At 45.4% G+C, this 70,168-nt stretch overlaps 2 protein-coding genes and 2 long non-coding RNA genes across 11 annotated transcripts; 2 read left to right on the top strand and 2 right to left on the bottom strand.

Annotated features, from left to right (window-relative positions):
- Positions 1-14,635: 14,635 nt before the first annotated feature.
- On the bottom strand, positions 14,636-20,803 carry LOC138109550 (sel1-repeat-containing protein YbeT-like). 5 transcript variants are annotated; one of them, XM_069013163.1, is made up of 6 exons: positions 20,232-20,794; positions 19,687-19,759; positions 18,558-18,699; positions 18,356-18,401; positions 16,712-16,798; positions 14,636-15,631 (listed from the first exon to the last, which is right to left on the bottom strand). In XM_069013163.1, the coding sequence occupies exons 1-6, from the start codon at positions 20,234-20,236 to the stop codon at positions 15,535-15,537; spliced, it is 450 nt and encodes a 149-aa protein (XP_068869264.1). In that variant the 5' UTR covers positions 20,237-20,794; the 3' UTR covers positions 14,636-15,534. The 5 variants fall into 5 exon arrangements, 2 of the variants coding, with proteins under 2 accessions (XP_068869264.1, XP_068869265.1); XM_069013164.1 differs by lacking the exons at positions 19,687-19,759; positions 20,232-20,794 and adding an exon at positions 19,080-19,680; XR_011150558.1 differs by lacking the exon at positions 19,687-19,759 and having other exon boundaries at positions 14,636-16,798; positions 20,232-20,791.
- Positions 20,804-20,954: 151 nt separating this feature from the next.
- On the top strand, positions 20,955-24,017 carry LOC138108984 (uncharacterized). The gene is made up of 3 exons (XR_011150179.1): positions 20,955-21,255; positions 22,135-22,349; positions 23,410-24,017. It is a non-coding gene; the product is annotated as an uncharacterized lncRNA (long non-coding RNA).
- A 2,078-nt stretch (positions 24,018-26,095) lies between these two features.
- On the bottom strand, positions 26,096-31,733 carry LOC138109549 (uncharacterized). The gene is made up of 4 exons (XR_011150557.1): positions 31,151-31,733; positions 30,413-31,059; positions 28,284-28,404; positions 26,096-27,310 (listed from the first exon to the last, which is right to left on the bottom strand). It is a non-coding gene; the product is annotated as an uncharacterized lncRNA (long non-coding RNA).
- A 465-nt stretch (positions 31,734-32,198) lies between these two features.
- Positions 32,199-58,842, top strand: LOC138109548 (endomucin-like). Of its 4 annotated transcripts, XM_069013159.1 has the most exons (9): positions 32,199-32,700; positions 38,998-39,030; positions 41,747-41,812; positions 43,351-43,446; positions 45,137-45,161; positions 46,157-46,218; positions 50,585-50,682; positions 50,821-50,926; positions 51,071-51,261. In XM_069013159.1, the coding sequence occupies exons 1-7, from the start codon at positions 32,307-32,309 to the stop codon at positions 50,656-50,658; spliced, it is 750 nt and encodes a 249-aa protein (XP_068869260.1). In that variant the 5' UTR covers positions 32,199-32,306; the 3' UTR covers positions 50,659-50,682; positions 50,821-50,926; positions 51,071-51,261. The 4 variants fall into 4 exon arrangements, 3 of the variants coding, with proteins under 3 accessions (XP_068869260.1, XP_068869261.1, XP_068869262.1); XM_069013160.1 differs by lacking the exons at positions 50,585-50,682; positions 50,821-50,926; positions 51,071-51,261 and adding exons at positions 56,772-56,834; positions 58,065-58,842; XM_069013161.1 differs by lacking the exon at positions 50,585-50,682.
- Positions 58,843-70,168: the final 11,326 nt, after the last annotated feature.

Raw genomic sequence — 70,168 nt, 5'->3', positions numbered from 1 at the left:
AGTTGTGCAGCAAGATTGATTTATTTAATTATTTTACAAACTCTTTTATAGACTTTTTTCTTCATAGCCTAATTGGACAAAGGGCCAGCCACCCCTTGGGGGTGATTGGCTAAAATCCTAAAACATCCATTGTCAAAATATTTTTCTACTATACCATAAACAAGACTTTTCAAGGTTGCAGGTGTCTGGGTTGTTTACATTCCCTGCTACCTCTTCTGTGAGAGAGAAAAGTCTCTCACGGACTTAGAAAATAACAAGAAAATCCTCGCTAGCAGCATTTTTGTATCTACAGTTCCCCCTTTTTGTTTTATAAGATAACAACTCTACTATTAATGCCAAATAGAAATCTACATCAGTTATTAATTCTAAATATGTCCTTAAGGCTTTAACTATCTGACTCCATAACAAGAAATTTAAAGTTCAGTCTCTGCTTGTGGAAGGACCATCTGCCTGATGGTTGACATCCTGGTCATCATCAGAAGAGTCATTAGGCTGATGCTCTACATTCTGGTCGCCATTTGGATGATTGGCGTTCTGGTCATCATTCAGAGGTTGCCTGTTCTGCCTCTGGTGCCGTAGGTCAGGGCGAACGCATTTTGCAGGTAGCCACCGTATCCCAGTATCTGTGGAAACGCAAGCATACCCACGACCCCAGACGATAAGCTCATGTGGGCCTTCCCACTGGTTAGTGAGTAAATTCCGCACCCAGACTTTTGCCCGGGGCAGTTGTCTGTCACCTGCAGACTGCAATGAGAAAAAATGATTCAGAATAACAGGATTATTTGAATTTTGTGGTACTGTAAGGTGATTAATTGTATACAAAGCTTTTGCTAGTCGGCTCTGTGGGGTTTCTCCATGCATTCCCCTTTTCTGTTTGTCCAAAACATGCTTCAAGGTACCATGAGCACATTCAACAATGGCTTGGCCAGTAGGAGAATGTGGGATACCAAAGGTATGGTCTACACCCCATAGGTGTAAAAACTGCCGTGTCTTCTCGGAGGCGTAGGCAGGACCATTATCGGTTTTCACAGAAGCTGGCACGCCCAGGACTGAGAAAGCCAATTTCCAATGGGCAATGACATCACGGCTCTTCTCTCCAGTGTGAGCAGTAGCCCACATAGCTGAGGAGAAAGTGTCAATAGACACGTGCACATATTTCAGCCGACCAAATTCTGGGACGTGAGTTACATCCGTTTGCCAAATCTGCAAGGCTTTTAGCCCTCTGGGGTTTACCCCCGCTGGCAAAGGCGCAGCGAGTCCGTGACAGTCAGCACAAGCGCTGACAATGTCGCGCGCCTCGGTTGGCGTTAAATGAAACTGCTTCTGCAGGGTATGTGCACTTTGATGGAAGAAACCGTGCGATGCCTTGGCTTGTGCAATTTTGTCAGGCTGAGGCCCTACCCATGCAGGGTTTGCCAGCATGTCAGCCCTGGCATTGCCTTCCGTTAGAAAACCTGGTAAATTGGTGTGGCTTCGAATGTGCAGAATGTAATACGGATGCACTCGAGCCTGAATTGCAGACCACAAGGTTTGCAACAGCGAAAACAGAGCCGCATTGTTCACCTCCTTCAGAAGGGAACAATCTAAGTGTTGGGTGATATCTGCTACATAAGCAGAGTCAGTAACCAAATTCAAAGGTTCCTGTGAGAATCGCTGAAAAGCCATGGTAACAGCCCTTAGTTCAACTAACTGAGCAGAGTCTGACTCGGATTGGTGTGTTAATGAACCACCTCAAAGGCAGTGTAGGATACTGTGCGCTCTTACACACAGTGACCCCTGCTAAAATTTGTCCCAATCCGTACGCCCCAAGCTGCCAACACATCCCGTCCCCAAAGGTTACAGGAAGTGGTAGCAACATAAGGCCTAATTGTAGCTGTGTGTCCCTCTGAATCCTTCACCACCACAGGCCGTTCACTTAAATAGCTCTGTGTGGTTCCTCCTAATCCTGCGATGGCCGATCCCACCGGGGCTAAAGGCCATGAGGGAGGCCACGCAGAGAAGGAGATGATAGTTACATCAGCACCCATATCAATCAAACCTCGAAGCTGAATCCGGGGTGGTTGGGCGCTTGGCAGGACCAGGGTACGTGTCATCTGTGGCCTTTGGTCAGAGATGTCTGCAGTCCAGAGGGCCTGTGGAAGTCCCGTAGATCCACTGCCGTTATCTTCCTGAATTTGTTCTACCCTGGGGACACAAGACTTAAAAGGCACTAATTTAGCAAGGCAGGTCTTTTCAGGAATAGTTACAGGGGGGTTTTGCATGGAGACCATAGCGCAAATCTGACCTTTAAAGTCAGAATCAATAACTCCTGAGTGCACTAAGATTCCTTGATGGGCAACATCAGATTTTCCCACCAGCATCGCACTGGATCCCTGGGCTAAGGGTCCATATGCATCCAAGGGAACCTTATAAATACCGCTAGAGTCTAAGACGACTGTGGCTGCGGTGTGGACATCAAACCCGTCTGATCCGTGGGTGCCGTCTGATCCCTGGGTGCTGTCTCTAGGGTGGCTGGGTAGGCCTGTGCCTGTACCTGTGCCACTCTCTGGGGGAGCGACTGCATCGGAGAGCAATTCCCCCTCCTTGCACCCCGGTGGAAGTTTCCCGACAAAGGCCGACCATCGGCATGAGTCCGGGATCTACAGTAGCCCGTACAATGGCCTGGCCTGCCACACCTCTTGCACTGGGGGATCGGTGTGTTCTCTTTTTGGCTCGGCTTAGGCCACTTCCGTCTCTTCACCTGTTTTGGTGGCTTTGGTTCACGACCAGAAGATGCGTGAACAGGCTGCAGGAAAGCAGCCAAAGCAGACCTTTTCTGGTTCCCAGATCCCACCTTAGCACAGGCTTCGACCATGTCTGTTACCTCAGGGTCCCCTGGTAAGGCATCTATGATTTTTCTGCACTCCTCGTTTGCGTTATCCCTCACTAACTGCCTTAACAACATCTGTCTTAACCCGTCATCCTCAACCTGCTTCTCAAGAGAAGCAGCAACTTTCTCTACAAAAGAGAGGAATGACTCTGATTTGCCTTGAACTATTTCAGTATATCGCTTTCTGGGCGCAGACAACTCTATGGTTTTCAACAGGGCAGCCATGCCGACCTGTTGAGCTTGCTGCAGGATGCTAGAGGGCAAATTACCCTGTAGACTGGGATCAGAGAAGGGACCAGTCCCCATCAAAGCATCCACTCCTGCTGTCTGTCTAGGATCAGCAGCAGGGAGCTGCATATTTGCTAATGCAGTCTTGCCGGCCAGCTTTCTCCAGGTTTTCTCAAAAACTGTCAATTGTACAGGTTGAAATAGAATTTGACCTAAGTGTCTGATATCAAATGGAGAAAGCAAATCCGTATTTATCACCCTTATTATCTGCATAACCTCAGCAGAACCTAGTCCATATTGTGCCACCTTGGATTGGAGGTCCTGGGCAACTTTCCAGGCAATTACCTCATGCTTGTCATGCTCCCCTGAATCTGGGAGAGCCTTATACACTGGGAAAGCTTGGATCTCCCCTTTAGGGGAAGCACTACCATCCTGAACTTCTGGCACCGCCTGTGGATGGAGTGTAACAGCTCCCCGGTTACCCCCAGAATCCGCAGATCTATATGGCATTCCAAGGATTTTTAATGACCTCCAGTCACCCTCCTCCAATGCTCGCATCTTAAGGGACTCTAAGAAGCGATTATAATGCGTCGGACGCACTGTTACCGTGCAGTCCTGAAAGGTCCAGGGGCGAGACCGGCGCAGCCTTTTTCTTCGCCGCGCGGCTACAGCCGCCTGACGACCTGGGGCCAGCACCTCATCTGCCTCACTGCCTGACGAGGAATCATCAGGCAAAGGCAACTTTGGGGTGCTGGGAGTGAACAGAAATTTACGTGGAGGGGCACTTTGGCTAAGTTCGCTAGAGGCAGAACAGACAGGACAGACTGCAGCTGGCTGCGCGGCAGTTTTTGCACCAGTTTCTATACGGGAGGCCGTCTCGGCCGGCCCCGACCGAACTGGTACTGGAACTGCTGCCGCCGTCTCTGAGGCTACAGCCGCTCTCGGCGCCGCCGCCTCTGGCACAGCAGCTGCGTTCGGCGCGGTCGCCGCTGCCGCTGCTGTTTCGCGCTCCCCAGCCGCGCCCGGCGCTGCTGCCGCTGGCCCGCTCTCGGGGGTCGCTCTGGGTGCCGCTGCCCCTGCCCGCTGCTCCGCAGCCGCCGTCTCTGGCCGCGTCTCTGTAAGAAGCCAGAGGTCGGAAGCCGCGGCGGTACGGGGAGCTCGGATCCCCGGCGGGGGGAGAAGAACAGACAGCAGCCAATATGGTTGAAAACTAAACTCCGATTTATTAGCAGTCTCGAGGCACTTAAATAGTATACCAGCTTGTTAGCTTCTAAGGGGCTTACTTATCAGGATATTTTTCTATTTCTACACAATCAGGCTACATTGGCAGTCTTCCACAATCTTGTTATGTTCAAAGGAATCTTGCCCTTGCCTCCCTTATACTCCTAGATATCACACCTGCAAGTACGTTACTCCCTGAAATTTCTCAGGCTGGAACTGTTTTGCTTTTCACAGAGACTTTCCCACAGAAAGTGTCTCATACACACAGGCCCAAAAACCCTCCAGCTCAATAGCTTGCACAGCTCCTTTATTGATCCCAATAAATCCATTCTCCAACAAATTCCCCGTTTTTTCTTTTGTGCAAGCAAAGCTGGAGTGATCACAGATGTAGACTTTATATATTGTCTATTGCAAGCATCGGGAGGCAAGGTGAATACACTGCCAGTTCTACAGTAATCAAATATTATACAAATAAAACTAGTTATAATTTCAAACTTAACAACTTTAACTATCCCTTTAAGTTGAGACCGTCTTTTTCTATAATCATATAGTTAATTGATGTAACTTACTTATCTATTAGTGGAATGGGAAAAAATGATTTAAAAGACCTAAACAGCATAAACCTCTAAACCTTTCACAGCCGTGGCTGCGGCTAATAGCAGAAGATCAATAGCTACTTAACTTTATATTATTACATGTCTAACATTAATAACACACACTTAACTTATTAAGCACTTGCAAGGCTATATTAAACTTAATGGCTACGTAGCTTTGACATCACTTAAACTCTACACAACTTAACTTAGCAGAACTTAAAATTAACTTTACTTAAACTTAACTTTGCTTAGACTTAACACGAATTAACCTTAACACTACCTAAACGTTATGCAACTTAACCTTATCACTTAAATTCTACAGAACTTTAAACTTAACAGAACTTAAAATTAAAGAACTTAACTTTAACAGAAATTAACTTTAACATCACGTAAACTTAACAGAACTTAAATGTACTCTTATTTCAAGACATTACTTTTGAGTTTGGTGTTATACTCAAAAACTTTTTGCAATATACCCAAAAATTTATGCAATTATTTCTCTTAGTTTTGTTTTTGGAAAGAGTTCCCCGACACCCACCACCAGTCACTAGCAACCACCTAGGGCAGCTGTTATTATCGCCCCAGAGTCTCATTATTTCTCCTGCTATGGAGAGTGGTGGATCTGGCAAGTCCTCAGCTCCTTCACTCAGCCACGTCTCAGCCTCTCTCAAGGGTCCTCAGGACAGGTCTCACAGTCCCAGCTGTTATGGTAGTGGCATCACGTCCCTCAGGAGCTGATGCTGACTGTGCTTTCTTGTTTCGGGGTCCTGTAGCATGGCACCACTTTGCTGGGCACCTCTCTGGTCAGTGATGTAGCGATGACTTGTCCCTGTTGTTGCAGGACATTCTGCAGTGTTGCAGTCTACGTTCGTTCCCAGAGCAGGAACTGTGAAGGGGTTAACAACTGTAAGATACTGATGTAATGCTTTTGAACACAGGACATCTGCTGTAAAGACAAACTGAAAAATGCTTAGTATAGATAAGTTAGCAAGCTTTTTGATGAGTTTTTGCATTACTTGTTGGTACTTCTCTTTCATTTGGGGCTGTTTTCGGGTCGCCCCGGCCGGCTTTGGCATTGCAGGCGACGAAACTGTAAAAGCCGCGCTGTTGCCGGCTGTCCCGCAGTCCGGCGCGGGGGGGTCACCCTCTGCCGCTTTTGGCCGGGCTGCTGCTTTCGGCCGGGCACCGGGGCTGCCGGTGTCTCTTTGGCCCGCCCGCGCCCCGCCCCCTGGGTCTGGTGTCTGTGCTTCCGCTCTCGCGGCCATTGCTCTTCTGGCCGTCGGAGAGTTAACATCCGGCTCTGTCGGGTTTAGTAATTCTCGCAATGAGCTGACGCGCGCTGCCGTGGTTTTAATGATTTTTCTCGCGGCCAGCCCGAAGGACCGCGCTACCCCGAACTCCGCCGCGGTCTCTGGCCGCTGCTCTGTAAGTCCCGCGTCTGTTACTTTCCCGGAGCTACTAAAGCTCGTGCTGCCGCTCTCTACAGTCTCTATGGCAACCGCGGCAACTGTCTTTCCTGTTTTTACTTCTGAGAAAGTACTAATTACTGCTCTCCAGGTGGATTTGGGAGCTCTTGTTTCTGTAGCTTTCATTTTAAACGATCTTGGATTAACTAGTTCCTTATAAAGGTTTATCTCCTTAATTCCCTGCTTTTCTAAAAAGCGTAAAAACACATTAAAGGCTGCCTGAGTTTCCATGACCGCGTCCACAAACCCGCGACTCAGCGCGACAACACAAAGCGCATAAACTATACCCGCGGATAAAACCGCGAACCCGCGTCCAGCGCGAGCCGTACCCGCGATCAGCGCGAACCCGCGCCTCAGCGCGGAAAACAAAACCGCGGACAAACCGCGAACTGCAAACCGCGAACTAAAAACCGAGAAACCCGCGGACTACTCTGATACCACCCGCGTCTCCGCGCGCCCCAAGTATCAGGGTACTGCAGCGTCCAGGCAAGCCTTTAGCAGCCAAGCGGCGAACCACCGATGTTAAGGTGGCCCAGGCTAGAGGTTGGCCACCCCTCCACGCCCGCCGGCGCTGCCCCGGCACCGCATTAGGCTCCCGCCAGGGCAACGGGAATAAAATACCAGTCCCAGTCCAAAGTCCCGTACTCCGCGAAGTTCGGTGTTCCGAGTTCGGTGTGCCGTGTTCGGTGTCCGTGTTCGGGCGCCAGATGTAAGAAGCCAGAGGTCGGAAGCCGCGGCGGTACGGGGAGCTCGGATCCCCGGCGGGGGGAGAAGAACAGACAGCAGCCAATATGGTTGAAAACTAAACTCCGATTTATTAGCAGTCTCGAGGCACTTAAATAGTATACCAGCTTGTTAGCTTCTAAGGGGCTTACTTATCAGGATATTTTTCTATTTCTACACAATCAGGCTACATTGGCAGTCTTCCACAATCTTGTTATGTTCAAAGGAATCTTGCCCTTGCCTCCCTTATACTCCTAGATATCACACCTGCAAGTACGTTACTCCCTGAAATTTCTCAGGCTGGAACTGTTTTGCTTTTCACAGAGACTTTCCCACAGAAAGTGTCTCATACACACAGGCCCAAAAACCCTCCAGCTCAATAGCTTGCACAGCTCCTTTATTGATCCCAATAAATCCATTCTCCAACACGTCTCCGCAGCCGCTGCCGCTGCCGGGTTTTGCCGCGGCTGCGCCGCTGCCGGGTTCGCCGCCGGCCGCGCCGTTTCTCGGCTCGGAGCCGCGTCTCCCGCGGATGGCGGGGGGGGCGCGGGCGGCGCTGGTTCGGGCATTCGCCGCTCTAACAGGGTGAGGAGTTCCTCCATCCTTCGGGATAAGTTTGGCAGCTCCATCAGCAAAGGCAAATGCTGCACTAAGAGGTCGATGGCTCGGTTCTGCGACTGCGCAGAACACTCCAGCGCCAGGGAGGGCAGCGGACCACACCCAGGGAGTCCCGGGGCAGGCACGCCCGGCGCTACGCCGGCTAAGAAGTTAGATCCAGGTCCATACGGAACCGAGCTAGGAGCCTCTCTGGGCATCCAAGTGGCTAAGCCGCTGATCTGAGGCCCTGGATAAGCCGTGGCCGCTGCCCAGCCGACCGGAAAGGCAGGCTGTGCGCCCTCCCGCTGCTCTGACCCCCCCGCCTCTGGCGGCGCGGGGTTCCTGGGGGCTGCGGAGTCCTGCGATTGTGCAGGGTGAGCCGTCGCAGGCTCTGCCTGTGGAGCCGGGGGGGTTTTCCTGAATCCATTATCATTTTCCCCGGAAACCCAGTCAACGGGGCCCCCTTCGGACGTTCCTCCGTCACTCATCACCGAGATAGACGAGCCAGCCCTGCTATCACAGTCAAGGTCTATCAGCAGGATAAATAATGAACGCCAGGTTTTGTATCATTCTAACGCTGCTGAGTCCCCAGTCGGGAGCTCCTGTCGGACAGCGCATCCGAGTTCCTGCCATAAGGCAAAGTCCAGGGCACTATCTCTGTCCATGGAAATCCCTTTTAAAGTAGCCCAGTCTAATAATTCCCGAACTGAGTTTTCAGGAATGGAGGTGCGCAATATGCTAAACACACCTTTCCAGACCAGCATCGCAGCTTCGGTTTGTGAGCCGCTGTTTGCCATTTCTCAGTTCTGTCGGACCTCCCGGTCCCGGGGGGCAAAGGGGAGCAGCGTACCTCTAGAGGAATTCGGCTTGGCTCGCAGCAGCAGGACACGTCAGAGAGTGCAGATCACGTCGGGCAGCACCAAATATTACCGCAGGCCTGGTTCCTACGGTATAGCACCGTGTCCCGCAGCCATAGGGAGGAGGAGGAGGAGAAGATCCAGCAGGCAGGAGTTGTGCAGCAAGATTGATTTATTTAATTATTTTACAAACTCTTTTATAGACTTTTTTCTTCATAGCCTAATTGGACAAAGGGCCAGCCACCCCTTGGGGGTGATTGGCTAAAATCCTAAAACATCCATTGTCAAAATATTTTTCTACTATACCATAAACAAGACTTTTCAAGGTTGCAGGTGTCTGGGTTGTTTACATTCCCTGCTGCCTCTTCTGTGAGAGAGAAAAGTCTCTCACGGACTTAGAAAATAACAAGAAAATCCTCGCTAGCAGCATTTTTGTACCTACACCGTAGCTGTTCTGCATGGCCACTCCTTGGTTCCGCCTTTTTAGAGCATGCGTAGTCTTCTGCCTTGTGGTTTTATTTCTCTTGATTCTTGGGGTTGGGCCTGCTAGGCAAGAGTCGATGGTAGGGTGGATCTCTTAATTCTCCAGACAGTCAGGGCTGATTGCAGCTTTGGGCCTCTTCGTCTCTCCAGGCAGAGCGGGGATAGCGGCTCTCGGACTCTCCTGGCCACCCGTTCTCCGGGCAGAGCAGCCTTTGGGCCCTTTTGCTCCCTGGACAAGGTGTTGATTAGCAGCTCCTTGGGCCTCATCCTCTGTTCGCTTGGAGGTTATCTTACTTGTTCACACTTGCTAACATTCTTGCTAAAAAGAGAGAAAACTACATCCACACAGCAAAAAGCATTTCTAACATTATATAATATCGACCTTTATACTTTGCGAGAAGCCAATATAATATATGTTTAGAACACTCCCTTCCTCCATGTGGAAGTTGAGCCGTGGTCTTCATCTCAGTGCCAGTGAAGGGCCCGCTGTGTTTTGTATGGGGGGGCAGCTGGGGTGTCCCATGCCCTTTCAACATCTGATGGATGCAAAAAGTGCAAATGATCTGCCTAATCCCACTGCTGGCTCCTCTCCCACGGGAAGAGCCCGGCTCCTTGCCAGCTGGAGGAGGTTTGGTGCAGTGTGGCAGTGCCACAGCAGAGCTTCCCCTAAAGCTGCCCACGCCCATTAAGTCTCCATTACAGGACCCTGAATTCACTCTGCAAATGAAAGATAATGTCTCCTGAGGAAAATAAACTAAAAGCAGGGAAGGGGATTGACAAAACAAAAACAACTCTTCCTACTGCAGTAGCACTTGCAATTAAGAACAAAACGGAGCAGGAGGCTTTGAAGCTTGACTTTGGGCAGAAAGAAAAGGCCCTCTCCGAGAGCCCTGGGTTTCTGTAGGCACAGCACAGCGGCTGCTGTCTTCATTTTACGTCAGAGCGTTAATGCTGTTGTTTTGCCCCTGGTATCAACAGAGCTTGCCTGGTAGGTGGGTGGGGTATTGGGATTTATATTGTAGACAAATTCAGGAAAGCTTCAGCCCTTTTTTTCTTTTTTTTCCTTTTTTTTTTTTTTTTTTCCCCTAACAAAGCTTTTGAAAGTCCACTGGGGACCCCTAATGTTCAGCTACTGCTGAAGCAAGCGCTTCAAAGCCAGAGCTGCACAGCTTTTTTAGCCATGTATGGGTTTGATCATTCTAGTGGGCTTTTATTAGAGGCAATAACACTCCCTTCCCTCTGCTAAAAGTCATTTTTCTGGGAAGCTCTGAGAGCTCCTCAAAATGTTTGGTAAAACAGTATTTCTATGGTCAGCAAACATGCCAGCCAAATCAAGCCAGGACAGCCCTGGAGATGCTTTGGGAGGCAGAAACCTCTTAGCCACCTGCATAGCAGGTAGGATCCCTCCCTGCCCTGAGCTGTGGCAGCAGACACACCTTACATGCCCAACAGAAAAGTCCACAGAAGAAAAGTGGATTGAAGAAATGGTTATTGTAAAAGGGGTTGGGAGGAGTAACCCTGTGGAGATTTTTAAGGATGTCGGTGACAGACTGTGTTAGCCCTCCATAAACTCCCATTGCCTAGTCCCTATTCCCACACATCTCCCCATGGCTGCCTCCTTTGCCCCCCAAAAAAATCTCCACTGACCACTTTCTAATGCCCGTAATGAGTTAGGCAGCCTCCACTGATGCCTTTAGTTTTAACTTTTATATTTTTCAAGTTCTGTGCTGCTTGGTGTGTGACTCTGAAGTTTCTTGTAGCCTGTTAATTTCTGCTCTCTCGTGCTAGGTAGACATAACAAAGCCTCTCCGGCCCTTCTTTCCAAGGACACCAAGCCTGTCCTAGGCCCAAAAGTATAAACCAAAGAGCCGCTAAGGGGGGGGCAAGCTGAGGGGAAAACTGAAGCTTTAATTGGAGAATTAACCCTGATATGCAAATGAACCAAACCTATAAAAGAGTGAAGAACTTGTGACCTGTTGTCCATCTTGCAGTCCATCTTGAGAATAGCTTCAGGCTCCCCAGGGGGTATCTTCGAAGGCCTTTCAAATAAATACCTACTTTTATTCCCTTACTCCTGTCTAGTCTCTGTTTCTGGGAGGCCTCTTAAGGCATCACCATGACCAAAACCTACAGTCCTCCCATTGCCTTCAGCCAGGGCAGACGGGAATTGCTGTTACCACAGGGGTTTTTCTTGGTTTCCTAGTGCCTCCGCTGGTGGGACTAAACAGGACACACGGATACCTCCACAACAGCCTGGTTTAGAATTTTTTCTGCCAGATTCCTGGAGTCAGCTTTTGTCTCTCTTATGACAGGAATGTGTTGTCTTTCCTAGACCAGCATTAATGTAATTCTAATTTTGCCTCTCAGCCAAAGGCAACAGCATGGTCATTTACTGGGAGAGCCACACCAAATGCACTTGGAAGTCTGGGCAGAAAAGTGTTAGAAATGCAGCTGGAGTAAGTTACCTTCCTCTCTTTCATGTCTCCATCCCTGATTCCAAGTAAATCAGAAAAAATCGTGCCTTCTAAGTGGTTTCCAACATAATGAAAGTCAATTAGAGTGATGCAAAAGGAGCTGATAACTGCAGGTTTTCATCACTGACTCCGTGCTAAATATCTGCACTGTGGGGTTTGCAAGGAAGTAAGGGTGCATGGAGAGGAAAGGATGGGGTTTTTAAAAGCACTTAAATTACCTCTAATTAGCAACACAACTGTAGTCAAAACATAATGTGAGGATAATAAATTGATATTTGCATAATGGAAATACTACCAAACTGTACTTCAAATAAGATGAATTAGATTGTAATTAGAGCTGTGTTTTGGGAAAGAAAATCCTTCTAATTGCCTGAGTACAGGCAGTGCCAAGGAGGGGAGGGCTGGCAGCTGCCAGGGAGGTTCAGCCAGTGCTGTCTGGGACAAGTGCCCCACAACTGGGGGCCATTCCCTGAAGAGGGGACAGGGTGCCCACACCTACCAGGAGCCAGCACAGCCATGGCAAAGCAGGTCTGGGGAGAAAAAGGGAAAATGCAGGAGGAATGTGTATGTGTGCACTCTCAGTCATCAACTGCAAAACCATGAACTGAAAGAAAATCCAGGGTGAAATTGTATGGACAGCAATTAGGGTGGGAGGCACCTGTGTCTCAAGGGCAGGTGGTGCAAGGGTAAAAATGCAAGCCCTGATCCTGCAAATTGCAGGAAAACAGTGAACATCTTTTTCTGGTAAAATCTTATCTCCACATTGAGTTGCAATGGCTTCTTCCTGCTGCTGTTTTATAACTGACTTTATTAAAGTAAAAGTTGTTTTCTTTATGTTGAATCATATGCAAGGTTGCTTGTGATTTATTGTCCAGCTCTTACTGATCTTTATTACAAAAGAGGCCACCTGGAGAGCACTGGTCACTCTCCCATTGTACAAGACCATGTACACCAATAAGGAAATTACAGCTGATACCTTATATTCCAAAACAGCTTTTTTTTTTTTTTTTTTTTTTTTTTTTGAGAAAGCAAACAAAAGAATTATACCTTGTCACTGAAGCGAAGGCACCTTGAGGCTGGATTGTTGCCTGCTAGCTGCAGAATCTTATGGTTGGTGCTAATGGCCATTTTGATGCTGGGCAATGACATTGTTCAGGTGGAAAAACTGATGAGCATACAAAAGCCTGCTGTCTCATTTCGGCTGGGGGACAGAAAAAGATGATTTCTTAAGTCCTGTGTGTACTGGGTTTGTGTGGCCATATTTTGATAGTGAGGGGGCTATGGGATGGCTTCTGTGAGAAGCTTCCAGAAGCTTCCCCCGTGTCTGACAGAGCCAATGCCATCTGGTTCCAAGACAAATGTGCCACTGCCTAAGGCTGGCCCACTCAGGAATGATAGTAATGCCTTTGTGATAACATATTTAAGAAGGGAAAAAAAAGTTATTGGACAGATGTAATTGTAGCCAGAGAAGGGAACTTTTCATGCACCCCATGAAAAGGGACCACACTGGAGCAGTTCATGGAGAACTGTCTCCTCTGAGAGGGATCCCACACTGGACCAGAAGGACTCCCCTCCCTGAGGTGGAAGCAGTGACAGAAACAGTTGGGCTGAACTGACCATAACCCCCATTCCCCATCGCTCTGCACCACTGGGAGAAGAGGAAGTAGAGCCACGGAAGGAGGGAGGGATGAGGAGGAAGCTGGTTTTAAATTTTACTTTTCATTATTCTGCTCTGATTTTTTTAGTAATAAATTTAATTAATATCCCCAAGTTCAGTCTGTTTTGGTGAGTGATGGCTCCCAGTCCTTATCTCAACTCATGACCCTTTTGTTATATTTTCTCTCCCCAGTCCAGTTGCAGAGGAGAGTGACAGAGTGGCTCTGATGGTGTCTAGCATCCAGCCAGGGGCAATCCAGCACACTGTGAAATGCAATGACCCTGCTCACCAGGCTCTCAGCATATTTGCTCCTCACATACTTAGGTTAGTACACCTTAGCTCACTGAGGTAGTGCCTTATGTCACATCTGGGCCACTAACAGCATCATCCTGGAGCCGGTGGCAACAGGAAAGGTGTGTGGATTTGGCCATTGCTGGTTGACAAAGTGTGCAACAGGATATGACTCTCTGCAACCACGCTTGGATGTCCCCCTGACATTGGCTGCTGTGGTTAGGGAGGATGGAGAAAACAAGGAGGATTATTTTGGGGGTAGAGGAGTGGCAGCACACACTGACTCTGGGTTTCAGTGGGGTTTTTGAGACAGCTCCTCATGTTACTCGCCGGGTGGGTGCTGTTTTGTGGAGACAAAGACAAGGTTTTCCTGCTCCCAGGCATGGAAAAGGATGCTTGATGCACTTAATTGGTGCATCTCTCTGCATATGAGACATAAAGCATAGGTCTAGTTTCCAAATCAGGAGCTACAGCTCATGCATGTTTACTATATGAGAAACAAAAGAGCAGGGTATGAGGCGTGATGCAGCACGAGCCTCACATCAAGGGAAATATTCCCCTGTCTTCAAAGGGTCCTGGCTCAGGGCACCAGTCCACAGCCACTGCAGAGGCCATGGAAATAAGCTCCTTTTTGAGCTGGCAAATGTTGTCTTGTTTTTCTACTTGAGGAGTAGAAAACAGAAACTCACCTAGAGCTCTGCTCTGCTGTGCAATTTGTGGTACCAGATTTAATAAAGGGCTGTGTGGGAAGGAGTGCAGAAGGGAAAGAGAAAGGAGATGAGTGGGGGGAGCAGGCAGCTGCACTGCACCAGAGAGCATTGGTCTGCAGCATGCTGCCAGGGACAAGTGAGAGAGGCAGGACAGCCAGGCCACAGGTCTCCTCTTTGGCTTCTACTGTTGGGAGCAAGATGCGGAGCTGGCCCTGAGGAGCCCAGCCTGGGGACAGCCAGGCAGAGAAGAGGCAAAGCCCGGCCATCCCTTAATGTGTGGCCACCACACAGCCTCCACCAGGCTCCACTGTGCAGGGTGCTGGCATGCTGTGCCTGTGGGATGCCCCTCAGTTGTTGCCAGGATCACCCTAGAAAGATACTGGGCCTGGCACCCAAGAGGGGACAGGAAAATGGGAGCATGGATAAAATCCTTCATCCCTTTGCCTACAAGACATGGCACAGTAGCAATTCTCAGAAACTGAAGTCTGGACCCCACCCTGGGCTTGCTCAGTGGCAGCCCCTTGCTTTTGGGCTCACCAGTGTGGCCTCAGGCATCCAGGGGGAGTGCAGGATATTGTATCATGCAACAAGTGAGCTGAATAATCATGGTAGGAAGAAGGGAAACATTGAACACCAACAAAAGCCCTGGGAAACTATTTTATTGCTAGCAAAACTCTGCCGGTCTTTGTTTTGTGAGTGCACTTCCCATGAAATGCAATTGCTCACTGTGGTTTTAAACTGAGACCACCCTGAAAAAGAAGGCAGCTTCCATTAAATTGAATCACTTTTCCCCAGAACTGGAATGACAGTGGTAATGTTGATAAGGAACAATAGCTGTTAAGTGAGAGCATCCTTTATATTTCCTATTAAATCACTGTCATTTCCAGCACAAATGGATCACGCATGCATGTCATGCTGATTTACAGTGATAAAGCCTTAGTCGTGATCAGTTATTGTAGTGCCTAAGCAGAGCATGAAAGGTGGCACAAACATGCAACTACACTGCACCAGGCCCAGACCAATATTTGGATCTAACTTAGCATTAGCAGATGAGCTGGTGCAACAGTGATGGGAATTTTTTCAAAAATGTTCATATGCCCATCATCAGTGTAACCTTGAAGGCTATTGATCTTCTCCATCTCCCCTTTCCAGCGGTCTTCAGAAGTGGAAAGGCAGGAAGCAAACGGAGAAGGAGCAGCAGCACATGACTGCCATAGATCTGACCATGGAGAGGCAGCACAAAGCAAATGTAATGTCCAATGAATGATTCAACCTAAAGACTAGACATCAGCAAGGAGAAAGTGGGGTTGCTGAGTGCAGAAGAAGGCAAGGTTGGACGAGCATCGGTGTTGCAGCAGTCATTCAGGGAAGGTTTCTTCTCTTGAGGATGTTTTCCAAAAGTTGCTGAGCTTCTTGGAGCCCATGGGCTGCTGCCACACTGAGCAGTTTCTCCACTTTCCTGAAGGACATGAAACCTTCATCAAGAAAATCTAGGAGGAAGTCCTAAATTCAGTCCTAGCTAAATTTTAATTACCCTGGCTTTTTTAAGAGGAACAGAGCTACTCAATCTGAAAACATCTGTAAAGTTAACTTTCCCTTATTCAGAAAATGATCTGATTTTCCTTCTGCTTTTTCCTGTGGTCTGAGCTCGTATGTTCTAGGTTTGGTGATTTTCTCTTCTTAGTTGAAGGACAAATAGCTTTGGAGTTCTTGAAATACCACCAATATGTGAGTCTGATCATGAAATATGCAGTGGAGACTGAAACAGAATTCACTGGCTTCAAATCACAAGGTTTACCCAAACAATGCTTTCTTAGCTTTGTTTAGCTTACAACTGCTCTTTTCAACCTCATTTTTAATTTTCAGTCTTGGAGCAAATGAAAAGACTCAAAATGAAACAATACACAAAATCACAAAAGGGCTGGGTTTCACTGTGATGGGATCAGTTGTTCCAGCTTCACTTAGCCCCAGAACAAGCCTCCACAGTGACTGTACAAAGCACAAGGCAAGTCTTCTTTGTCTGCAGGCCTTGCTGGGAGCACTGGTGTGTGGTGTGTGCACTTGCACATCATGGAGAGAAACTCATCCCAGGCAGTTTCAACCCACCCCCAGGCAGTCAGCAGGAAACCTCTCATTGACCCCACTGAATGGAAGGAGGGTGAAAAGGGAACTCCTTTAAAAGAGAAAGGCAGGTCTTTATAGCAGAAAATTCACATGTCACTTCAACAGCTCTTTCTACACCAGTACAGATCTTGTCCCTTGCCCTCACTGGGAAATCATCATGGAAAAACATGTGCAATCAGACCACAGGCATTTTAGGTACTGAGACACCTAATTTTAAAAATGTCTTTGGACTAACTGTGGTTTTCCATTTCCCTGCTGCAGGTAGGGCTGCATTACTGACAATACAAAAAGAGGGCATTAGAAATGCTGGAGTAGCTTCATGCATGGAGTACCTAGAGCACCAGGTTTCCCTCCCTCCCCAAGAGGAGCTGGGAATTGAGATGTAATAGGAAGGAAGACGATTATCTCAGGTTACCCTTCTTCAAGTGCCATGGTCATGTTTCTGAGTGTCCCCACTGCCAGGTTGAAGGAGGAGTGGGGATGGCCCTGCCCCGCAGCTTGCCTACAGCCAGGAAGAGACAAGCACAGAAAATGGTAAGAGAAATACAGAAGAAAAAAACCTGAGTTTGAATGTTTTCAAGCAAGGTAGGAATTGCTTTTGGCTGAGAGAGTTACTTTTCTTCCTAGCAGCTGGTACAGTGCTGTGCTTTGGATTCAGTATGAGAATAATGTTGGTAACACACTGATACTTTGGTTGCTGCTGAGCAGTGCTTACCCTAAATCCAGGATTTTTCAGTTTCCCACGCTCTGGCAGCGAGCAGGTGCACAAGAAGCTGGGAGGGAGCACAGCCAGGACAGCAGACCCGAACTTGCCAAAGGGATATTCCATGCCATGGAGCATCATGGGCAGTGTATACACTGGGGAGGTTGGTCAGGAGCTGCTGACTGCTTGTCGGGGATGGGCTGGGCATTGGTCAGAGCATGATGAGCAATTGTACTGGGTATCACCTCTGTTTCTTGGAGTTTATTCCTCTCTTTTATTAGTATTGTTATTGTTAAATTTTACTTTATTTCAATTATCACACTGCTCTTATTTCAACCCATGGGTTTTACCTTATTCCAATTCTCCTCCCCATCCCACAGGACTGGGAGAGAAGGGGAGAAACCAGTGAGCAGCTGCATGGTACTTAGTTGCTAGTTGAAATTAAACCATGACAGAGCAAATAAGGAAAAAGTTATGTATCATTCACTTTTTGAAATATGACTCCTTTGAAATTTCAGGCCCTGATTTGGGAAACATCCTTATTCAGAAACGCATGAAGGCTTCAGCGTTTCTCTAGGTATGGATGTCTTTAATGATGCCTTCTTGATTTACACCTCCTGCTGCCACAGGCATAGTTATTTCCACCCTAACAGTCCTGCAGCTTGATGCTGTTCTCTGCCTTGAGCAGGCAGAGATAACATCCAATGTGCCTACTTCTCTCCCCTTGCTTTTTGGGTAGCATAGTAAATCTCCCTCTCCTTAATCCTTCCCATTTCTCACCAAGAATGGGAGTATTCTGGGAGATGCAGCCCAGGCTTCCACCGCGAGTGTAACTACTATGGGTACCACAGCAAATGCACACACAGGCATGGCTGCATCACTTACGTGGCAGAAGCCTCTTGGGAGGGTGTGCTGAGAGCAGGAAAATAATACACTGCTGTAACTTGATTTCCTGTTGCCTCAGCAGCTCCTGGCTCACTCCCATCCTGCACCTGTGCATTTTTTCTGCTGCCCACCTGCAGTGCAAACCTTCCCATAAAGCCACACAGCAGCACCAGGATCCCTCTGCACTCGCTGCCAAGACACTTCCTTTTTTCCCACTGATTAAAAAAAATAATACTAGCAGGTGGGGAAAGTGGAGCAAAGCGTATAATACAACCCACAGTGAGAAGTCAGGAGCTCCTACTGTCCCTGCTGCCACCTGTGAGCCTCCTTCCCACCAGCACAGGACAGCTCAGTGCAGCTTTCCCCCCAAAGCACTGCCAGCTTTTTCCTCCTCCCATACCACAGTAGCCTTTCCCCAGAAGAAGCCAATTTCCCATGGCAGGAATTTCTTGGGGGATTTTTGTGCCTCACCTGAACCAGTGCATGGCCATGTCCTCATTTTTTTCCACTCCAGCTCCTGGGTGTGAGACAAGGCAACAAAGTCACAGACAGGTTATAACATACAGTGTCCAAATCCAGCAGTGTGTTGGTACCACAAAGCCACATTTGTGGTTCTGGCTTATAAGCACTCACACTCTGGCAGCAAGTTAGCCGCGGGTTGGAGAAACATCACCTTGCAAATACCTCTGTCCCAGGATGTGCTGGGCATTGGGGTACCCCAGACGAGCATACACATGAGCCACATGGAAATGGAAATCCTCATAGCACAACGGGATGTAGAGCAGGAGGAGGCCAGCAGTGATTACAGCTGCCAACTGTAAAAGAGAGGAACAGTCACAATGCAAGGAAGAAAATAAGCTGAGGGCTAGCTACAGCAAATACTTTATCTGAGTTCTGAAGCCTCCCAAAGCTATTCCCCACAGAGAAATGGGAGGAAAGGCCCACACAACCACAGAAAATCAAAGTCACCTTTGATAAAGAGCCGGTTCCAGAACTTCCACTGAAGCTGGCAGAGAAGGCTCTGCTGAATTCAGTGAGCAGTGTATGAACTCCCGAGTTAATTTCCCCTTTAAGCTCTGCTACAGCAAAGGAAACTACAATCATTTAATTTTCTAGTGGTCCTCTTGAAGAAAATGGGGAAAAAACCCCTAAGGTGCCACCAGGCTTTTAAAAACAATTCATCAAAGACACATACCAGAAGGAGCCTCATTCTCCAGGCACCTGGGGACTTGTGGCCCATCACTGCCCACATAATTGTCATTCAGATGTGAACATTCACAGAATCACAAAATGGGTCAGGCTGGAAGGGACAACAGGGTGTCATCTGGTCCAACCTCCCTGGTCAAGCAGGGTCATCCTAGAGCACATTGCACAGGATTGCATTCAGACAGTTCTTGGATATCTCCAGTGAGGGAGATTCCACAGCCTCTCTGGGCAACCTGTTCCAGTGCTCAGTCACCTGCACAGTCAAGTTCTTCCTCATGTTCAGGTGGAAGTTCCTGTGCATCAGTTTCTGCCCATTGCCCCTGGTCCTACTGCTTGGCACCACTGAGAAGAGCCTGGCTCCATCCTCTTGACATCCTTCCTTCAGATACTTATAAATGTTGATGACTTCCCCTCTCAGTTGTCTCTTCTTGAGGCTGAACAGGCCCAGCTTCCTCAGCCTGTCCTCATCCCTTAATCATCTTCATTGCCCTGCGCCAGACCTGCTCCAGGAGCTCCATGTCTCTCTCTCTCCCTTTGTGAACATCTGCAGCTCCTAAATCCTTTCATTCTGTGTTAAAGTGAGGACATGCCTATACCTGACAGGAGAATAACCTTGAGTCTGAAACTCTTCTTGCATCCAAGGTATAAATCAGTGAAAAGTCTGATGAACTGCACCAGCAGGGAAAAAAATATGAGAGACCAGAATTAGACTGTTTGCTTTTTTTGGTGCCAAGTTGGATTTTCTTTGGTCAGTGAGCTAGCTATTAGATTCCAGTGAGAGGAGCTGGCAACTTATGCATCCGCATCTTGGCAGAGTCAGATATCCCTGGCTGGGGGAAGAAGAACATACTTAGGAAAAGGCTGTAGGAGACCCATGTGGAGCCTCCTGCCCGCAGAGGTTACCAGAAGCCCTTTGTCTCCCTGCAGGGGAATGCAGCGTGTCTTGCCAGTGGTTGCCAGCCCTGTAGAAGGTGAAACCCTTCCCTAGTACAGGGGAAAATGGAGACCAGGTACAGTCCCAAGTGGAAGACATGGTTCTTTGAAAACATCAAGGAGGCAAGTGCTGATTAGTCTCTCTCTGCAACTCTGTGCTGAAAGAAACCATGTCAGTGGTGTGGGATCTGGAGGAGACCACTCATACCTCATCCTTCAGATCTGTAGCTTTGGTGAAATAGTGATGGACTCTTGGACCTGATGTTTATGGGGACATGCTGAAGTGCCTGCAGGTGCTCTGCATGCCACAGTCCCTCCCTTGTGCATGCAGAAGGAGAGCAGACACAAGTAGCCCTTTTCAACAGCCAAGTCAGAAGTAAGCTCCAGGGCCTGTCCAATTGACCACAGCTGTTGCAGAACAAGGTCACTTTTTCATCTGGGCATAATTTCTTGCTACAGCTACTTGTGCATGGTGGCTACAGCATGTGTGTGGGTTTGTCACCATGTCGTGTTCAGAATGAGCCAAGGGGACAAGAAGCAGCTGCAAAGGATGACGAGATATAAGAGCTTTAATAGTCAGGGGCTCTTCTGGCCACTATGGATGGTTTGATGCAACTGATACAGACAGGTGCAAAAACCAACTCCCCCTCACTTTTTTGGGGGTAGGGGGAGAGGGTATAGTGCTCGAGATATACACAGACCATTGCAAAGTAAATGACACATTTAGATCCTGATCTGCTGCTCAGTTGTCTATATAGCTTGAGCACAGAGGTGATGTGGGTTTACAATTCCTTGCTGTTTCATGGGGGCTCCTGCGCTCCCACACACCACGATCAGCTACAGGGATTTCTGGAGGCAGCAGATTGCCAAGAGCTTGTTATCTCCTAATTGGGACCCAGGTCCTGGTTTGGGCCCATCCTTAATTGGGATTAGTGAATGCTGGGGATTAAATTAGCCTAGTTAGCTAATTAGGCTAAGGAGAAAAAATAGGTAAGCAATAATGACATACAAATGCTCCAACATTTGATTTTCTGACTGATAATCTTAGGGATGTAGGAAACTTGGACACACACACCCCCATTCAGCCTGTGTGGTGCTGTTCTGAAAGTGCTGATGGGAATGTAAATCCCTGTAAGCCAATAGCAAGTCCAAGAGGAAATGCAAGTCCTAGATCAAACTGGTTATTGCTGAATGCTTTTGATCATATTTAAAAGGAGGAAATTATACTCCTGGTAAGAAGTGCTTCTTGCTGGAAACATGGCTGATGTTAAAGGTCCAGCTCAGGCAAAGCTGAGTACAGACCTGTGGTGAAGGGTAGGACAGTGTTTCTGAAGCAGCGCAAAAGCTGATGAGTAAGGGTCTGGTTTCACACAGTGGCCGTGGGCTGTTACTGTGATATTTTGTCACTGTTGCAGTGGCTGGGGCTGGAACATGACAGGGAATGTTTCATGCAGCTGCAGGAAATAGGGTGCACCATATTGCAAGAGGCAGTGGCCATGCTTTTATAGGTGCAGATCTGTGACCTGCAAGATGCCCACAGCTGCGGTGTCTCCCTTGTGCTCCATGATAGGTTGTCTGAAGCCTCAGGAAAGGAGTAGGAAATGTGGCATTTTGGAGGAGCTGTTTCTATTGCAAGTCTGGTACAGCCAATACATGTAACAGCGAACAAATGACCAAGTCAGTGAAAGGGGAAAGGATATGGTGGGACAGGTGCTGCAGGTCACAGGGGAAACCTCTGTGACCATGCTCCACTGCCATGGGGGGACAGCCTGACATATATGCTCTCTGTGGGACACCACCTTTCCACAACGATGTCCATCATGATCAGCCATGCCCTGATGGCAGCCTCTACCCTCACTGCTGCAGAGATGCTGTGTCTGGCTCCTCTGAGGCAGGTGGCCCAGGAACCTCTGGATGTTCACTTTTTGTCCCAACAAAACGGAGCAGAGGGTAGGCTTTCAGCTTTTTGCAGTTGTGTAGGCACTGACATGTAGGGCAAGTTCACATTTTACAAGGGAGTTCCTTTAGAAATCCCCCACTGAGCATCCCTAATCTGATTTGCTTGTTTGTTTGTGTTTGGGGTTTTTTTTCTATTTTCTTTTCCTAAACAGCAAGAAAAACTGAGACCTATGCATGACAAAAGGCAGGTGCACAAAGTACTGGACTGCACTGATCCCAGCTCAGGAAGATGGTACCACAAACAGCTGTTGCTTGGCTGCCCACCAAATCTGAAAAGGCATCTGCAAGCACACAGCTAGTCCCACACAAGCAGAGACATTAGCAAAAATACTCCTTTGTCCTCCACTGTGGTTACATCTGAGTTCAGGTAAACGTTGTGCTATTTTAAGTGTCTCCAAGACCAAGAGAGGAAGGAAACACAGCTGCTGGTGGAGGGGGCACTTTGAAGTAAGGTCTCCCTGCAGAAGGGATGTAAGAAGGAGCTGCAAGTCCCCTGGGCTTCCTCCAGGTTGATTGTCTGCAGCACTTTGCCCTCACAGCCAGCACCAGGGACTAAAGGCACCAACAGTCCCTGATCCAAGAGTTCCTCAGGGACCCCAGCTGGGCAACAAGTATTACTCTACCTCAAATGCAGGAAGGAACATGGGCAACCTGTTGCATTGCCCAGTGCAGAGATGTGAAGCAGATCACTGCCCTGAAACAACCTTTGTAGTCTTGGGTGACAACTCTCAGTTGCTCATCAAACCCTTTTCTTCTGTGGTGACTCATCAGAGACTACTTTGCATGTTTGAACCCTGCATCCTTAGGGCTGCTCTAAAGCACAGGGAAGCCCAGTGGTATTGTTGGGGCTCTGCTGGGGAATCAGGCAGTGAGGGAGATAAATCAGGCCGTGCATGTGTATTTATGCAACCCGGTTCCTATGCAGCAGCTCCAGCACTTTGACTGTACCATCACCCACGTGCCAAAGCCAGGTGAACAGGATCAAAATTATGACCAAGAGGAATGCCTAAAAATCCCACCCATAATCACTGCCCTTGAAGATGCCATATTACTGTGTGCTAGCAAAAGCCTCTGCTCCTCAAACTGAGAAAGGCATCACCAGCCTTGCAATTCTGCGAGGCTGTGGTGCGCAAACAGCTCCTGTGGCTTTGACTCTGGCACCAGTGGCTTTCAGAGGCAGGGTGTGACATAACACCCACTGCCAGCACTCCCACCCTGAGCCCATCCCCACACTTACCTCCCAGCTGCTCCATGCCAGGCTCGGAGGGTGGGGGTTCCCACCCCCCAGAGAAGGATTTGCCCCACAGGTATCAGCTCTGCCCCTTCCCTGCTGTCGCCACCGCACTGCAGGCTTCGTATCCCCCATCTCTCCCTCCCACAGGAAGTCCGAGCACCTCGTTTTAAGCTGCTCTGCTCTCTCTCACCAGGCACCACCACCACCCTGCCGTAACTCTTACCCGTCACCATCCCTTGGTTTTGCTCCTGATTTACAGTAGCAGTAGCCCAGCTGCTTCACTAAGATAAGAGGGATTGGATACACACCCCCCTGAAGTCACAGAAAAGAAGATGCTCCTGACGAAAGCCTTTCAAACCACCGATGTTTAACTCTCCCCGTGCTGAATATTTCTCTTCTTTCAGACTGCTCCCAAGTGCTGCAAGGCCTCACCAGTAAATTGTTGTATTTGACAAACTTGTTTGCATTTTTTCTGCTTTTTACATGCACGGATTTGGGACAAATGCAGGACCATGCAGGCCCAGGCCCAGGTGAGAAAATTAGAAGAGATGCAATGATGTATAATCAGAAAGTTACCAGGACATACAAAATCCCCACAAAATTTGATGGGATGGGAGGGGTTTTTTAAGCCAGAAAAGAGCTTACTTGTTCAAGTCAGTCATTTTATAGCTGCATAATTATGCCCCTATTCATCTGCAGCAGCCTCACCTAGTGAATTTTACATGCTAGATTTTGTTTTGCTTTCACATCTAAGAAAAAAAATTCTTTTTACCACAAGATCCCTAATGCATGTTATCTTTCCTGCTCCAAAGTCCTAGCAGAGGATCTTAACCAGATGGCTGCCAGGCAAGGTCCATCTCGTGTGAAATGCTGACCTTGCCTGGTCTCCTGACTGCGAAAAACAAAATGTTTTTCTTTCCAAATTTGCAGCAATATGAGTGCTGTGCTTTGGTTTTAACGGCAATCCCACCCCCAGAGAACACTGATACCTCTTTGGTGATGATGACTCAGCCTAAAAAACCTTATGAAGAGGAAACCCTTCATATTTTCGTATTTTATTTCTTATGTTATGCTGCCACCATTGGGACAATTTCATCTGGTCAGTCAACAGCCCCATTACAGCTGAAGAGATTCATCTCTATAGCCCTGATCAAAGTGTGACTCGTTTTCACAGTATATCAAATTTAATTGAGCAGTAATAGTCATACTGCAAGATCAAACACTTCCAAGTGCAAACCTCTGCACTAAGGAAAGTTGCAAATGTCCAAAACAAGGCCCTTCACTGCAGCAAACAATAAAGAAGGGATGAAAGAAGGTGAGGAGTCTACTTACCTACTTACCCTTTTTTTTCTTTTTTAGGTACAATTATTAAAACTTAAATTTTAAAAAACAAAACCAACCTCTCTGGGAGTTACTCTTCTTGGGAATGAGATGCCCTTAGCTATAATCCCAAATTTTGGCAGAAGTGAACTCTGTTAATCTTATTGTTGTTTGTGAAGGTGCGTTGATAACAGTTATATTTGTACTGACACCTCAACTCGCTCTGAGAACTCGTGATTTCTCAGTATAAAACAGGCCCTGGGGCTTGCAGTTCTTTGTTGCAGATGACGAAAAATGAGAACATATTATTAATTATGTATAATTCAGTGAGGGCTAGGCTGTCTGTGTCACAAGCCAGGTGTGGTACAGGATCTCATTCCAGTTGTCTGTGTCACAAGCCAGGTGTGGTACAGGATCTCATTCCAGTTGTGAGCTTCAGTTACTTCTCTACAAAACCCAATTTACACCATGAGGAATAAATGATAGCTGTAGTAGCTGCCTCCTACCACCTAAGAATCCTTCTAAGATCCCTTCTACTTGCAATGACTTTGGCAAGGAAAGGGCAAGCCCCCCAGTGAATTTTCTCTCTGGACTTCCAAAGAGCAGATGGCATTTCTTTTTTCCTTTCATTTTTACAAAACAAGTTGTGTAGAGATTTTTCATTTTGTTTGAAAACCTGGAACAAGCCACCTTCAGGAAAATGCAATTTTCTTCCCATTTCTTTTTCACTTTTTCCAGGTTGCTTTCTTAGGAAAAGAAATTGGTGTAACAAATTTTCTACAGCCGGTAAAAGCCTATTTGATTACAATGTCCTCGGGACATAGGTATCACAAGGCAAATTAGATTCACCTGAGAGCTCCCCAACTTGAACATAATTGGAGTAGGCACTTGCAAATGACTTTGTAGCCAACACAAAATTCCATGTAAATATAACTTCAGTTACTATGTTGAACAGAGCTCAGATATGGGTAAGGGGGAGGACCAAAGCAAACAGCAACAAGAGAGTGTTGAGGGATAAGTTTTGGTGTAAGACAACGGGAAAGATGGGGTTAAGGAGTTCTGGCTGTCACCATCTCTGACAGACTTCACCTTGCCTAACTAGCTGTAGTTTCCTTTCAGAACTGGCTAAACAAGACCAAGATAAAAATCTATTCAGGCTAGTCATTTTGACACTATTAATAGCAAATACAAGGGTGTACCATGAAAAACAGTGTAGATGTAGGGGTAGTTCAAGTCTTTCTGAAATCAGTATGCAAGTGTTAACTGCAGAACTATTACAGAGATTTGTGTTGCGTTAAGAGTATAGACATTTATCAGAAAATAAACTTTCCTGCTTTCCAGCTAGTCCTTAGAGAGGCTGGGTGCAGCTAGGTTTAATTTTTTTATTATAACCAATTCAGCACTGTAAGTTAAGTTGCATTCATTAAGATCCCAGATGCACCAATAAAGTGGGTTACATCCTAAGTCCCATTCACAATCAGAGATTTACAAATAGTGAAGCTTCCCAATGAGACACTGTAAGTCTGGTTGGGTTCAGAAGAACTTGCATGAACACAGACTCACAAACAGGGCAGTTTATTGGAACAACAAGTTGTAGATACTTTTAGATTGGCAGTGATAGATTCACTAGACGTGCAAAATATAAATATATAGTACTATGTACAAGTGTTTCCAGGTATGTTCTAGAGGTGTAAATCTTACTAAAGAGGCATCCCGACTTTGGGGAAGGAGACAGGAGTAAGCCCTTTGACTTGTCTGCAAGGTGGTCGTATTCTCGTCCTCTGCCATGGAGTACATCAAATATGGAATTACATTTTTTTGTAGAAGTGGAGGTGAGAATGTAGTCAAATATTCTGTTAGCTGCTGTCACAAAGGGGAGGGGCAGACACTTTATACCTAAATGAGGAATACTGGGAGTTACAAAAAGAGAAATTACAAAGGCTGTGTGTCTTGGGCAAGGGCGGAACAGAACTGTGACACTTTAGTGTCCCTCCTTCTTCCAGCTGGATTGCAGTGATGAGAATCACCTGCAACCTATAGATAAACTATCACCCCATCGGCAGGCCATCATGTCTATGGTAATCCCTTCAGCACATATCTCACACTCTATCTCATTCCTACAATGAGTGAAGCTGTTTAGAGATAACAAACAGATTAATAAATGTATCTGTTAAGCCGAGCAATTGAAGCCATTCATCACTACAAACAATACAACAGAGCAGCCAGAGAGGGTGGGATTTTCCTGAATCCAAATACAGCAGCCAGCAGAGAGACCCAGCTGAGCAGAACCCTGTTATTTGATAGAGATCCTGGAAAAAGGCAGAAGGGAAGCTCTCTGCAATGGGAAAAAACCCCGGGGGCAAATACAAGTCATACTGGAATTCATCTCACCACAAAACCTAGAGCCTAAATTCATTTAAGTGGTGACTAAAAAAAACCCTAACAAACTATATTACTCACCTAAGGGGAGTTAGTTCAAAGTTCGGCATACTAAAACCTCTGACTAAAAACTGTATAGTAAAAACTAAACTGTGTAGCTGTCACCTAAAAAAATTAATTTCTCAAATACTTTCTGCTGCCTGGCTTTTGAAGTTCCACAGATGTCCTGTGAATACCATGGCAGAGCTGAGCACCTAGACATGTGTCTTCCACTTAAACTTGTGCGGGATCCAGAAATTGTATAGCTCTGAAGGGTGTGGTACAAAGAGATTTCCGGGAAAAGCTTCATCGGTCTACTAAAGATGATCTCCACGACTTCTGCAGAAACTCAGATCCTGAAAAAAATTAATTCAAGAAAGTCCAAATAACATCATGTTCATAGTGAGGGGTGAGAAGTAGTACTTGCTTTAGAAAATGTGTTTCTATTTTGGAGGCAATTGGGAATAAGTGCTTTTGTTACAAAAAGGATAGGATATTGGATTTTAGAAGTAGTAAGGCTAAGGCTCTGCTAGGCTGTAAGGCCTCAGGTGTAGAAATAGTTCTCTTGGGAAACAGGAATGGAATGTGCTGGGTGGGGAAGTTAGGAGTAGTGAATTAGCTGGGCATGGAGAACATGTCTAAAAGTAAATAGTTCTGGGTCGATATATGTTGCATGCAAGGGGGATTTCAGTGGTGGGAGTTCAATTGAGCATTATCTAAGACTAGACAACCATGAAGATATACGGCTTGAGGTATGATTATCAATTGTTAATGTTTTGTATGTGTGCCAATGTTTGAAACTGTATAAAGAGCTGAGTGAAACGATAGGTCTTTGGGAAGCCTGATTTGGGACACCAGTCCCCAGGTCCCCGGGCCCTGAATAAAGCACCGCATAAACTGACTCTCTGTTGGTTTGTGTTTGTGGTCGGTGGGCAACAGTTTTCTGGCGACCCAGGTGGGACTCCGGGGGTCGTAGGGGCGGTTCGCGGGGTGATCTGCTCCGTGCCGGCACCAGGTGATTTCTGGGGAGACATCAGCCCGTGCCCGACCCCGCGTCCGACGGACAACCATGAGGTAAGCCCACAAGGTGCTTTATTCCTTTTAAACCGGTGGTGGTAGCCTGCCCGGTAAGACGAGTCTCTACTCGCAGGGTTGGGGCATTGGTTTGGGATTATAAAGCCTAGGCGCTGGCCGTCAGACAGAGCGAAAGCTTTGCAGAGCCAGCCCTTGCTTCTCGCGGCGACAAGGAGGGAATTGGATATTGTGGTAATTGGTATTGGTATTAGTCTGTGTGTTATTAGTTGTGTGCGTTATTGTGTGGTTGCATACCTCTGGAATGATGCCGTTGCGGGTGTTTCGGGCTTTGTCAAGTTCAGATAAGGATATTCCGGAGGATTCTCCCCTCGGGTGTTTGTTAAGTCATTGGAAGGAGGGTAAATTGGGACGGGAACTGCGGAAAAGAGAATTGATTGATTATTGTAATAAGGTATGGCCTGAATATGAAACTGGGGGGATGCAGTGGCCGTGGAATGGCACTATTAATTCTGAAATTATAACCCCCATGATGCGGTATTTACGGGAAAATGAGAAGTGGGATGAGATACCCTATTTGGATTTGTTTTATCAGCTAATAGGAAAAAAGGACTGGCAGAGGAAATGTGGAATGATGGTGTTAGAAACGGAACCAGAGGAAACGGGGGCAGGGGAAGAAGTGGTTTCGGAGGTTTTGTGAATCAGAATGTAGGGAACCAGATGATGGGTAGGGGTAGAGGTAAATTGGGGCCCAATCAGTGCGCCCGATGCTTCGCCGAAGGTCATTAGAAGAATGAGTGCCCCCTCAATTTGGGGATGAGTAACACCGATGAGTAACTTTCCAGGAGGGAATCCCATGAATCAGGGAATGAATGCGAATGATGGGTTAAACCCTTTCGCGCCAGGACCACAAGGTGTCGCTCAAGCCTTTATGATGGGGAGCTATCAAAATCAGAGCTGACTAGATAAAGATCTAAAAGTGGTCCTGGAAGTTGACGGGGGGCCCAGGGAATTTAGGGTAGATACAGGAGCCACTTTCTCTGCAATCAATGAACAAATAGGACCGTTAAGTGATTCAGTTGTGAAAGTAGTAGGGGTGTCGGGGGAGGTGGTGGAGAGGTCATTCTTGCGGCCACTGGAAATCAAATTTGGAAACAAAGAATTGGATCACCAGTTTTTATATATGCCAAGCAGCCCGGAATGCTTGTTGGGGCGAGATTTATTATCGGCACTGGATGCAAAAATCATATTTGAGAAAGGGCGTGCTAAACTAGAAATCCCGGAGGGAATCCGGCAAAACTTTTTGTGATTAAAGAGACAAAGACAGAGGAGATACCCCAGGAAATAGAGCAGGCAGTAGTCCCGTGGGTATGGGAAACAGGGACCCCGGGCAGATCCAGGGTAGCCGTTCCTGTGAAAATTGAATTAAAGGAAGGGGCACACCCGGTAAGAGTTCGACAGTATCCTATCAGTTTGGAAGCCAGGAAAGGAATTGCCCCAATGATCACGCAATTTATAGCATTAGGGATTTTACAAGAATGCGAATCGGAATTTAATACTCCAATCTTTCCGGTAAGGAAACCAAATGGGAAATACAGGTTGGTGCAGGACCTGAGAGCAGTAAATGCAATTGCCAAAGATATACACCCGGTGGTGGCCAATCCATATACATTGTTAACATCGATTTCTGAGAATTTTCAGTGGTTCACAGTGATTGATCTAAAAGACGCCTTCTTCTGCATCCCACTGGCCCCCGAGAGTCGACACATTTTCGCCTTTGAATGGGAAAGCCCAGACACTCGCCGCAAGCGACAGTTAACATGGACCAGGTTGCCACAAGGATTTAAGTGTTCACCCACCATTTTTGGAAACCAGCTAGCAAAGGAGTTAGAGGAATGGAAAACTACCAAGGTAAAAGATTCTCCTTTTTCTTATGTTGTTTTACAATATGTGGATGACATACTCCTGGGAACAGAGGAGCGGGGACTGTGCTCAAAGTTAACAATTGAACTATTAAACATGTTGGGTCAGGCAGGATACCGAGTATCCAAGGAAAAAGCGCAGCTGGTGCAACAGAAGGTGATTTATCTGGGATGTGAAATATCACAAGGAGTCAGGAGAATAGGGGTGAACCGCATTCAAGCCATCTGTGCAATCCCTGTACCACGAAATAATCAGGAACTAAGATCTTTTCTAGGAATGGTCGGCTGGTGTCGCCTGTGGATTCCGAATTTCGGACTTATGGCCAAACCACTATATGAAACAATCAAGGAACCCGAATTCAAGTGGGGTAAGACACAGCACAAGGCCTTTCAGGAATTGAAGCAAGCACTCAAAGAGGCCCCCGCTCTGGGTCTGCCTGACCTGACAAAAGACTTTCAATTGTATGTGCATGAAAGGCAGAGATTAGCTTTAGGAGTACTCACACAGCGATTGGGGTCATGGAAGAGGCCCGTGGGGTACTTCTCGAAACAGCTGGACATGGTGAGCGGAGGGTGGCCAGGGTGTTTGCGAGCAGTGGCTGCTACGGTAATCCTAATTCAGGAGGCACGGAAACTGACACTGGGAAAACACATCACGGTATATGTACCTCCCATATATGTACGTCTTGGAACAAAAAGGGGGGCATTGGCTCTCCTCCAGCAGAATGATGCAGTACCAGGCTCAGTTGCGGGAACAAGATGATGTTGAATTGAAAATAACCAACCATCTCAATCCAGCAGAATTCCTTAGGTCCACCCAAGAGGAAGGAGAACTGGAGCATGACTGCGTGGAGGTGATCGAACAAGTGTATGCCAGCCGTGAAGATCTGAAAGATGTCCCGATGGCAGATCCCGATGTGGAGCTGTTTACGGACGGATCCAGTTTTATGGAGCATGGAACCAGGTATGCAGGGTATGCTGTGGTGACACTCCAGGAAATAGTGGAAGCTAAAGCACTGCCTCCGGAAACTTCAGCGCAAAAAGCAGAAGTATGGGCGTTGGTAAGGGCATTGGTCCTTAGTAGAGACAGGAAAGTGAACATTTGGACTGATTCAAAGTATGCATTTGGTGTAGTTCACGTCCATGGGGCTCTGTGGAAAGAAAGAGGACTTTTGACCTCTCAAGGCTCACAGATCAAACATAAGGAAGTAATAATTCAGTTGTTGGAAGCTGTACACTTACCTAAAGCAGTAGCGATCATGCATGTCCGAGGTCATCAAGCAGACTCCGGGAAGGAATTTCAGGGGAATCGGATGGCAGATGAAGCTGCGAAAAAGGCAGCCAGATTGGTCTGGACTCAAATGGCTCTGATACCGACAAGAGAAAATCCCGCTGCACCTTATTTGGAAGAGAAACCGTGCTACTCTCCGGAGGATGAACGGTTGGCACAATTCACTGGAGCAAGAAGGAATGTTGTAGGATGGTATGTAACACCGGTCGGACAAGTTATACTGCCAGTGGAATTAATGAAAGTAGTCATGAAAACTGAACATAACAAACTCCACTGTGGTGCAGAAGCATTGGTAGAACATCTAAAGAAAATAGTACTCTCTAATTCGATGATAACAATGGCCAAAAGAATAAATGCCACCTGCCCGATTTGCATTAAAAATAACCCGTTGGTTAGAAGACAGGTCCAAATGGGGAAAATACGTGTAGGGCCACAACCAGGGGATTACTGGCAAATAGATTTTTCCGAGTTACCAAAATCTCAGGCATACAAGTACTTACTAGTTTATGTGTGCACCTTTTCAGGATGGCCCGAAGCTTTCCCTTGCAGAACGAACCAGGCCAAGGAGGTAGTGAAAACCCTTCTCAAGGAAATTATTCCGAGGTTTGGGGTTCCTTTAGGAATATCATCAGATAGAGGACCACATTTTACTGCAGGAATCGTGCAGGAAGTTTCTACTATTCTGGGAATTCAGTGGCACTTACACACCCCCTGGAGACCTCAATCTAGTGGTCAGGTGGAACGAATGAATCAAACTCTGAAAAATCAAATTAAAAAGATTTGTCAAGAAGCTAAAATACAGTGGCCCCAAGCATTGCCTCTAGCCCTTCTGAGGATTAGGATTAAACCACGAGAAAGGATAGGGGTAAGTCCGTATGAAATTTTGTACGGCAAACCATATCATGCTGTAACCTATCAAGGGGACCCACATGTAATTGGGGATCAGATGATTGTAAATTATGTTTTGTCTTTAAATAAGACCCTTGCAGCACTGAGATCCACGCTGGAGTGGAATTGACCGTTACCTCTGGACACTCCTGCTCACGATATTCACCCAGGAGACCAAGTTTATGTGAAGAACTGGTCGGTGGAGCCTCTGAAGGAAACATGGGACGGCCCCCATCAAGTGATAATGACAACTTACACCGCCGTCAAGGTCGACGGGATCAACAGCTGGATCCATTACACACGGGTCAAAAAGGTCCCCTCCCGATGGTCGGTGGAACCCCTATCTCCCACAAGAATGGTGTTCAAAGCCAAAAATTAATGCTGTTGTTGTTACTCTTGAGTAAAATAATAATTGTTGAAACCTTTGTTAAAATCACAATACCTGAATCAAGGGTGTGGGTACCGGAGAATTCAAATGTAAATCTCACATGTTTGTTTGTCGATGACCAGGGAGCTGGATGGGACAGAGTCGGGGCACGATGGAAATGGATCACCAAGGATCAAATTCAGGATAAAGGAGTAGAAACGGTCTGGGATGAGAAGCAGCAAAAAGGTAGGACTACCCTGCAGATATCCAATGTAACAAAGGCCAGAACAGGAAAATATGCTTGTATAGTTTGGATAAAAGGGAGTTATGATTATGGATTCGTAAATCTTGACATTTTAAATATCTCCCAAACAGAACCGGAAAATAAGGTCCAGGCGACTCTCCCAAATGGGAAAGTAGATATGTGGGACGGACCTCCTCTCAGAATAAAATGTACTCACAAAATTGAGACAGGGTGTCAGAAACAGATTGGAATGAAATGGTGGAAATGGAACACGACACAGGAAATGTGGAATCCACAGGTACAAGGGACAAGTTGGTGGACGCAGGGAAATGAAAGCAGAGGATGGTTGAATATAACGAACTCAGAGATTGGTAGATCGGAGGGTAAATACCTTTGTGTTCTCGTTTGTGGTAATAGGGGAGGTTATGGGGTCAGGAAGGTAGAAGTGGTATTACAACAGGATCGAGGAATCAAGCCTGAACAGGAAATATATAACGCAAAGGAAGGGCAGGATTTGGTTTTAAGATGTAGGATACCAACTGAAAGCTACACTGAGTATGAATGGTGGTTTGGAGGACAGAACTTGGTGGCTCAAGGGAAATATCAAATTAGAAGAAAACCCCAAGAAATAGTGTTAGTAATTAAAGAGGTCCTGGAACAGCAAGATAATGGACAATACTGGTGTTGGGTTGCTCGAGATGATTGGTGGGCAACCGGGATGATTAGTGTTTATGTTGAAAGAGCAAGGGTGACTCGGCAGGTACCAGAGGATGAAATCCGAACCAAACCAGAGAATCTGATTGTGGGTTTAATTAGGGATTTTGGGCAAACACAAAATGTATCAGCAATCACTGCATGTCTGCCTTTGCCCCATGCGGCAGGAGATCCTATACCATGGGGAATTATACCAGCTCCAGACATGCCTGCATCTAATCGAACAGTTACCTTAAGTTGTACCCAGGAGACTAGGATCCGAACTAAATTGGTTAATTGGACAAATGTGATAAGGAAACGCTGGAAAACCCCGGGGAACCGAGCAGATTGTTACAAGCTTCCGAATGCTGTATTTACCAAAATCGGAAGATTCCATGGAGTAGGATGGTGTGAATACGATGAGAGGCAAACGCTAGAAGTCCCGGCAACTGAACAATATTTTGAAATAATATGCCAGAATGTTACAAACACAACTACCATGGAGCAATGGCAGACAATCTGGGGACCTAGTTTGTTAGAAACCTATCGTTACATAGGAACAGTTCAATGGTGTATTTATTGGAAGGGACGGAAAAATCAAACTTACTCAAAGACCTATCAAGGACAGGGTAGTTGGAGAAAAGATGCACCTGGAATGACCGATTGGAATTGCACTAAGGTCTTCACTTGTGACAGCCCAAGTGAGTCTGTGAGTCTACTGCCTGTAAAGGTACTTTTGAGATTTGGCTGTGAATGTAGGGGATATAACCACACGATAAAAGACAAAAATACAGAAGGAGAGTTAAACTGTAAAACTACATCAATCCGAGCTCCAGGAAATTTAGTTTGGGTAATGGGTCACGGACACTGGACCACTCATATGCCGGTAGACGGTCCAACTACACAAATTACTTTAGGAGTTCCAACTCTTTGTCCTTTTTGGAAATCGACAAAATTGATGGCCTCAGAAATACAAATGAGACATAAGCGAGATGTAAGTCAGGAAATTGGAGACATAGGGTTAGAAGAAGGGGAAGATTGGCATGGACCTTCTTCAGGAGTTAAATTTGGGTGGGTATTAGAATCTCTCTTTGCACCAATATCATCATATCGAAACAGGGAAATGTTGTACAAATTGTTGGGGCAAACAGAAAGGTTGGCGGCTGTGACCAAGAAGGGATTCAAGGACTTAAATCTGCAGTTACAAGCTTCGTCTAGGATGACAATTCAAAATCGGATGGCTTTAGATATGATATTGTTGAAGGAGCATGGCATATGTGGATATCTGCATGGTAGAGATGATCATTGCTGCATTCACATCCCGAATGTTAAACAGGAAGTAGAAAAGGATATAAGTCAATTAGAACAGATTGAAGGAAAGGTGAATAATATTCAGAAAGAGGCAGAACATAATTGGGTTGGAGAACTGTTCAGCTCCCTGGGAATTCGGATGTCCGGATGGATATCCTCAATTGTACAGTATGGAATCATGATTGTTATAATCATTTTAGTTGCCTTAATAGTATATAAGTGTCTTTTAGGAATGATTGTCAAGGAAGGTCAACACTCTCGGCGAATAATGAAGGCGATAATGCGAAGAGAAGTTCTGGCAGAACCAGCCACTCCACCTCCTGCTTATCACGAAAAGGCAACATGAATTGTTGAGCATCCTTGCGAACCCAGAAGAAGCTCGAAGGATGCTCAAAAGGGGGGACTTGTTACAAAAAGGATAGGATATTGGATTTTAGAAGTAGTAAGGCTAAGGCTCTGCTAGGCTGTAAGGCCTCAGGTGTAGAAATAGTTCTCTTGGGAAACAGGAATGGAATGTGCTGGGTGGGGAAGTTAGGAGTAGTGAATTAGCTGGGCATGGAGAACATGTCTAAAAGTAAATAGTTCTGGGTCGATATATGTTGCATGCAAGGGGGATTTCAGTGGTGGGAGTTCAATTGAGCATTATCTAAGACTAGACAACCATGAAGATATACGGCTTGGGGTATGATTATCAATTGTTAATGTTTTGTATGTGTGCCAATGTTTGAAACTGTATAAAGAGCTGAGTGAAACGATAGGTCTTTGGGAAGCCTGATTTGGGACACCAGTCCCCAGGTCCCCGGGCCCTGAATAAAGCACCGCATAAACTGACTCTCTGTTGGTTTGTGTTTGTGGTCGGTGGGCAACACTTTTTTCCAAGGAAATATTACCAAGTAGTAGGCAGAGTAGAAAAGAAAGCAACACCACACCCCAGTTCTCCTGAGGTCTGAGAAGGTATCCAGGCGGTTGAAGGTCCTTCAGGTACAACTCTGTCTCCAAGGCAGAGGTAACCTTTACCCAGGAGCTCACAGTGCAAGGCTGGCGGCCTCTCAGCAAGGACCTGCCCCAAGCCGGCCCAGCAGGGCACCAGCAAAGCCACCCGGCTTCCCGGGGCAGGTGGGAAGTGCCACGGTCCAGGACAACGCAGCAGCAGCCCGTCCGCTGGGCTGTGTGCGAGGGACTGCAGCAACAGCAGGTCAGGCACAGGCTACCCAACACAGGCAGCACTTCAGTGCCCACACAACATCTGTAGGAGAAGCACCAGAAAAACTTCGTAGTAATAAAGCAGGGGCACAAGGGCTGGGTAAATGATGCAAAGCCCTTCACCGCTGTGGCCTTCAAAGGAAACAAACAGTCGCTTGGGGATAGGCTTGAGGTACAAATACCATTAGGAAGATGGAGGTGGTTAAGTGCTCCCTTTCGCTCCTTCTGTGCATGTGGGATTGAGGTTGAGTTATTTGCGCTAACAGCTGGGTCTGAAGTTGCTTTGGGATTGTTCCTGTGTACCTAAGTTTGCTTCAATTTATCTCTTTGAACAACAGAGAGGGGAGTTCAGGTTGTGCTTGTGAGAGAGTCTTGTTAGCTGACATAGGGTGATCTGAGGCTAGTTTCATGTACTCTACCTGACATGTCCCTAACCTGATCTGTATGATAAATATACATCCTTGCTTTAGCTTAACCTTTGGTGTTAGGATGCCTTGCCTGGGTAATCCCGGCTGTAAGGAGCTCCGAGCAGCTGAAAGCGTGCAGCCAGAGGGAGCCGTCGGGAAAGCTCACGTGTGAACCAGGGAATGTCTGTGGCAGGGATTATCTCTATCTCATAGGAGGCCTTTTTGTTCCTCTTCCTAGCACTTCTGTGGACAGAAACCAAAGAGAAATTTTTTTTTTTTCTTCCTACATCTTGAATGGTGTTCCCACAGGGGTCTTATGGCCTGCAACTTGGCTCCCCTTTCCTGCAAGGTAAAGGGCAAATGGATTCTTGATTTTGAACAGAAATTGCTTTTAAACAGCATGTTGAATGAAATCTTAACTTCTGCAGGCTTTTGTAAAATGTTGAGGTTTGTTTTTAAACTTTAAAAAAAAAACCAAAATCCTTCAAACCCTCTTATCTTCTTTCTTGCTGAAGGAGAATAAAAACAACTGATGCTTCAAATAGACAGAAGCACCAGACAGTTACATAAAAACAAACTGCCAGATCCCTGCATGTAGGAGTGTCTGCTCTCAATTCAGTCCTGCCTCTCTGTGAATGTGCCTGGAAGTAGGTCTCCCCATCCTGAGGCGATAGCAGCTGGGACTACTAAATGCCCGAACTGAAACTGGGCGCTGAAGGCACTGATGATGTGGCCTTAGGCTGCATAGAGATTCAAGCAGAGTCCTTCGTAGCCAGGGGACCAAGTATTTGCAGTCAGACGTTGGAGAAGAGCCACAAAGTTTTAAATCTTTACTAGTTCTGTGAACAGCTCGAAAGACCTTTAAGCGAAGCTCTAGGGATCAGCACATATCCTCCTGTCTTAAAGCTTCTTAAAGTATTTCAATTGTTGTAGACCTGAAAAAACTGGAAAAGTTATGGCGAGGACAGAATCCTCATGAGAACTTTATGCCCTCAGCTCTACCTCCCTTTAAATGTCTGGTTGTAATTGTGCTCAGGAGCCTTCAATATCAAGGTAGAGGAAATACAAGCTACACCTACTAAAGTGGTGGGTTTGTGATCAGATTGTTAAAGTGCATGACAGATCCAGCTCATCTTCCCTCTGAAGAGCTATTCAGCCATCTAAGGGCCAGGGTTTCTCCCTGAGCTCATTGCATGCTCACAAATGGACAGCAAATCACTCAGATAACACAGGCTTACAGTGTTCTGGAAGAGCACAATGAATTGTTACTTTTTTGAAGCTGAAAGAATTGGATTAACCAAGAGCACCCTTGAGCTGAGCTCTGAGGTTAAATGATAATGTACTGAAAATGGCACCCCGAAAAACCAAGGAGGTTAAGGCTTCATTTTAGGGAAACACAGGCAGGGATTCCAAGTGCCCAAGATGAGGAAATTTGCACTGCATTGATTGTTACACTTGGAACAGAATTCATGATAAACTGCTTTTAACTGTAGTTTGTGAAATATCTGGCACCACAAAAGAGTCTGATGCCCTAGGTATTGGTGCATCCCCTGCTTAAGATAGAGGTAAAAAGAAAAGTCAGCCCACGCGTGTAGAGTTGTTGGCACTTCCCCACCCCTGGAATCTTGAAGAGTTGATGGGAGCTTTATTCGACGCCCCTGGGCAGCCTCGTGTCCTCGGCAACGCAGTGCAAGAGCCCCTCATCCCAAACCCTGAAGGAAGATAATCTCCTTCAGGCTGCTCCTGGGGCGCTTAGCACACAAAAGCCAATTAACTCCATTGCGGAAAGAAGGCTTCGCCGGCAGTGCGGCGGCTCTGGTGCCATCTGAGCACACAGGCGAGGCTCGGAGCCGGCGCGGAACTTGGCGATAAAGAACCCCGGGGAAATGAGTGGAGTGACTCTTGGCAGGGCCTCTCCCGCCGGTGACCCCACGGAGCCCCATCCCCAGCGCAGGCCGGCGGCGCCTGTGAGGGGGCTGAAGCTGGAGAAGCCCCCACAGCGGGGGTGACAGGACCGAGACACCCCCTCAGCCCCGCTGTCTCTTTAAATGGGGGCGGGGCCTCTCCCGCTGCCCGCCTGGCGCGGCCGGCCCCGCCCCGCTTCGCCATTGGTTGTGCTGCAGTCTAGACACACAGAAACAGCAGCATGCTAACAAAAAATATGTGTTGTGCCCCAAAAACTTGTGAAGTAGCTAGGGGAAGCTGACAGTAATGAGACAGTAAGCGTCGTGCCCAGTGCTCTGTAAGGTCAATTTCTTCCTCATTACCAGTGCCTCTTACTCCTGCTGCTGGGCAGTCTGCTAGCCAAAAACACCAAGGTAATAAACAAAGATTTATTTTTAAAGGCTTTTGTGACTCTTGAAGATATGTCTCAATTAATTTCTTTTATTAAAACACTTACTTCTCAGTTAAAGGTCAGCTATTCATTCCCAGGCACTTAACTTGGTTTTGGAAGGAGGAGTTCTTTAAGAATGTATCAATTAATTCAGGATTTTCTTGAGCAGAATAACAACCTAGCATAGGCTGGGCTTCGGATTCTGCTCCCATGTATAAGGGATGTCACAGCTCAGAGTTTCTGGGCTTGGGAATGGTGTTGGCATGTTGCTAGAGCCAGTTTGCATGATGTGAAGACTCTGGACATCTAAAACAAATACTACCAAAACTATTCCTTCTGTTTTATTGCAGGCCTTCCCGTGAGCTCTCCAACAAGTTTAACAAGTAAGAGCAATAGAGAGTTTGCTCTATGCACACCGATGGAAAAAGGCTGGTGTGGGTGGGAGAGGGGCAGTCTGAGGAAAGGAAATGTTCAGGGAGCAAGAAGGATCTAGGGGAATAATGAACCTGACACACAGTACAGAGAAGCAGAAAAGTGATGTTCAGCTTGTAGCATTGAGTAACTTTGCTGTGATTTCAGCTGAGTACCATGTTGGACTAGCTGATACTGGAAAGAAAACACGGTGGGACCACAAAAAAAATCAGGCCTGGCATATTACGTGATGCCATGGGAAGCTCATATAAATAGTGTTTACCAAGGCACTTGTTCTTGCCAGGCTCTCATTCCTCACCCTGTAGTTAGAAGCAGCAAGTCCCAGAGTAAGGCAAGTTTCCTGTGCTAATGAACCTGTATTGTCCTATTTTCCTTTCTCTGGGCTTATCAGGAAACAAGTCTCTTCTGTACTGGTCTCTGCAGTTCTTGCTGCTGCTGCCTGCAGAATCTTGGCCCTCCTGTTACCATGATGGATGTATTTCTCCAATTCATTTTTATTCTGATCCCAGATTATTCCATAACTGGAAAATACCTTTGAGATTCAGAGAAACTAGACAGGAGTGGCTGACTTGTGAGACACTTTAATGAAAGAAGTGGGGAAATGAGCTTAAGGTTTTAGTTCCTCACTCTGTTTTGTTCAGTAATGTTTCTTTTCAGCTGTCATGTTTCTTATTGATGGTCACAAGTAGTTAAAATGCTGACCTATGTTTTTTTCTTTCCTTCATTACTCACGTCTTGGTCCATTAACACAAAACCAGGAAAAAAAACCCAGTGGATTTCAGTCCTCTGTTTTTCTCCTGAGGAGAGGCACACATCTCCTGCACAAATGCAGGGATACGTATTCCTGTTTTTCAGTGCAGTTTGTTTCTGTTGGCATTTCCAGTCAGTATCCAGGGTAACTCATTGCTGTGATAATTGCCTGCTTGCCCTCTATATCATGTAGTATAATAGATAAGGTAAAAAAAAGGCAGTAGTATTTCCTTGGGAAATCTGAAGCAATCACATGGAATTAAGAATTCATAGGAATTATTTTAGTCACTTGATGATGGCTCAGTTTCCAACCTTACATTATCACCCCTCAGCAGACAGGCACCGAGGGAAAGAGAATTTCTGCTTTAAAGAAACAGTCATTTTTCAGAGATAAAGTCTTGGGCAATGATTGTTTCCTGCACTATAGCATCAGAATGTCTCAGTTATGACTGTATTTTTTAGGCACCACACAAGCACTTAGTAAGTGATAATTTTTCCCCAGGAGGTTTCTGACTGTGTCCAGACAAATAAGGGTAGAAGAGTGGGGAAGGGGGAAAGAAAACAACCACAAAGCCATTTTTTAATAGTGGGCATGAGTTTAAAATCAGTTTTGCAAGGAAGGGGAATTCCTACACGGTTGGGAAAAACAAACCTTATTTGTTACTGTAACTCCATGGATTAGAGTTACATGTACTGCCTATACAAAAGTTTCTGTAAAAACAGGGACGTGTCTTTCAGAGACTTAGTAGAACAAAATTGTATTCTAGACCTCAAAACGGCCGTAAGAAATTGGTTTTAATGACTTAACTAATTTCATAGCTTCCACCCAACAATTTGAGCCCTCTTCTGTTCTTTGGAAGAGGAACCATGCAATCCTACAGGTGTGGGTTGTGAGTAGGTACCTGAGTAACAAAACCTCAGTGGCTGTTACCATGTTCTCACCACTTATATATGGAGCTATAACCTCTGCTAGGACCCCTTTTCAAGAGATCACCTTCCCCAGATGCCTTTGTTTGAGAGCCACTTCTGATATTTAGCCGGGCAATGGAAATGCTTGACCTTGCATCGCATCTGTCCAGCCAGTCAGCTCCTTCAGTGGCAGTGAGCACTTGTCTGCTCAAGCCTCCATCCAATATGGAATGCAATCCCATGTGTTATACATTACACCCAGGGAAACACCGATATATGCAGTTTCTGTTTTCTCTCTGGAAGTTTAGTCATTGTTTTTTCATAGGCTCTATGCAGCCAGGTAATAAATATTTTGTGTTGTTGATACCTGACTCAAATTCACATTAGCACCTGAAGGTAGAAATGCATTCCTTTAAACCCAGCCCTAAAAAATGTCCCAGAGGCTCACAACAGTCATTGCTCTCTCCAAATGTGGCAGAGAGCAGACACATTCATCTATAACAGCACTCAAGAAACTTGCTATCTACAAATATTGCACCTCTTTGGAATTCTTCATCTACTATTAGCACTTTTTTTTTTTTTTTTTTTTAATTAGCAGTGAATATTTTGGTCTTTCTTCTGTTGGAGACAGGTCTAATTTTCACTCTCTTTCATGTTTATTTACTTGTTAAAAGTTCTTTTCAATGTTGAACAGTACCATAACCTCCTCAAAGTGAAAAACTTTGTAGCTCACAACCTGTAAGTGGACAAGCAGATGATCCTAGGGAAATCTGCACCCATACAAAGTGTGTGTTTCTTCTAGGCCATGCTAGATAAACTTTTCCACCCCTCTTGCCAAGTTTTCCAAGTATTATTGAGAAGAAATATAGATGTGAAGCACCAAGCTGAAGCTCCAGAACTGGGGACACAGAAGTTGTTTTGGGAGGGTGATTCTTTCAGAGGGAGTTGTTTGGGGAATTCTGGCAATACACGTTTACCTGAAAGGCAATATTTCTTTTGCATGTCTAGCTTCTGGAAATCCTAAAAGCAGTTCTGGAAACCAGACTCAGACAGGGAGTGATATCCGCTATTCTAGTGAGTATTCTTACTTAACTGTATGGCTTTTGAATTTTAGCTGGTCAGTTTTGCTTTTGATGAGTGATTGGCACAGCAGACAAATTAAACTGGCATTTTTATTTGTAGCCTTACTGGACTTAAGCCCTATCACAAACCACTTAAATGCTGGTTACAAAACTCCTCTCAAAGAAAAACAGAGCTTGATAAGTTGACACCACTCTCACTGTAGAGCAGCACAGGACTGATTCAGAGTGGTAAAATTGAAAAAAAAAAAAAAAAAAAAGAAAAAAGAGAGAAGAAGAGTCATCCCCTGTGAGAGAAGACACAAGGGAACATACAAAAAAGTTGCTCATATACATGTTGTACATATTATATGAGCGTGTTGTTGTGAATGTACGATACGCATATACTATTCCTATCGTCATGGGAGGGAAGGTCCAGGAGGCAGTCTTCTGCAGACCCTTTAAGCACTTGATATCTGTGTGATGCATGCTACTTAATCTTTCATTTTAATATTATGCATCTCTGGGGCAAGAGTGTTGCTGCAGATTTGCTCTTTCCTACCCAGCATACTGACTAAGCAAAATATGTTTGATGTTTTCCCCCTGTAAACGGTCTCCCTCTAGTTCCATAGATGCACAGACACATCTATATGAATATTAAACATTAATTGCATTGAGAGCCATTGAATGCAGCCTCCCCCTGACACAGGGCTTAGGCCAGCAGGTGGAACAGTGCCTGATAAGTTTGAATGTGGCCGGTTGCTGCCAGAGAAAAGATAAAAAGGGAGAAGCTGGGTTTATATGTTTCCCTGGGAAAGCTCTTCTTCATTACATAATTCTTTCTTTTTTTTTTTTTTTGCTTCTTGGCTGGGAAACACCTGTCAGGAAATGGCAGATGGTGGGAAATAATAAAAGGAAAGAAATGTCCTCATTTTAAAAGGAGATCTTGCATTTTCTATCCCAGGTTGTAAGTGCTGTGGGGAATGTTACTGAATTATGTAATTCCTTGGTGTCTTTCTGGGTGCACAATGCTAAAAGCAAAACAATCACTTCAGTTGCTGAATTTCAGACAGGTCTCTCTCTCTTTTTTTTTTTTTTTTTTTTTCTTGAAAAAGAGTGAAAAATAAATTGCATGTTCAAAAAATTTGTTTCTGGAACACGACTTTCTCACAAAACCTTTGGAGGCCATCAGCATTGGGGTTGAATGACGAGTGTTTTCCTCAAAATTAGGATGGGCCCAGTGGAGCAGGTGCTGAAACTTTGTTCTTTTACTGAAAAATGGGTGAAAGCAGTTCCACAGGGCAGCATGAGTGTCAGGGAAGGGGTAAGGGTGGGAGAAGGAAGATGCTTCAGTCTTCCCTCCCCAGAGAGTCCAAGCCTGAGGCTCAGTGGTTGCAGGAAGAGTAACAGGAGCAGCAGGTTACCCTGCTCCAGAGAAATGGGTAATGTTTGGTGAAATGGAGCTGGAGGTGCCTCTCAGTGTGTGTAAGTGCCTATACACAGAGGCAGTGTAAGTCAGAGGCAGCAGCCAAAATTGTTCTCCCTCTTTTGCAGATGTTATCTTGCCAATTGTCATCACCCTGATAGTCATTACCCTCTCTGTCTTCTCACTGGTGGCTTTGTACAAGATGTGCCAGAAGAAAACTCCAGGTATTTGGTTTGCTTTCTCTGCAGGGGATGGGGGGGAAATCAATGTGCTTTTCATTATTAAAAGATCTCTTTTAGATTACCTTAACCATCACTGTTGTGGCAGTCTGGTGGGAAAGCCTTTTGTATTTTGAAGTGTTTTGCCTAATGTGGGAAACTAACACTTCATTTTCAAAATCAGGAGGAAGAGCAGAGTGAGCAAAAATGATTTTTGGAGAACATATAATGCTGTAAAGCCTTTTGTTCATGATTTTGCAGCTACAAAGAGCTAACAAACACCTGTGCTAACACAATCAATCAGATAGAAATAGACAGTGAAAACTAAATTTGAAGATATTCAACAAAATCCCTTTATGTATTTTATCTTTCTTCTAGACACAGGCAAAGAAATATCAATGTTTTCTTTTGGGATATACCTGATACATACACACACACACACATGCACATGACACATGAGTAAAATTTTCCAGTTACAGTATAATGTGCAGGGAACAAAATCCCTGAGCAAACAGTATTTGCAGAAATAGTCATTTTGACAGAGCAGCTAAAGTCAGTATCTCTTTCTTTGTTGTCCATTAAATACTTAAGATAATGGGTTATAGTTCCATCAGAGTCCATTTGACGAATATTTCAGGGCTGCCCAGGCAGGCCACAGGTAAGCGTAAATCTCCATTAAGTGAAAACCCAGATCTGAATCCAGACTGTGGTTTTTCTGTCCCTGTGAGCTGGTGTGAGTTAGGAGACCTGTGCAGAGCTGTGAAATCACCCGGCCTTGGAAATACAAAATCACAACAGGGTATTGAAACTGTAAACCAAGACAAACAGTGTGTCACAACCAATTTAGCCAATGACATGGCAAAACAGACCCAGATAAACAGAGGAAGGTATGATCCTTACTTAGGAAATTACTGAATATTCAGAGTCGGGAGACAAAGATGTGAGATGGAGAACATTTCCTTACCAGCCTCCCCTCTGTGCAAATGTCATCAGGCACTGTATTAGCAAATTCATTTTGAAGATAGAGTAGATACCTGTGGTGCTTCCTGTAGGATTTGCCCAGACCCATCCAGTGCACTTCCCCTGCAGATGGAAAGCCCTGTACTTGGTGCCATGGAGTTGGTGCCGTGTCTCTGATGTAACCCCCGGCCCCTTGTATCTGCCCACACTTGCACGTAAGCATAAAATACATTCAGCATATGATTCATTTTGGAGACAAACCTGTTCCTCATCGATGGGGATGACAAACTCTGTTCTCGGATGTCGTGCCAGGTTGTACCCCACAGGGGGTACGGCCTCAGGAACACCCTTGTTCCCTCAGTCCCCTCACCCCGTATCTTTTAGCTCAGTTGTTGTGTACTCAAGAACCATCGCATGCTCATGTCCTCTGCGCCAGCTACCCAGGGATTTGGGAGCTGCAGGGAAAAAAACGTGCTTCTGTTGTGCTCTTGGGCAAGTCCTCTGTCATTCTCCCTGGTTTCCAGAAGCATCAGTAGGAGCAGCATCAGTTCACTTCCATAGATGACCAGAAAAATAACAATTACTATTCAAGCTGATTGATTGTGTGAATGAACTTAATGCAATACTGCAAAATTACAACTGAGCCTTGTGCCAGCAGCTGCAATAGTCATGTCTAAATGTCTGGGGTTTGAGTTCCAGCAGTCAAAATGGTATTAACTTTTTTTTCTTCTTCCAGAGAGACAAGAGAACGGTGCTGAACAGTAAGTTGAATCCTTTTCATTGCTTTGAGATCTATCACAGGGCACTTGTAAATGTAGCAGATTTTGCATAGGATTTTCTTTCATCTTTCTCTGTTTAAACATAATAATCAGTTGCCAGCCCAAAGAGAAATATCCTGTTGAAAGTGCTGCACTTGCAGTTATTGTAGACCTGTATGCATGATAAGCAGCTGTTTCAGCATGGGTAGAAATGTGGTGACTCTCAACTGTTTTGCAAGTGGTCATTTTGAAATGGATAAACAGCTTATACTGTGCCACAGGACTCACTGGCCCAGTCTTTTTCTTTTTTTTTCCACTTTTCCCACTCCCCTTCTTTTGTTCATGTTTTCTTTCTTTTTATTGTGTTTCCTTTTTATTGTGGGTTATTTTTATATTTACTTATTTATATTTATATTTCTTTTGGTCCCCATTATATCATGTTCCTCTGTCCCATCTTGTTTCCACTAGACCATTTGCGTAGGCTCAGTTGAAATAGTAGCGGCATAAGGAGTGTGAGGAGAGGGAAACTGAGAAAGATCCATTAGAAGATATGTGCTAAAGGCCATTGAGCTTGGCAGTGGCCACTTCTATGACCAAAAGCAACATTTGGGCTGCTGATTTACTTGGTAGCCTTGACTCCCTGGGCATCTGAAGTGGTCCTTCTTTGCAATTCAATATGTCTAAAGGGCTTGCATTGACAGAAAAAGTATGACTCCTTTTCCCCAGATGTATCTCCTCTGTGAAGTCCTAGATTAAGCCTGGAGTCATTAAACGTGATTTATTACATATTGTAAGAGAAAGGTATTTTCGGAGATACTGTTATATGGTGTTTTCCACCACCAAGATTTCCACTTCATGACCCCATGCAAAGCCCTTTTTAAGCCTGCCAGTGTAGACTGGAGTAGATGCTGCCTCCTTGGGACCATCATTTTAGAGTTTTGTTTGGCTGACCAACATGTGTGCTGACTGTCTGCTTAAATGTTTTCTGACTTCAACAGGGCCCAGTCAGACAAAGAAGGAGTCAAACTTCTTTCTGTGAAGACAACTTCTTCTGAGACTGGTGAGTGTTGCCTTTGTGTGTATGTCTGTTTCCCTGTCTGAGCTCAGAGAAGAGCAGTTTTTGGGATGTCATTTCTTATAGCAAGCCCATGTTCACTTCCTGTCAGGTCAAAGTCGCTGCAAACAATTCCTCTACAGTGCAAATGCCCAGACTGGGAGCCTGTAGAGCTGCAGTTCAGCTGTTCTGTGTGTGCTGTCAGTACTTGGGAATGAGAAGTAGGACTGGTTTAGGAAAATATTTTTTAAAATCATTGATGGTAAGCGATCTAGCGAGGCATGTTCAGGAGTAACAGTGATCACAGTATTTATCAGCTAGATCTGGCTGTAAAAGGAGGTTTGAGGACTGGTAATATCAAAATCACAGAATGTTCTGAGCTGGAAGGGACCCTCAGGTGAATTTAAGTGAATGGCCCACATGAAGATCAAACCCATAACCTTGATGTGGTTATTACCATGCCCCAACCAACTGAGCTAATATCCCAGGGATCAAAAGGTTTGGAGTCAGTGCTGTATGTAATCAGGGTTCTGTTGGAGTTGGTGTCAGTCAGTGTACAGTGACTGAGCCCTGTACTCAGTCACCCCTTGCATTCAAAATCCTACTCTCATTGCAAATCCCTCTGTCCTGTGCTTCAGGTTCTTACAAAATAAGTGATATAAAGCCTAAAGGAGCAAAGGTTATTCATAACATGCACAAAAGAAAGCAAAGTCTCAAAGGAAAGAGATGGATGGAGTAATAGATTCTGCAAAAAAATGGAGTAGCACAAAATAAGACTGAGGCAGAACAAAATTCTGACTAATGAATCAAAATCCCTAAATCTCTCATGGTAGAGCTAGCCATGGTGATACTTCACACCTTCACCCAATGCTTTCTCAGTCATGTAGGTCCCCCCTCATCTGCAGAAGTCTTTCCATCGCTTACTTCCTACTTTTTAGGTATAAAGCTCTTTTTTTGTCTTTAAGTTTTTTGGCCATCTGTTTCTCCTACTGACATTTCTGAGGTTGACCAATCGCTGCTTTCTCCTTTTGTCCAAATCCTTGGGAAGTCCTCTGAAATACAGCACTTGATCTGAACTATCCTCTGCTTGCTGGACAGGCACAATTTAGACTCTCCAGCCTTCTCTGCAACTCCCAGAAGTTTTCATGCAGTCTAAAACACCTACAGGGCATCTCTGGCAGCCGTTGCAACAAATCAGAGTCGGGCAAGGTCCCTCCCCATGGCCTCATGACACAGAGCTAGGGGTAGAGTGGGACAGGAAGGGCCTGCTCCACCACAGGACACATAATTCTGCCCCACTGTTGGGTTTTTTTGTTTGTTTGCTTGTTTTTTAAACTGAATTAAGTTAGAAACTAATTAATGGACATTTTTTGATTGATTCTGCCCTCATGCCATTTCAGAAATAAAGTGACTTCATTGACAGTAGCAGAAATGTTTGTGGCTTACAGCAGGGTAAACGAGAAAAGACACAGGCTCACTTTTTTTTTCCCCAGATGAGCTCTGGTGCTTGTTAATCAGCTACTGGCTCACGGATTATCTGAGCATCTTCCATCCAGAGGATGCTTGATATTCCTTTATACTGAAGTATGATTTGTGCATGCTATAATTAGAAGGTTTGAGTCATAACCACTTAGAAGACAAGATTCTTGCCCTCTTCTCATTAATACAATTCATATTTAAACTAGCTGCCATTTTCTCTTGAATTCTTACATCATCATATGTTTCAAAATTAAACATGCTTTCACAGAAATTGAAGTCCTGCTTTGCCCAGGTTTTTAGACTCACTTACTTCTTAAATTAAAAGCACTCTGGCAGAGGGGTCTCTTTCTTCCAGAAATATCTGTCACTCATACAGGTATTTCAAATATGTTAGGATGCCTCCCCATTGGAATCAGATTTACTTGCTTCGTTAAAAGCTCAGGCATAAAGGCAAATATTTCTTATAGTACAGACACAAGAACTGTCTGACTCATGGGCCTTCTCACAGCTACTGACAACAATTGCCCTGCATAAAACTTCTTTGCCTGTGTTCTTTCCTTGGTCCAGCTATTTAAAAAGTGTGTGTTGTGGCTGTCTCTGCACATACCAGCAAAACTACAAGGAGCTGTGAGTAGAAAGACCTAAAAAGCAGATCTAAAGAAAGATCTAAAGAGCAGCCTAAACTTTACAGGCAGGGCTACATCATCCTCTCACTATCAATAGGCAGCTCCTCCCTAAGGTCAAGCATATATACAGTGCAATTCTGCTTTGATATGTATTCAAATTAAGCTTTATTAGAAGTATACATTGGGGTTTTTTTTCATTTTTGCTTTTTATTCCAAACAGAAGACTTTGAGATTATATAATTTTGTAAAATATATACAGGACAAATACGGACCTACAAACTGTTCAAGCTAGCAACTTAGAAAGACCCTGTGTCAGTGTTGTGCATAGATCTTGATCAAAGGTTATGGTGAGTTTAATCTTGCCTTATTTTATCTGTCTAAAAACTATGCCAGCTGCACATAGTTGAAAGAGATGTATGTGTCCAGAGGGCTGTTTATCCCATCTGCCTTGAGCTGGAACGGGCTGACCTGTGGCAGTCCATGGACTACTGAAGGATCCTATTTCAGGACTTCTAAAATTAGGTTCTGAATATGAAATGAAAGGAAAAGGAAAGACTCCATTTTCAGAGACACAGCTGAATTCAAGAGTATTATTTCAAATACCTACAATTAATGTGAAAAGAGTACAGGAAAAGAATGGTTTTCAATTAAGCCTGGACTTATGTAATGTTTTTAATGGTATTACACTAGGTAAAATGGAGCTTTAATATTCTTATTTTTTATAAATCTTCTTAGAAAGATGGAATTGCTAATGGCTTTGAGCTCTAAGGCACAACTGGTGTAGAATTGATGTAAAGTAAAAAAAACCTGAAAACTAAACTATACTCAGTAAATTTTTCATGCATGTTTGTCAGTGAACTGCAACACCTGATGCAAGATAAGTGCCTCTTCTTGCATCTAACTTGAAAACTCGTCTTGGGTAAAAATGCTCAGGATGCTGAATCGTCTCAGAAGTTTTACACTAAAGTACAAATGCAGGACTTATGGCAGCCATTTCATGTTGGCTGTACAGGCAAATTTAGGGTGACTCTCCCTAGGGAGAATAAATGGTCTTCTACAATACGGCATTCTAGAAAATCTACCTGCAAAAATATTTATTTGAGATTCAACATAGCCCACAGAACTGCACATTTTGCTTGTCAGTGACAGTTATATTTCCTGAGAATATAAGATGAAGGGTTTTAATTGATGACTAAGAGATCAATACCATCAGGCATGAGGTTAAAGTATTGCCTGTCTTGAAAACAGACCTAACTTTTTCTGTAAGGGTTCTTGTGTATTACACTGAGAAACAGCAAGGGTATTGATCACCTTTTTAGGACTGATGAAAAACATCAAGGAATGAAAATTGTTCAGTTACAGAAAGGATAGTAAATAGAAAATTGGGTAAGGCTACTCCATACAGGTGTATGATGCGTGATAGAAGTATTGATACCTGAGTAATGACTTGACAATTTTGTTTTATGGCCCTTGCCTGGAATAACTATTCTAGAGCAGGTAAAATGTATGAAAGGCCTTTTAATGGAAGCACACCAGTTCAATATTCAATGTAAAGTCTTGTAGGGATGTGCAGGTGACATAATATTTCCGGCATGGGTATAATCTTGGCACCTAAGCATAAGCTGATCCAATAAAGCGTGATTTATGACCAGACTGAGCTGTTTTGAGGTGAAAGGGTAGGATATGACTTACTTGGCTTGTAGGGGTATTGCCTGTTCTGCACTGAGTTTGCTGAAAGGCACCTGAGGCTGGAGAAGGGTCTGTGGTACTTGTCTGCATTAGGGCTTCCAAGGATACCCATTGTGGACAAAAATGAAAATTCAAGTGTTGCTACTAAACAGAGATGAGAAAATGTACCAGGCAAAGATGGATATTTGGGAGACACTTAACCTGGTCCATTTGAAACCCCTTTAACCTATTGCAATCATGCTGGGGAAAGAGACCGTTTAATACCTAGAGGTGCTCTGAGATGGCAGTGCAGTGCACGATAGCATGAACCGAGGAAGCAGAAAAACTTGCATTCTCCATACGCTCCACATCTCTTCCAAAAGCTGCTGCTGTTCAACAGGAATGATGGCCTTAGAGCTGTTATCTGCTGCTTCAACTGAATGTACCTCAAGACAACCCACTGTGGTGCTAGGGCTTGGACATGGAAAATCCTGTGATGTTCTGAAACAATGTGGTGGGATGACATTGTCTTTGTCACTGCTTTCCACAACCCTCCAAATGCTGAGACTAATTGTTCTGCCTCACTCATCAAACCACAGATGTGGTTTTGGAACAATGGGACAAATCAGGAGCTGGTGCAGACCTTGTTTCCTGTTATGTTGAGTACATCTAAGCACAGACCGTGACATTTAAGAAGGTAAGAAATCTTTGGGGCTTACCTCATTATGGACCCAACCAAGGGAAATTTACCCCTGTGAGGGGGTATAGTTCCATAGTGGGCCATGAGGTTTCTCAACATGCATTGGGACTTTGACCTCTTTTTCTTTATATCTAGGATCCAGATGTCTTTAGGAGCAGAAGAATCTGACCCCCTAGATGAGACACTCTGTCAATGGAAATTCCCTTCCCTCTTCCAATTACTTGCAAGATAAGCAGTGTAGGTCAGTGAAGAGCAGTCTGCTGGCATGCTGCATGCTTAGGAACAGTAAGAGTGGGTGTTCCTGCTAATGTAGGATATGATACTGATTTTTTCTGTTTCCTATTCTGAGATGTAGTTTCAGGGTCTTATGTTTTTCCCCCTGCAGGTAGAACACCTAGATGCCGCTTTGTAGGAAAGGTTCGCCTTGCAACAGAGAAAGATGTCAAGTACCTCCCTCCCTTTCCTTTTCTTTCTCACTTTCTGATACTCTATTTTTTTAACCTTGTATTGTATAATAGCCTGAAGTTGTGTTTCTTTCTTCACAGAAACTGTGGAATAAACTTTCTTAGCTCCTTACAGCTTGTGGTTGGACTCTGTTTGTGTTTACTCTCACCACCAAGTTCTGACTGCACACACTTCCAGCTGAAACTTTTGGACAAAACCATAGTCAAAAACATAGTCAAACTGTAGTCAAAACAGCATATGCTTCCTGCTGTATTTCTAATTTGACTTGTGAGCTGTGCATATTTTCAAGGGTTTTTAAAGCAGTCTTAGATTCAGACTGCTGAGGGTCAGGTGATGTTTTCCCCTGTGAAGCATTTGCTGACTTTACAGCCTGCAGTTTTCTGAGATGCTCCTCATGAGGGAGCCACCTCCCACTCTTTGCTGCCCATTCGGCAGCAATTGCCTTCCTGTCCTTCACCTGAACTTTTCCACACACCCTCTCTCTGCCATGGGGAATTTTTCAGATCCTTCTGTCGTGCTAGCCATAGCGAGGAGCAGTTTGCAGGGAAATGGTGAAGTGTGTGGCAGGGGAGCTGCAGTACATTGCAGGTGCTGGACCCACTGGCCCACATCAAACCTAGCTACTGGTTCCCAGTTAATGCTGTTCTCCAGCATCTGTAATACACCCCTCTTTCTTTTATTTCAGCATGGTAAAAACAGACATTTTTTTCCCTGTGTCTGCAGAGGTAGTTTTATACTTTTATAAAAGATAGGCTTCTGCAATCAGATTTTATGGAAAGCTTGCTTTAATTCTTTGCTCCAAACCTGAGTGCCACTTACCAGCAATTTCTCAGCAGCAGATATTACAGTGAAATAACAGCACAATTAATTTCTTTCTTACAGACAATGTAATTTGAGATGCGGTACAACCTATTTTTTATGTGAAAGACTGTTTTTACATCCTTTTTCTTCCAGCTTTCCCAATAATGTCAGAGGGCTTTACCCAGGTCAAAGGCTTTCTGTACTCATAGTACTCAGTCTGTACTCTCTTTTATGTCATGATGTTCTGCAGTGCGTGTGTATTCTGAATACTATATTCAGATTCTGAATCAAATGTGGAGGGGCAGGGGAAGAGGGCCAGTTGTAGTGAGATTAATCCAATATCCTTCCACAATGGTGAGACAAAGAAATGTTTGTTTCAGAGCTTCAAAACTGACCTTATTGTAATCTGTAATTTCAGTTGATTGTACCCATTACTTATTCAGGTACATGGGCATCAGGATGCAACATTAATAGTTAGAAATGGATATATTTGTGAGGAAAAAATCAAAACAAATACTGCACAAGTGAAATTTTAATTAGGAATAAAACCCTGCATTTTCACTGCAGCACTATTTCTTTCCTGGCTATCTTTCAGCTTGGAACAGCCCTCAGTATCCATGTACTCAGTCTACCTTCCATGAACTCAAAACAAGTACGTTGAAGGATGAGGATTTATGAGTACAAAAGTTGTTTTTTTTTTTCTTTTATGTCTTCCTTATCTTTATCCTTTTGAACCACGGCCTTGTTTTAGAGGAGAATGTGTGCAGGGTGTATCGGATCAGGCCCAGTGCTTACGCTGCCAATTTCTTTGGGTGGATCAGTAACCAAGGCTCTAGCAGAAGTGTTCAAAGGGTAGCCACATGGAGGCTGTGTGTATGAAAGACCTGTGCTGTATTGTAGTGGTTGCTGCAGCACTGACTCCTTTAGTACTGAGGCTAAGAAACCATCATCTGAGCCAGCTGTACCTGCTCGGACCTTGGATCTATGTAGCCTCAAATCCTGTCACTGAGGGTGGATCACATGAGGTGTGAAAGGAAGCGTGACAAACAGGAAAGGACTCCAATAGCCTGTCCTCCACCATAGTCTTTCAGCAGTCCGTGGCTTGGAGACATCCTGAATCAGACTTTGTATCCTTGGTGTTTCACAGATTTCAGTGGCTATTAATTCCACAAATTTGTCTGGTTTGCTGTGATATCTGCAGCCTCCTGCAGCAATGAACCTGATAGTTTGACTAGAGATCTGTCTGTTATATGACAGTAATAGTTAGAGACCTCATGATGCCTATGTCTTTGTTTTTGCAATCCAATTTCAGACAAAAATCAACAAACAGATGCAACACTGGAGTATGAGAGGGAGAATAAAAGGTGTAATGTGAGGCTTTGCATGTCAGCTAAAACTTCCACATCAGTATCTGACTTCATTTTCCAAATATTCTGCCTAAGGCCTCTTTCTCAAACTGTGCATCATTTCTTTCAGTTTTTGTAGAAGTGCGTGATATATGTGAGGTTGGCTTCTCACTGCCCTCTGCCAACCTATCTGAGCCCACAACTCCTCCTCCATCAGGAGAGGTGTCACAAGGCAGGACCACAGGTAAAGGGGGTCACGTAGCACTTGCAGCTGTGCAGTTGGTAGCACTTTAAATGCACCAAATACTTTCTTCCAGTTCCCTTCATCTCCCATTTTTCTGAGGCTGCACACTTACTTTTCAAGGTGGACAAGTGTACAGTGAATTTTCAACCCATTATCAGAAAGTTATTGCCATACTATCCATCAAATTGGATCAGAATATCAGAACACCAACCAATACCTTTATTCAAGATGCTGAATACCTATATAGTGAGCAGCTGACAGTTCAGGTTTCTCCTGATACCTTCCATCTCCTGCTGCACAAAACTAGAGTTTGTGTATCATCTTTCTCTAAATGCATAATTCAGAATAAATAAAATCCCAGTTTTTCACTGATGATGTTGTGCAGCAATTTTGCTCTTGTTGGTATATTTTGTGGAACTGCACCCTTTCTCTTTCAATGATGGCCTCAAGTTGCACCAAGGTAGTTTAGATTAGATATTAGGGAAAAATTCTTCACAAAAAGGGATGTTGTTGAAACAGGCTGTCTAGGGCAGTGACAGAGTCATCATTCCTGGAAGTGTTCAAAAATGTGTAGATGTGGCACTTGAGGACATGGTTTAGTGGTGAACATGGTGATGTTGCTGGGTTGATGGTTGGACTTGATCTTAAAGGTCTTTTCCAAACTTAACAATTCTATGATTCTGTGACAGCCTTCAAAGGATCCAGGTAATCTATCTGGACTGGTTGAGCACCTCCAGTGCACCCTCTATTTTCTCAGTCACCAAAAACTTCAGTATGAAATAATTTCTTCAATCTATTAAAATGCCATCTGTTCTAACAAGCTACTGAACACAAGTATTTAGTTTTCATTTCCTTTCTGGGAAGCAAGGTTTAACCCATTTGTTTTGGTGGGTGATGGTTTGGGGGCAAGTTTGGGTTTTTTTCAGTCTTGGAACCTGTTTGTGTCAGTTAAGGCTGTTTTGAGATCAATATAAATGTCTTCTTACTTGCACCTAGTCTGAATGTTCTTCTTGGTTTGCTCTTTGAGTTGCATCTGGATATTTAGCAGAACATCAAACTGCTGAACCATTGAATTCCCAAACTGATCTGGACACGTCTCTGTGCAGTCTCCGGGCATACTGCAGCCCTGTATCTAAATCCATCCATTACCCTTTTATCTCTTGAACAGAGAGCATCTGTGACCACTTCTTCTCCAGTGTATAATCATTGTCTCATCGTCACTGAATTGTTGGCTGGCACTAATGATCACAGACCTTAGGACAAAAATATCTTCAGGCATATTTGCAACCATGGAGCAGCCATAACTTGGTTTCGTTTCACAAGTCTTGCAGGCTCCTGCCCTCTTGGAAGTGCAAAGCAACATAGAGCATCCCTGCCTGCATCCATTCCTCACCAGACATTGATATTATAGGGGGACACTGTTCACTGTTCCAGGGATAAAGTGTGTAGCACCAGGAAATCTGGATAGGGCGTGAGTGTCTGTGTGCTGCAGTCTCAGGGTGTGCAGAAAGGCAGAGTCACCCTCCCTGGCCTGGCTACCGCTGTGGGCAGGTACCACTCAAACACTCTGCCTTCTGCAGCCAACGCTGCTTGCCCATTTCATACTCTGATCCAAGGTCTAGTGGCATAAATGGGATGTAATCAGGGAGCTACGTTGACTCTGGAGCCTGCCCTTAGACATGTTATTCTCCTGGGGTGCTTCCATGTGAATCTGTCTGCAGAAAAAACAGCTGAGAGTGGAATTGATAGAAAAGTACTGATATTTATTACCACTATTGAGTATCTTCTGCATGGTAATATATTTCACAATTAATTTCTCCATCGCCTTCTTTTTTAAATAGTTTTGTCAACTTCTCTCTTTCATTCTCTATTTAATCTTCTATTTCTACATATTAAGCAAGGAAAGTAGAGACATGCAGAAGGGGAAAAGAACTAAAAAAGAAATGAGCGTTCTTGAAAATATCATTCCTTTGTTAGTATAAAACTGTGCAATATTTGAACTGGTTCACTTTATTTTAGCTTTTCAAAACAAGATTTTTATCTAACAAAAAATATGCCTTGTTAAGATGTTTCAGTTTTTTCCTAGAAGAAACCTGTGATTCCCTTTTCTCTACCTGAAATGTGACATGATCAGAACTTCTGAAGCTCTATCTTAGCAACACTTCAAAATTACTTTAAAATATTTTTTTCCAAAATTGAACCCTTGGGAAGTGAACACAATTCCAGCACATTATTGTTGAACAGTTTTTAGCAGATACCAAGTCTTGTACTCATCTCCAAAAAGCTGGACTAAATTAAAGAGCCTTTTTTGCTGTGAAGAAAAGCTGTTGGAAAACTATTGATAAGTCTTTTCCATTCTCTTCAGGAGTGCAACTATTTAATTTGGCTGCTAATCATTTAAATGCCTAATCAGTGAATTTTTCTATAATCCTAACTTGTATTACAATTTGCAACCCCAGGCCCTTGATCATTTGTAGCTTTTTAACACATATTCACTTCTCCTGGAATGTAATACATCACTTCCTTGCCTCTCATGTGTGCATGAGGAATTAAATTGTCTCCTGCAGGTGAGCAGGGAGGCAGAAGGCAGTTTCCTGGAGGCATTTGGGTTTTCCCACCCTCATGCCTATCTCCATGTGGCTCTGGACAGTCTGTGAATGCCACTCCCTGTTCATCTCCATGTACAAATCTCTGACACAAAGTAATTCCACTGCCATTCCTGAGTCATGCCCTTGGAAACGGGACATCTGTAAACACGTCCTCATCTGGATTCTTATTTGCCTGCCTGTAACTGCTGGTAGTGCCTCTGCTTCTCCAGGGAAGGAGGATTGAGAACTGTGTGAAGTTCTTAAATATTCATCCTTCTGCTTTGGAGGAACTGAGCTGATGTCAGTGTTACTGGCAAAAATTAATTTTATAGTTCTATCTTCTTATTTTTATAGTTCAATGTTCTAATCATAGCTATAAATTAATTAAAGTCTTATTCCTCTTCAACCTTGGAAAATACATTGTGGTAGTAACCCACCATTTTTGAGCAAATCACAGGGGAGATAATCGATAAACTAGGAAGAGTACTAAAAATCTATCGTGTGAACAATTTTTGGCATTAAGTAAATCTGACAAGGAGACTGGCTGGTTTGTACAGTGGTCAGTGATGTGTTCCTGCTAGAGTCATTGGTCCTTTTGTCTTTCCATGTTTATCTGATGCAAATATATTTTCTGCTTCTTAGGAGAGCACTCATCTCATGGGAAGAATAAAACTCGGCAACTCTTCACATCTCAGCAATAAATATGTAAGTTCATAGCCTTTGTTTTCCATCCCATAACATTAGTGATTGTCAGTCCCTTTAATACTTTTTAGTCTCAGTATTGTGCCACATAACTAAAAAAAAGGGTTAAAAATGCAAACCAAAAAGAGCAATGACTTAAGTTGGCAGCAGCCTCAAGGAAAAATGTCTTAAAGAAAGCTCAGCTTGAGCACACCATCGTGACCAGATTCACAGGCAAACTGAAGAAGCTTCCAGCTCCAGAGACAGACCTATATAGGCAAGAGCATGTGACTTTAACTGTTCAGCATTTCCTGGATGTAAATCCCTGAGTGAATTTTCTTTCTGTTTGTGTGAGAAAGAATAGATTTTTAAAGGCAGATACCTATTAAAAAAAAATATTTGGTACCCAGAAATTTTTTGCTCCTTTTTTTTTCCATGAAAAATCTGAATCTTTTTCACTTAATGAAAAAAGCCAGCACTTTGATTGAGGTAGTTTATTACCTCTTGAAATCCTTGGTGGTTAACATACACAGCAAGTGCTGGATGCTATTTTTATGTGTGAGAGGGCAGAGACCATCAGAGCACCTCTGAAACCCAGGTTTTGATGTGGGCACTGCATTGTCCTTCATGTATGAAGCTTTCTCAGGCACCACAATATCCACTTCCCATGGAGCTGCTTCTGTCGCTTGTGGAGAGCTGTGGTCCTTTGCTGAGGGAGAAGGAAGCAGCTGTGGGAAGGGTCCTATGTGACCAGGGTAGAGCAGGAGGTAGGGGAGAAGGATGCTCTGAGGAGCTGGGTGTCCCAGCATGTGTGGGATGGACCCAACAGAGGCTCTGGCAAAGCCCAGCCTCCCACCAGCACTGTAGGATGAAGCCCCTCTAGAATGGGTCCCATCACCCTCCACTGAGAAATACCTGGCTGACCAGAGATGTGAGGAACATCTTTGATGGTTTTGACCTATTCTCATTTCCTCTAGCATGCAGAGACCGAGCTTTCCTGATGCCAATAAAAAGGACAAAATTACCTCCTTTGTTCCTTGAATTAGAGCAGCAGAACGCAGTTTTGCCTACATTATTGAAAACCCAGAGGTGGTTCAGTATGTGTGGATGCAAGACAATGGCCTGGACAATGAATTTAATCCTTATTGTCTAACCCATATTGGATTTATTCTGTGTCTTCCATTTTAGCTTGCTCTTATGTTCCTGAACAACCTTACCTGGAATAATAATCCTGAGATACTCTTGTCATTTCAGATGTGAAGCAGCCTGTTTTATCACGATATCCAGGAACATCCCACCAAAGTTGCATTTCAATGGGAAATGTGGAGCAGCTGAAGCTTTTTACCATCAGGGCACTTGTGTTAATGACCAGGTTTTGACTTCTAAATCTCAAGCATCTCCTTTCCCTTCTGGAAAGACATGTAATTTTTTGATGGCTTAATTACTGGTATATCATATATATTTATTATTTTCACATATAGTAAAAGCAGGGAAACAGGTTGAAGAGAATGTAAAAAGAAGAAGGGTGAAGATAATGTAAAAATTAGGTGATGTTTGCATAGTAGCTACTAAAAATGTTTTCTGCACACAGAGGAAGGAATATGTCAGTATACTTTGTTGAACTTATGGTAGCTAGGGATCTTTTAATTGTATGTAGCAGAATACAAACAGGGCCTGACCCTTGAAACAGGACTGGGCAAACAGCCACTATGAAAATTAATTCAGTGTTTTCCATGAGACTCCTCACTTTAGCACATGCTTTGCTTGTCACAAATGTTTACAGGGTGGGATGCCCAGCTGAGATGCTGAAGTGTGTGCTTGTTTTCTGTGAAGGGAGGAATATACCTTGCATTGAGGCTCTTTTAAATTCTGTAAATTACTGAATATAATCCTTGTAATGTAGCAGGCAATAGTTGGTTTTCACCTGTTCCTTGGCTAATTGCATTATGTGTGCTACAAATATGACTCCCATATAGCCTGGGGCACACAGTGGGAATCAGCAAGGGAAGCAATTTCACAGATGAACCTTCGTCCCTGTGTGTAGTTACAAAAATGCTGCTAGCGAGGATTTTCTTGTTATTTTCTAAGTCCGTGAGAGACTTTTCTCTCTCACAGAAGAGGTAGCAGGGAATGTAAACAACCCAGACACCTGCAACCTTGAAAAGTCTTGTTTACGGTATAGTAGAAAAATATTTTGACAATGGATGTTTTAGGATTTTAGCCAATCACCCCCAAGGGGTGGCTGGCCCTTTGTCCAATTAGGCTATGAAGAAAAAAGTCTATAAAAGAGTTTGTAAAATAATTAAATAAATCAATCTTGCTGCACAACTCCTGCCTGCTGGATCTTCTCCTCCTCCTCCTCCCTATGGCTGCGGGACACGGTGCTATACCGTAGGAACCAGGCCTGCGGTAATATTTGGTGCTGCCCGACGTGATCTGCACTCTCTGACGTGTCCTGCTGCTGCGAGCTAAGCCGAATTCCTCTAGAGGTACGCTGCTCCCCTTTGCCCCCGGGACCGGGAGGTCCGACAGAACTGAGAAATGGCAAACAGCGGCTCACAAACCGAAGCTGCGATGCTGGTCTGGAAAGGTGTGTTTAGCATATTGCGCACCTCCATTCCTGAAAACTCAGTTCGGGAATTATTAGACTGGGCTACTTTAAAAGGGATTTCCATGGACAGAGATACTGCCCTGGACTTTGCCTTATGGCAGGAACTCGGATGCGCTGTCCGACAGGAGCTCCCGACTGGGGACTCAGCAGCGTTAGAATTATACAAAACCTGGCGTTCATTATTTTTCCTGCTGACAGACCTTGACTGTGATAGCAGGGCTGGCTCGCCTATCTCGGTGATGAGTGACGGAGGAATGTCCGAGGGGGGCCCCGTTGACTGGGTTTCCGGGGAAAATGATAATGGATTCAGGAAAACCCCCCCGGCTCCACAGGCAGAGCCTGCGACGGCTCACCCTGCACAATCGCAGGACTCCGCAGCCCCCAGGAACCCCGCGCCGCCAGAGGCGGGGGGGTCAGAGCGGCGGGAGGGCGCACAGCCTGCCTTTCCGGTCGGCTGGGCAGCGGCCACGGCTTATCCAGTGCCTCAGATCAGCGGCTTAGCCACTTGGATGCCCAGAGAGGCTCCTAGCTCGGTTCCGTATGGACCTGGATCTAACTTCTTAGCCGGCGTAGCGCCGGGCGTGCCTGCCCCGGGACTCCCTGGGTGTGGTCCGCTGCCCTCCCTGGCGCTGGACTGTTCTGCGCAGTCGCAGAACCGAGCCATCGACCTTTTAGTGCAGCATTTGCCTTTGCTGATGGAGCTGCCAAACTTATCCCGAAGGATGGAGGAACTCTTCACCCTGCTAGATCGGCGAATGCCCGAACCAGCGCCGCCCGCGCCCCCCCCGCCATCCGCGGGAGACGCGGCTCCGAGCCGAGAAACGGCGCGGCCGGCGGCGAACCCGGCAGCGGCGCAGCCGCGGGAAAACCCGGCAGCGGCAGCGGCTGCGGAGACGCGGCCAGAGACGGCGGCTGCGGAGCAGCGGGCTGTTGGGGAAGATGAAACAGGAAAGCCTTATAAATATGATTGCCTAACAAAAGATTTTGGGAATATGAAAACTATAAGCGACATCGAAATGAAGGCCATCTTTGAGATATAGAGTCTTAGTTACTGAACAACTGGAAAACAATGGTATGGCCGACTGAAGGTAATCCCCTCTTGATTGAACAATACCCTCTGCTTGCAGACAGGTCCAAGGGTCAGAGCAGACCCTACTAGCTCAGCAGAAGGGGTCCAAGGAGTAGTTTTTAGAAGTTAAAATGTAACACTCTATGGTAATGTAATAACTCTTATAGGCTGTATGTAAATGCTATAGGATTTGTACCTTGTATTAGATTGGCTAGTGAGAATTAGAATATTCACTACAGAAGATGATTTATTGTATTGTAACAAGGACCTCGCTCTCTTAGTAACTCTCTTAGTAGCTCTCTTAGTAATGCTCTTCTCCTCTTAGTAACGCTCTTAGTAACTCTCTTAGTAGCTCTCTTAGTAATGCTCTTCTCCTCTTAGTAACGCTCTTAGTAACTCTCTTAGTAGCTCTCTTAGTAATGCTCTTTTACTCTCTTAGCTCTTAGCCTCTTGCTCTTGATTCATCTCTCTCTCTCCTACACCTTGGGCCTGCTTGGAGCTGCAGCTGGCAGCTCTAAGCAGTGCCCCTGTACCCACGCCCTTTGCAATAAACTGCATGCTCCAAAGACCTGCTTATAGAGATCTCTCGTCTCCATCCGTCCATCTCCAGCCGGGCCCGACCGAAGCCACACCCTCATCACCATCATCGCCTTCAATTTCGACAGCGGGCAGGGGCAGCGGCACCCAGAGCGACCCCCGAGAACGGGCCGGCGGCAGCAGCGCCGAACGCAGCTGCTGTGCCAGAGGCGGCGGCGCCGAGAGCGGCTGTAGCCCCAGGGAAGGCGGCAGCAGTTCCAGTACCAGTTCAGTCGGGGCTGGCCGAGACGGCCTCCCGTATAGAAACTGGTGCAAAAACTGCCGCGCAGCCAGCTGCAGTCTGTCCTGTCTGTTGTGCCTCTAGCGAACTTAGCCAAAGTGCCCCTCCACGTAAATTTCTGTTCACTCCCAGCACCCCAAAGTTGCCTTTGCCTGATGATTCCTCGTCAGGCAGTGAGGCAGATGAGGTGCTGGCCCCAGGTCGTCAGGCGGCTGTAGCCGCGCGGCGAAGAAAAAGGCTGAGCCGGTCTCGCCCCTGGACCTTTCAGGACTGCACGGTAACAGTGCGTCCGACGCATTATAATCGCTTCTTAGAGTCCCTTAAGATGCGAGCATTGGAGGAGGGTGACTGGAGGTCATTAGAAATCCTTGGAATGCCATATAGATCTGAGGATTCTGGGGGTAACGGGGGAGCTGTTACACTCCATCCACAGGCGGTGCCAGAAGTTCAGGATGGTAGTGCTTTCCCAAAAGGGGAGATCCAAGCTTTCCCAGTGTATAAGGCTCTCCCAGATTCAGGAGAGCATGACAAGCATGAGGTAATTGCCTGGAAAGTTGCCCAGGACCTCCAGTCCAAGGTGGCACAATATGGGCTAGGTTCTGCTGAGGTTATGCAGATAATAAGGGTGATAAATACGGATTTGCTTTCTCCATTTGATATCAGACACTTAGGTCAAATTCTATTTCAACCTGTACAATTTACAGTTTTTGAGAAAACCTGGAGAAAGCTGGCCGGCAAGACTGCATTAGCAAATATGCAGCTCCCTGCTGCTGATCCTAGACAGACAGCAGGAGTGGATGCTTTGATGGGGACTGGTCCCTTCTCTGATCCCAGTCTACAGGGTAACTTGCCCTCTAGCATCCTGCAGCAAGCTCAACAGGTCGGCATGGCTGCCCTGTTGAAAACCATAGAGTTGTCTGCGCCCAGAAAGCGATATACTGAAATAGTTCAAGGCAAATCAGAGTCATTCCTCTCTTTTGTAGAGAAAGTTGATGCTTCTCTTGAGAAGCAGGTTGAGGATGACGGGTTAAGACAGATGTTGTTAAGGCAGTTAGTGAGAGATAACGCAAACGAGGAGTGCAGAAAAATCATAGATGCCTTACCAGGGGACCCTGAGGTAACAGACATGGTCGAGGCCTGTGCTAAGGTGGGATCTGGGAACCAGAAAAGGTCTGCCTTGGCTGCGTTCCTGCAGCCTGTTCACGCATCTTCTGGTCGTGAACCAAAGCCACCAAAACAGGTGAAGAAACGGAAGTGGCCTAAGCCGAGCCAAAAAGAGAACACACCGATCCCCCAGTGCAGGAGGTGTGGCAGGCCAGGCCATTGTACAGGCTACTGTAGATCCCGGACTCATGCCGATGGTCGGCCTTTGTCGGGAAACTTCCGCCGGGGTGCAAGGAGGGGGAATTGCTCTCCGATGCAGTCACTCCCCCAGAGAGTGGCACAGGTACAGGCACAGGCCTACCCAGCCACCCTAGAGACAGCACCCAGGGATCAGACGGCACCCACGGATCAGACGGGTTTGACGTCCACACCGCAGCCACAGTCGTCCTAGACTCTAGCGGTATTTATAAGGTTCCCTTGGATGCATATGGACCCTTAGCCCAGGGATCCAGTGCGATGCTGGTGGGAAAACCTGATGTTGCCCATCAAGGAATCTTAGTGCACTCAGGAGTTATTGATGCTGACTTTAAAGGCCAGATTTGCGCTATGGTCTCCACGCAAAAACCCCCTGTAACTATTCCTGAAAAGACCTGCCTTGCTAAATTAGTGCCTTTTAAGTCTTGTGTCCCCAGGGTAGAACAAATTCAGGAAGATAACGGCAGTGGATCTACGGGACTTCCACAGGCCTTCTGGACTGCAGACATCTCTGACCAAAGGCCACAGATGACATGTACCCTGGTCCTGCCAAGCGCCCAACCACCCCGGATTCAGCTTCGAGGTTTGATTGATATGGGTGCTGATGTAACTATCATCTCCTTCTCTGCATGGCCTCCCTCATGGCCTTTAGCCCCGGTGGGATCGGCCATCGCAGGATTAGGAGGAACCACACAGAGCTATTTAAGTGAACGGCCTGTGGTGGTGAAGGATTCAGAGGGACACACAGCTACAATTAGGCCTTATGTTGCTACCACTTCCTGTAACCTTTGGGGACGGGATGTGTTGGCAGCTTGGGGCGTACGGATTGGGACAAATTTTAGCAGGGGTCACTGTGTGTAAGGGCGCACAGTATCCTACACTGCCTTTGAGGTGGTTCATTAACACACCAATCCGAGTCAGACTCTGCTCAGTTAGTTGAACTAAGGGCTGTTACCATGGCTTTTCAGCGATTCTCACAGGAACCTTTGAATTTGGTTACTGACTCTGCTTATGTAGCAGATATCACCCAACGCTTAGATTGTTCCCTTCTGAAGGAGGTGAATAATGCGGCTCTGTTTTCGCTGTTGCAAACCTTGTGGTCTGCAATTCAGGCTCGAGTGCATCCGTATTACATTCTGCACATTCGAAGCCACACCAATTTACCAGGTTTTCTAACGGAAGGCAATGCCAGGGCTGACATGCTGGCAAACCCTGCATGGGTAGGGCCTCAGCCTGACAAAATTGCACAAGCCAAGGCATCGCAGGGTTTCTTCCATCAAAGTGCACATACCCTGCAGAAGCAGTTTCATTTCACGCCAACCGAGGCGCGCGACATTGTCAGCGCTTGTGCTGACTGTCACGGACTCGCTGCGCCTTTGCCAGCGGGGGTAAACCCCAGAGGGCTAAAAGCCTTGCAGATTTGGCAAACGGATGTAACTCACGTCCCAGAATTTGGTCGGCTGAAATATGTGCACGTGTCTATTGACACTTTCTCCTCGGCTATGTGGGCTACTGCTCACACTGGAGAGAAGGGCCGTGATGTCATTGCCCATTGGAAATTGGCTTTCTCAGTCCTGGGCGTGCCAGCTTCTGTGAAAACCGATAATGGTCCTGCCTACGCCTCCGAGAAGACACGGCAGTTTTTACACCTATGGGGTGTAGACCATACCTTTGGTATCCCACATTCTCCTACTGGCCAAGCCATTGTTGAACGCACTCATGGTACCTTGAAGCGTGTTTTGGACAAACAGAAAAGGGGAATGCATGGAGAAACCCCACAGAGCCGACTAGCAAAAGCTTTGTATACAATTAATCACCTTACAGTACCACAAAATTCAAATAATCCTGTTATTCTGAATCATTTTTTCTCATTGCAGTCTGCAGGCGACAGACAACTGCCCCGGGCAAGAGTCTGGGTGCGGAATTTACTCACTAACCAGTGGGAAGGCCCACATGAGCTTATCGTCTGGGGTCGTGGGTATGCTTGCGTTTCCACAGATACTGGGATACGGTGGCTACCTTCAAAATGCATTCGCCCTGACCTACGGCACCAGAGGCAGAACAGGCAACCTCTGAATGATGACCAGAACGCCAATCATCCAAATGGCGACCAGAATGTAGATCATCAGCCTAATGACTCTTCTGATGATGACCAGGATGTCAACCATCAGGCAGATGGTCCTTCTACAAGCAAAGACTGGGATGGTCCTTCTACAAGCAGAGACTGAACTTTAAATTTCTTGTTATGGAGTCAGATAGTTAAAGCCTTAAGGACATATTTAGAATTAATAACTGATGTAGATTTCTATTTGGCATTAATAGTAGAGTTGTTATCTTATAAAACAAAAAGAGGGAATTGTAGTTACAAAAATGCTGCTAGCGAGGATTTTCTTGTTATTTTCTAAGTCCGTGAGAGACTTTTCTCTCTCACAGAAGAGGTAGCAGGGAATGTAAACAACCCAGACACCTGCAACCTTGAAAAGTCTTGTTTACGGTATAGTAGAAAAATATTTTGACAATGGATGTTTTAGGATTTTAGCCAATCACCCCCAAGGGGTGGCTGGCCCTTTGTCCAATTAGGCTATGAAGAAAAAAGTCTATAAAAGAGTTTGTAAAATAATTAAATAAATCAATCTTGCTGCACAACTCCTGCCTGCTGGATCTTCTCCTCCTCCTCCTCCCTATGGCTGCGGGACACGGTGCTATACCGTAGGAACCAGGCCTGCGGTAATACCTGTGTTCTGAGCAATTCATTGGATTCCTGTGGGTTATTGAATAACTCTGGAAGTTTAGAGAGTGTTTCAAGTGCTAATTACAGTAGCTCTTAATTTGTACAGAGCTGGCAGTTCCAAAATATCAAGTAGTGCTTCTATCTGCATGTACCCTACCTTTCTAGAACTATAAATGTTTGAAAGTTATATTACTGTGAGCATCTGCTCAGTCTCAATCCACTGACTGGTAGCATTCCAAGAATTACTTTTTTTAAAATTGAAAATTGAAAGAAGACAACTGTTGGTCTAAGTGTAGGACCACGATCCAGGATGATCATCTAAGTTTTGTTACCTATTGATGCAACACTTTTGAGGAACTTCTCTCTCCAATTTCCTTCTCTGAAATATTAAAACTTGCCCAGCATTATGGTAAGAGACTGAGCAGATTTATTAGTTCATGTCTATAGACAAATCTGAAAAGTGTTTTTTTCCCTGTGCTTGGCCATTGCTCTTACTTCCACTTTGTTGGATCTGACAATCTTCTGTCTTAGTGGCACCATGGAAGACTTTTGATGAAGCTTGATAAAAGATGGGGAACAAACAAGTGTCCATGCTTCAGCTGAACTTACGTGGTTCATTCAGGTATTCCTGGATCACTTGTGTTCTTCAGGAGCAGAGGAGTCTTGGATGCCTACTTTGGAAAGGTCAGGCCATCTGAAATATGCTAGTTGGCATCTACAACTATTCTGGTTCCTGATTGATGAAGTTTCCTTCAAAAAAAAAGCAGTCACTGTGGATTTTCATGTTGATTAAAAACCCAAGATATTTTGTGGTATGTTGTACAGTGAAAGGACAGTAGAAAAAAGCAGAGAAAGATTGTGAAATACCTGTTTGTGTTTTTGTGCAAAATACTTTCAGAAAATACCATGTTGTGTCAAGAAAAAAAAAAATGTACTGCCTATTAAAATGTATTATCTTTATTAAGTAGCTATCCTTTTCTGTTTGCAGAAATGTAATCCGTTACCTGTGTCTAGCACAACTATTGTCCATTACTCCACATTCCTGTATCACAGAATGAGCTGGACCCTTTCTGACAAGCCTGGAGAGCAGGCATTAGATATTCTGGGCATGGTGGTGGCAGGAGCACCATGAAACCTTGCAGAAGGCATGCTGGAGGTGGCAAGTGGAAACTCCTCCTCATTACAATCAGTGATGGGGAGAGAGCAGGCCTCTGCAAATCCTGATGCTGGAAAAGTGAAAAACACCAAAACAGGGAAGGTGTTTGGGCTCTTCATGATAAGGGGCACGGCAGACAACCAACTCATCAGAAAGCTGGGAAACATCTCTCAAAGGGACTGACTTGTGCTGAGTGTGTATCAAGTAAAAGAGGTGAGTTTAGTGGAGAGCGGAAATAAGAGCCTGAGATCCTCTTAACCCCTGAAATTACAAAACTTGTAGTAAAGGGAGACATATGAACTTCCATGCTTGTTAAAATCACAAGGGAATTAATGTTGGTATGAAGGAGAGAAGACAGATTTGCTTGAAGGATATCTGTAAAGCACAGAAAGGATTTGAAAGAATATTTGGGGCACTTCTGCAGGGCTGGAGGTGCTGGAATTGGCTTTAATGGGAAGTGATGAACTGTCTGCAGAGAGAGCTCAGTATTTAAAGAAGTTACATGCAATGGATCAGGTAGATGAAAAAGAAATGAAAAATCAATTCAGGTTGTCTGGCTCAACAGCTCCACTGTAATACATGTCTAAAAGAGCCACTACAGTTTTTCTAGCCACTAGTATGGCAAAAAAAGCCCCCAAAACTTAAAGTTGGTCCTCCACTGTGAGTTTCGTCTGTATGAGAATACCAGGAAAATGGATCTATATTTGTAAAGTCTTTTCACTAAAGTTTGGTTAAATCCTGTGTGGACAGTCCTATTTAAATTTTGTGTTCTTCAGCTTCTGTGTCCTAATTTGCTAAAGCAGTAAATGACATCCACTTCACTGTGGAATGAACATGCCCACAGAAATGTAATTGAACTGGATCTGCTTACAAATTAGTTCAGCTCGTGAGTTACTTGTTGAACAAGTTTGTAGGTCGAGTATATAATTCTGATCTACATGTTACAATCCAAGACTAAAGAACATATTTGGGTGGCAAAGACTTTGGGGTATCATTAATCACTGCCAGCAAAGTGTGCAGGGCTCAGTTTTGCCAGGAGAAAGTGTTTTCAGCACTGCTTATCTCAGGCTCAACTTGGGAAAGCAAGTCACTGTTTTCAAGCACAGAAAAGTTTCCCTGAGCTCTTCCCAGAGTCTAACCCTGCTCAGTAAAAAGCTTTGCAATATTTTGGGAGTGACCAGTTGCAGCATGCTGGGATTTCGGACCCAGCTCTAAACAAGACAAGTGGGCACTGAAGGAAAAGAACCAACCAAACAAAAAACCCCATGTGGCACAGTCTATTGACTATTGGCTTTCTACCCTAAGATGCTGTATCAAGTAACTTATCTGACTCACAGACAGAAAAATGCTTTTGTCATTATTTACAGGGAAAAGGTCTAGAAATGAGAAAAACAACATAGAAAAGTTGAAAATAATTATTTCTAAAAGGTAAATGCTGAAGAGGTAGGCATGAAATGCTTTTCAAGCACAAGCAGCTTATTAGCCTTCTAAGTACTTACATTTTATTCTCACACATTTGGCCGAGGGCCTCATGTTGGCTGCTTGTGAATGGGCCAGCCTTCTGGGGTTTATTCTGCTTATTGGATCACAGGAATGATTCTGATCCTTGACACTCCATTGTTTGTGGACAGAATTATTTCACAGGCACTGCTCAGAAAGTTGTTTAAATGAAAAATATTCCTTGGCCTGTTTGTTGTGGGAAAGTTGTATGGCCTGCCAGCAAGGCTGTTGCAAGGGAAAGCAGTAGCCCTGTCAGGATACTTCACCTTCCATAAGCCCCAAAGGCACCTGTGGTTTTGGAATGACTCCACCCCACTGAAGAGGGGTGAACCATTTCACTGCATACCAGTGCACAGTAGACTTAGAGAAAGGCATAAAGCACATCAGTCTCACTGGCTCGGGACAGGGAGGCCATTGGCAGCATCTGTGACACTCCTTGGTTGTCAGCAGCCAGCAGATATGGCTTTTCTGCAGTGCCCTGTGGTGACAGCACTGCCTTCACAGCCGTCCCCTCAATTTCTGGGCAGAGTGCTGGCTATTGATTTGCTGTTGGATTTCTGCAGTGCTCCTGGGAGCTCACTCACCAGCGCTGAGTGAGCCTGGCCTCAATGCTGTGCCCCGGCATGCTGGGCATCTCCAGCACGCTGCCTGCAGCAAAGCACTCTCCTCAGGACGCTTTGAACATACATCTCAGGACCTCTCTGGCACCATTAATTACGGCCCTCAATTTTTTCCAATTAGAACCCTATATGTAATAAAATAAAAGAGCTTAAAGATTGCTCTATTGATTTCCAGTTGAGGCAGCTTTTCCGTTTATGGCCAAGGACAATCTATAAAACACAGACTTTAATTAACCCTGGTGAGTGCAGCTGACATGAAATGTCAATACCCTCAAAATTTTCAGCATAGACAGCTGAAGGATCTTCTCAGCTCCCTCACATCCACTCTGCATGTTCCCTGGGTGGAGAGCCACAGTAGAGGCACTTCCCTATCAGGCTGCACTGGAACAAGGACAGAAACCTCTCTGCTACCACAAACATGTTTATTGCTGGCTGTGCTGGCCGTGCCTGTGGATGTGCCTCTGTCTTTGCTTCATCTTGAGGGCTGGACAAGACCTTAAAGGTCCCTTCCAACCCAAATCATTCTGTGATCTTCTCCCCCCATGGCTTTGCAGGTAGGCAAGACAAAGACCCACAAGTAGCCTGGTGGTGGCCTACAAGGGACACCCAGCAGGTCCTGCTGGGTCCTGGGGACCCTGTGCCATGGTGGGCAGCTCTGGGGCTGTTCTTCAGGCATCCACAGGTAACCCCTTCGTTCCGCGGCTGTCACATTGTGGCCGCTGCGCTGTGCTGGGCCTGTTCCCTGGAACAATGTCCTGTAATTTAAAGGTGTTAAGCTGCATAGAGCTTAGTCTGTTATTTGAGGTCAAAGCTACTGAGGTGCCTCAATAGGGTAGCCTCATCAAGAGTTCTGATGCACTTCAGGACCTGCGTGGGTGGCAAAATTCCAAAGAGAGGAGCAGCAATCAGGACCTCTGGCTGGTCAAGAGTGAAACACAAACCTGCCTGTGGGAAACTGCCTCACTGCCTTGCATGGAGGGGCTTCTGTAGCAGCAATGTCAGCTTTTGGGGCCACATCATGGCACTCAAAGGAGCAGCACTAAACAGTGCAGCTACAGAACTCAATACCACAAAAAACCACGCTAAATAAAACTGGGAAGAAAGGTAGTGCTATGTGGGCAAGGAGCATTTCATCGGTTTCCATCTCTGCTTTCCACAGAGCATTTATTTTCTCCAGATTTGGTGCTTTCTGATAGAAAAGCAACTGTGTTACTGTGTTCTTTATTATTATTAACAACTTTCACCTTTCTCATTTCATCAGTAGGACACTTCCCTGGTCAGGGCTGCTGTTTTTCTAATGAATGTGGCTCATTGGTCTGTTTCCCTCCCTCCCCGCTCTGCTTTTTGTCTGCTTGCTCTTTGGGTAGTAATTTGATGTATTGAGCTCTCACCACCTCCACTGCCCCCGGGGCTGAAGTTCTGACAATGCTAAACAGTTAAAATGCAATGCAATTAGAGGCAGTACAGAACAGCAGAGAATAAGCCAGCAAAAATT

Source organism: Aphelocoma coerulescens, chromosome 4 (genome assembly GCF_041296385.1).
Source record: "Aphelocoma coerulescens isolate FSJ_1873_10779 chromosome 4, UR_Acoe_1.0, whole genome shotgun sequence".
In the NCBI taxonomy this organism is placed as follows: Eukaryota; Metazoa; Chordata; class Aves; order Passeriformes; family Corvidae; genus Aphelocoma; species Aphelocoma coerulescens.
Note: the sequence above shows the minus strand (reverse complement) of the source record. Positions and strands in the feature narration are given on the sequence as shown.

Bases quoted from the DNA above. Each gene is read 5' to 3' on its own strand.
- LOC138109550 (XM_069013163.1), bottom strand. The intron at 18,700-19,686 runs GTATAGGCATGT...TCTCTTTTACAG, and splicing joins CAAGGTTATTCTCCTGTCAG to TTGGCAGCTGTAATCACTGC. The intron at 18,402-18,557 runs GTGATGTTTCTC...TCTCACACCCAG, and splicing joins GGGACAGAGGTATTTGCAAG to GAGCTGGAGTGGAAAAAAAT.
- LOC138109548 (XM_069013159.1), top strand. From the start codon at position 32,307: ATGGGACGGCCCCCATCAAGTGATAATGACAACTTACACCGCCGTCAA. The intron at 32,701-38,997 runs GTAGGACTACCC...GTTTTATTGCAG, and splicing joins GGATGAGAAGCAGCAAAAAG to GCCTTCCCGTGAGCTCTCCA. The intron at 39,031-41,746 runs GTAAGAGCAATA...TTGCATGTCTAG, and splicing joins CTCTCCAACAAGTTTAACAA to CTTCTGGAAATCCTAAAAGC.